Source organism: Rutidosis leptorrhynchoides, chromosome 5 (genome assembly GCF_046630445.1).
Source record: "Rutidosis leptorrhynchoides isolate AG116_Rl617_1_P2 chromosome 5, CSIRO_AGI_Rlap_v1, whole genome shotgun sequence".
NCBI classification, from domain to species: domain Eukaryota; kingdom Viridiplantae; phylum Streptophyta; class Magnoliopsida; order Asterales; family Asteraceae; genus Rutidosis; species Rutidosis leptorrhynchoides.
In genome coordinates, this window is record NC_092337.1 from 337,859,177 (window position 1) to 337,931,265 (window position 72,089).

Genomic DNA, 72,089 nt, shown 5'->3' on the forward strand with positions numbered 1-72,089 from the left:
TTAAAATTATCAAATTATTATAAAACTGTTAAATTATTTATATATTTGTTAAAAGTATTATTTTAGTGAAATTATGATTATGTAGTAATTTATTTTTTTTTTAAAAATAAAGTTTATTTAACAATAAATAAGTTATATTATTTAACTAATAAATTTTGTGTAGACATTTAAAAATATAACATGACGATATTTAATCATGTATAAATTTTTGGAAAATCATTTTGAGTCAAATGAATTTCTGTTAACTTTTACATATTAGCCTCGAGCATTAGGATTGGTACACTATAATTTGACTTTGTTTGTTAAATAGATATTAATTTTTATATAAATATATAACTAATTAGGTTCGTGAATCGAAGGTCAACCTTATAAGTATTCAATGCCGTTATATGTATTTTTACTACAAAATACGATTGGTGAGTTTCATTTGCTCCCTTTTTAATTGTTTTTGCAATATATATTTTTGGGACTGAGAATACATGCGATGCTTTTATAAATGTTTACGAAATAGACACAAGTACTTAAAATACATTCTACGTTGAGTTGTACCACTGGCATACTTCCCTGTAGCTTGGTAACTAATATTTACAGCGGTATTGTAAACGCGAATCCTGTTGATAGATCTATCGGGCCTGACAACCCCAACCGGACTGGACGACCAGTATTCAACGGTTGCACAGTACTTCGTTTTGTGACTACACTTGGTACAGTGTAGTAAGATTTCGTATTAAAGGGAATATGCGACGTGATAAATTGTTAAGTATGGTTACCAAGTGCTCAACCACTTAGAATGCTTTTATACACTTGCGAGTGTACAGATATGTATAACTATGAAATCTTGTGGTCTATTGAAATTTCTGATAACTGTTGTTACGATAAACCTATGAACTCACCAACCTTTTGGTTGACACTTTAAAGCATGTTTATTCTCAGGTACAAATTAAGACTTCCGCTGTGCATTAGCTCATATTAAGGATACTAGTTGGGACCATTTAAGCCATGATTCAAGAACGTTGCATTCGAGTCATTGAAGATCATTAAGGGCTAATATTAAGTAAATGACAAATTAAGTCCTTTGGATATTGTGAAATGTTAGACGAACATATCAATTTTTATGTAATGATAGATTACCTTTTTAAGAATAAATGCAACGTTTGTAAAATGTATCATATAGAGGTCAAATACCTCGCGATGTTATCAACTATTATAATTCGTTTGTAATCAATATGGACGTTGTCCGAATGGATTAGGAACGGATCGTTATAGGTGGTATCAGAGCGTTGGTCTTAGCGAACCAGGCCTTGCATTAGTGTGTCTAACTGGTAGTTGTTAGGATACATTAGTGAGTCTGGACTTTGACCGTATCTACCTGCTAAAAAGTTTTGCTTATCATTTCTAGTCGGAAACCATCTGCTTATCATCCTTAGGGAATTGCCTGCTTATCATTCTTTAGTCTAGACACGTCTTACTGCATTTAGTGCATCGATAGTGTACAGACGAAATTCATATCTTAGCACATTCTTGATTTGCCTGACATATGCCGTAAATTCCTTTGAAGACTATGAAATCTTTGGTAATATATATAGATATTCTAGAATATCATACAACATCCGAAAATCCTTTCACATCGAGGATCCTTTCCATCCATTAAATTGTTCTTTGGCGACAAACCTGAAACACTTACTGACGAACCTGTTCGAGGAACCATTTCTTCCCCTTTTTCCGGATATCTCATCATAAATTACATACCATCTCATATTTCGAATCTTATACATCTGCTCACTTCAATCGCTAATCATCCTGGAATACAAGCATGAGTTAACGAACTTCGCGCTCGTGTGACGGCTATGGAGAATATGGTGCGACGGTTACAAACACCAGCAGCAGCCACAACCGCGTCGTAAACCTCAACGTCATAAACTATACCTTGAGTATAGTCACCATTCTACGTATCGTTCTATCTATTAAATTTTCGATCGACATATCGTTCTATATCAATTACCTTCGCTTCACGTTTTACCTCATATATCTTCATTCGACATAGCAATCATGTAATCTCTAATGTTTTAGAGATCATGTAATCCAGTGCTAACAATAAATCAAATGAGTTAATATCTTATTGACTCATTAAATCCATAATTACATCCGATGAAAATATATATGCAAGTATATTTTCATAAAGAATGTAATTAAAAATTCTCTCGTACAAACTGTTAATGATGAAAATATTTTAACGGGTGGGTAGTACCCGAGGAATATTTAGAATTCACATTAATAAGTTACACTGTACATTCTTCGAATCTGATTCAACGATTATCTATTATCCTACTTACAACCACCGATACTCGTATCCGCTCATCCCAGAATAACCATTCTCATTTAAATTTCATATTCGGATTTTTACCTATCCGAAACCAACAAGTGGCATAACGAAGAAAATATTGGACAAAATAAAATTTGTTAGAAACAAACGGATTAACTAACTAAAATTGTGATAGGATTTCACGCTAACTGTTCCGGCTAACTGTTCCCAGCTAACTGATTAACATTTAATTTATCGCAATTTATATTCTCGCAATTTACATTCTCGCAATTTTAATTTCCGCAATGTACTACTGTCGGGACACATGTACGCAATACGTCGGATTAATTCTGAGACAACATGGTGCATGGGTCATGATATACATTTATTTATTTTACGCACTTTAAATAAACGGGACACGTATACAAGGTTCGACATATCATATTGACCCATCTATATATATATTTCGGAACAACCGTAGACACTCTATATGTGAAGGTGGGAGATGACTATACAGGGTCGGAGTTGATTCCAAAATATATATATACTTTGAGTTGTGATCGACACCGAGACCGGTACACGGGTCACGATATGTATTATTTAATTCAAATATTACATATATATATATATATATATATATATATATATATATATATATATATATATATATATATATATATATATATATATATATATATATATATATATATATATATATATATATATATATATATATATATATAAACTATTGGACAATCGAACTAACAGACTGCTAACTATGGACAAGAAAAATGAATTAAAATATTGATTATAACATATGAAACTAAATAATTCTTCAAGCTTGCCACTTGATTCTATTTTAAACCTCATTCTTATCTTGACAATTGCAATTCGTATTCACAATTTTTCATGATTCTTGAAAACATCTCGATCTTAAAGTCGAACCCACCGCATCTCGTATATCGAAGAAAAGATTTATACACCGGAAAACTCTCGAATCCAAATTCATAGTTTAATAAATACCGTGTTGAATCCTATGCTATTTATTAGCAAAAACAGCTCTACAATTCCTTTCCAAGAAGTTAATTTTGTCACAGCTCCACTTCAACTTCTCAGTAAGACTACTCCTATTATAACCTTGATATTTATACATTGTCCTTTCGCCGTTGTTATCAGAGAACCTTTTATATCCCACGACATCATCAGCAGATATACCAGCAGCTCGTTATCTCTTCGATGAAAATCCGCAAACAGTATGTTGAAAATCTTATAGAAATTCCCCAGTTATATCAAAAACGTCTATCCCTAAGAATTACACATCTCGAATGTGAAGTTTCTGGAAAACACCCTAGACTATGAAGTAGTTCTTGAAATGCTGATAAAACAGCAAGGATCATAAACGACTTTAACCGTCAAAAGTTTGATGACAAAGAATAGTAAGGTGGTAAAGCTGAGAAAAAGAGAAGGTTTGGAACTGGAAAACGGATTGAGCAAAGTATGAAGGAGGCCGTAAACAAATCGTGAAAGCGGAACCTGTCTTCAAAGAATCCCAATGATTCCGTACCTGCTGAAACCGTTAGTAATAACTCTATTCCTTATTTTAAACTTTTCAAGATGATATTCTTCATCATCATCTCATTTTAGATATTATAAGATATCTTCATATCTTTCGTTATACATATTCTCCATATCTCTGGAAATATTTTCACAACTATTCCTATCTGCGATCATTTATCTCCCCGTAACATCTGCGTTACAACATAAAAGAAACTGTGTTAGTTTCTAACTTCTGAAACCTCCGAGTTTAAAATATGAATGTTTGAAATAGTGTTGGGAACTGATGCATAAATTAGTATAATATAATGAAACTTGATCAACTTCATTATATTACATTAAGCTATGTTAAATTTCTAATGGAATATGATGATTTACAATACCGTCATCATGTGCCATGTTACACGGCTTTTACATTCTATTCAATCTCCAAATATATTAGAACGTATCACCCTGATAGTTCTAATTTTCTGAAAATGTTCTGGTAATTTGACAAATTAAAATCGTACCATTACCATTCCTTTCTGAGAACATTAGCTATGTTCATTCCGAATCTCATACCTACGAACTCCGGATTATTGTTCGCTTGGCTCAAGGACGGGAAGAAGAAACGAAGGGACAAAGCCCAAAATAGAAATTGGGGTATAAATCGCAGCAAACAGGAGAAAGTATTAACTATGGATGACAATGATTGTAGAAAACAGGAGCAGGAACATTGAGGTGTAAGGAAAGATATCAAACCCAAAAACGACTCAGAAACTACAAACCGTGTATATCAATACGTATGGCGACGTAAAGACACGGGAGAATTAGAAACATTATAATTCCAAGAAAATCACAAAAATGAATAGATTCTTCTGGCGGTAGATGAAAGAGAAGAATGAAAGATATGAAAGTTAGAAGTATAACAAAAATCAGAACAGGATGAAGCATTTTAAAGAATACCTTAAAGTATGAATTAAAGGAGGAAGAAAAGAAGATGTGAGGTATGGAAATAAGGAAACGATGGGAATAGTTTTATAAGTGAAAAATCCGACAAAGAAATCACAACTGATTTGCCGCATTTAATCAAAGGAGATTCTGTTTCCTAAATCGCCGAAGAACCAAATCTTATAACAAAAGATTTTCTTTAAATCTCGTAAATTCCGGAAATTAATCATAACCACGTCATCGGTTACAACAATTCTATATTTACTCATTTCACTCTCTTTTGTGATAGCTTCGCTAGTACGCTTCACATAATCGAAATGTTTTATCTATATCTATCAATGATGATAAAACTCCGTTATCACCTCATATTCGTCATGAAAGCATTCCTATTGATATCCATGACTACCTCTAACAAATTTCGGGGACGAAATTTCTTTAACGGGTGGGTACTGTAACGACCCGGAAATTTCCGACCAAATTTAAACCCTAAACTCCATATGGTTCCGACACGATAAGCAAAAACCCTAATGTTGAGTCTAGAAAGTCTGAAATCTTCTTTTGGATAATTAGTTACCCTTTGACCAAGCCTGACGATTCACGAACATTTATGTGTATATATGATATATATTTATTAATTAATAACGTTAACAAGGTATTAGATATGTAATATTTGGTTTCGATATAAGAATACTATATTTATCGGCGAGAGTAAAAGATAATATATTTTTACTACAGGTCAAGGTGTAATTATTAAGTTTAATATAGTTATCTGTTATTATTTTAGAAATTATAAAATATGATTTAAATGTCACGTCTTCTTTAAAAAGGATTATAATTTTTATAAATATCTGAAACTACTTTCGTCAAATTATTATCAAACCATTTTGGTAAGAATAAAGATTTTTAACGTTATCTTAAAAGTTGGAATTTTTCTAGAAACCTTTTGACAAATTGTAAATGATAACGGTCCGTGATTTTAATAAAAATGAATATTTAAATAAAGCGTGTTTATTAAATATATATTTATGTATTTTTACAAAATGATTAAATATAGTCTTTACCTAAATATAAAACGTTTTGTATTTAAAAATACTTAGTTAAACAACGAACATTTTTTTTGATATAATATAATTTGATTATAAAATATTTTTAGGGATTTTCAATGATATAAAAATAAAAATAAAGATAATATAAAGATTTTTAATGAGCACCAAAAGACTACAACATTTCATCACAAGATTTCAAGTTAAAATGTTGGAAATCACTAAACCTGCGCACTTGCACGAGAAAAATCATAACTAATTCATTCGGACTCGAAAAAGGGTGATCTTGGTGTCCAAACGACCGTAACTCAAAAATCTACAACTTTCGTGACTATACCTTACACGAATCGTGTACCCATCTACACGAATCGTGTAATGTTTTGCCGACATAAAGTGGTTAGGTGACGAAAATTGTTATAAAAAGTGGGTATGATACTTGCTTTATTCATTTTAAACACAGAACACGCACACACACATATTTAAGATATATATTACTCCGTATCTTTCACTAATAATTATAAATTATTATTTTTATTATTATTATTATTATTATTATTATTATTATTATTATTATTATTATTAATTCTAAAGACTTATAATAAGATTATTGTTAATCTTAAGAGAGTAGGAGTGATAATAAAACTTAGTTATATACAAATTACTATGACAGGGTTCTGTCCAAGTGTTCCAAAACAAATATCATGAGTGGGATAGAATTAAGGAGATTATGGGTCAAATCTATGGATGTTATGGGTATAGATCGGGGGTTTTGCTCTTGAGACAAACTAGTGTTTGTCATCTCCGTTGCGTCTAAATAATATCCTGCAATATTGAATCTCAATATTGATACGTGAGCACTCTAAACTTAACTTTTATTTACTTTTAGTGTGTCCTTGACTGGTGCTCGAGAAATTAGGATCGTGTATATTTTTATATCTATTTTTTTTTTTTTTGTTAAAATATATTTTTAGGATAGAATCTGAATTAGTTACTCCTGCGGTTAAGATAAGGTATATGAATAATATGTTTTTGGAAAGGTGGTGAAAAACTATAAACTTTTCATTTAGATGTCGAACGAATTCGACGGACGGATTTGAAGTTATAATCAATTGAACTTTTGCACAAATTTTTAAAAAAAAAATGAATATTTTTAGTTTACGTCGTCAAAAATCGTTATTATTTAAATTATTAGTAATTATTATTATGATTGCCTAAAAATATTTAATATTTTAATCAAAAACTAATAAATCATCATTTTAATCATTTTTATTGTTAAAAGTTATTAATTCGCGATTTTTATTATTAGTAACATAAAAATTATGTTTTATGAAAATATTAATATTATTATTATGATTATATTTATTCTTATTAAAAACAAATAATATTTTATTTAAAATTATCAAATTATTATAAAACTGTTAAATTATTTATATATTTGTTAAAAGTATTATTTTAGTGAAATTATGATTATGTAGTAATTTATTTTTTTTTAAAAAAATAAAGTTTATTTAACAATAAATAAGTTATATTATTTAACTAATAAATTTTGTGTAGACATTTAAAAATATAACATGACGATATTTAATCATGTATAAATTTTTGGAAAATCATTTTGAGTCAAATGAATTTCTGTTAACTTTTACATATTAGCCTCGAGCATTAGGATTGGTACACTATAATTTGACTTTGTTTGTTAAATAGATATTAATTTTTATATAAATATATAACTAATTAGGTTCGTGAATCGAAGGTCAACCTTATAAGTATTCAATGCCGTTATATGTATTTTTACTACAAAATACGATTGGTGAGTTTCATTTGCTCCCTTTTTAATTGTTTTTGCAATATATATTTTTGGGACTGAGAATACATGCGATGCTTTTATAAATGTTTACGAAATAGACACAAGTACTTAAAATACATTCTACGTTGAGTTGTACCACTGGCATACTTCCCTGTAGCTTGGTAACTAATATTTACAGCGGTATTGTAAACGCGAATCCTGTTGATAGATCTATCGGGCCTGACAACCCCAACCGGACTGGACGACCAGTATTCAACGGTTGCACAGTACTTCGTTTTGTGACTACACTTGGTACAGTGTAGTAAGATTTCGTATTAAAGGGAATATGCGACGTGATAAATTGTTAAGTATGGTTACCAAGTGCTCAACCACTTAGAATGCTTTTATACACTTGCGAGTGTACAGATATGTATAACTATGAAATCTTGTGGTCTATTGAAATTTCTGATAACTGTTGTTACGATAAACCTATGAACTCACCAACCTTTTGGTTGACACTTTAAAGCATGTTTATTCTCAGGTACAAATTAAGACTTCCGCTGTGCATTAGCTCATATTAAGGATACTAGTTGGGACCATTTAAGCCATGATTCAAGAACGTTGCATTCGAGTCATTGAAGATCATTAAGGGCTAATATTAAGTAAATGACAAATTAAGTCCTTTGGATATTGTGAAATGTTAGACGAACATATCAATTTTTATGTAATGATAGATTACCTTTTTAAGAATAAATGCAACGTTTGTAAAATGTATCATATAGAGGTCAAATACCTCGCGATGTTATCAACTATTATAATTCGTTTGTAATCAATATGGACGTTGTCCGAATGGATTAGGAACGGATCGTTATAAGTATTGATTGTATGCATTGGGAGTGGAAGAATTGTCCAGTTGATTTGAAGGGACAATACACTCGGGGTGATCACAAGAAACCCACCATTATGCTAAAGCAGTTGCTTCGTATGACTTGTGAATTTGGCATGCATTTTTTGGGGTGACAGGTTCCAACAATGATATAAATGTTTTGAATAAATCACAGGTTTTTGATAAACTAAAGAACGGAACAACTCCACCCGCACCATTTGAGGTAAATGGTAATCATTACACAAAAGGCTATTACCTCGTTGATGGTATATATCCTGACTGAGCTACCCTAGTCAAAGGTTATGCGGCGCTGACAGATGGCCCAAGGATTAAGTTTACGCGGTTTCAAGCTAGTGCCCGAAAGGATGTTGAGAGGGCATTTGGGGTTCTTCAAGGTCGATTTCATATTTTAAGGTTAGCGGCACTCACTATGTCGATGAACAAGATGCGAAGAGTTATGAATTGTTGTATCATATTACATAATATGATTTTAGAAGATCAAGGATTTGCGTTAAGTGATTGGGAGGAAGATTTCGTTACCGAACCGATGGAGAATCGTCCAGAGCGTATACCGAATAGAGGACGGGATCAAGACATTATCATCCGAGAGATTAGAGATATGACGGTACACGACCAACTAACTGATGATCTTGTTGAGCATATTTAGAACCTTCCGCCCACATTTCGCACTACGAACTAGTTTATTTTACAATTTAATTTATGTAATGGTTAGATTTTAAGTATTGTTGAATTATATTAATAATGGTTGTATTTTTATGATATATTATTTTGTGATGTTTTTTATATTTTATATGCATTTTATTTTATAAAATATACTTTGTATTCATATTTAATATAAAATAAAAAGAAAAATAAAGCTGGTAGGACCCACATTTGGATGACACGGAAAAGGGGCGTCAGGGTTATTTTGTATCAGAAACTGACATCTGCCACGTTACAGGCAGATTATATTTTTTGGCCAAAAAGTGTATAATCCGCATGTGACGTCAGAGGCACGGTTATTCATGGTCTAATGATCAATTCTAGCGAAACTAAGAGATTTTTATAAAAAAAAAAAAAAAAATAGATAAATAAGTGCTTCATTAATCATTATGGTAGAATTGAACTAAAGTACTTTTAAATGACACAATCTCTAGAAAGCCCGATATTAAGTGTAGATGTGTAAAAGTGACCGTAAGTAACTCTGAGTAGTTGAATAATAATATTATGGTTAACTAACATTATATAATCTACTTTGATTTGTTTAATAATAAAAAAATAATAATAATGACATTAGGAGGAGGCAAGATTTATTAAGATAGTAAATGTTTTTTGTTTTGTTGAAAGGTTAAATCTTGACTCCGTCGACAACGCCGACAAAGTCCGTCCAAATGACAGTGCCACGTGGGATGTAACCACCATATACGGTCCTTGCCGGCAGGCCTCCATTCTCTAGTTTATGTCATTACTCTATAAAGTCTTCATCACCTTCTATTTTAAATCAATTTGCAAACATTGATGTATTAATTAAATGCTTTATATTTAATAATTATTAAATACTATAGTAATAGTAATTGTTATTGTTATTCGGGCTTCGCGCCTTAACGCCGTTCTATGTAGGAGTTGATTTGTATGTAAGTTTCAATTTGTTTTCAATAGATTTTTAATTGAATAATTGTGCAACTGTTATAATTAGGAAATTGTGTGTATTGGATAATGGTAGCTATTGTATTGTAATTTGTTCCGGTAGATTGTTAAAACAGATTGTAATATCTGCATCACTTACTTTGCTAAATAGTCCAATCTATTTTTATATATTTTTTGTATGTTCCCTAAATAACTGTTGTTATTAAACAATAAGTAATTATAAAATGAAAGGAGAAAGCAATCATGGTGTCATTATCATTGGTATTAAAATCAAAACAGGGATATGCATTTTTGATCAAATTGTCAATATGTCAATTTAAATAATAATAGTCGAATATAAGTTTGTTGGAGAGAGGACGACCCTTTTCATTTTTCACCGTTCAAATCATTTCGAGTTGCTATTACCTTAGAAATTGAAATGTTTGTCATAAATTCATAATTGAACTTCTTAACCGTTAAATTATCAGCATTACACATTATAACCTAACTTATAACAAAACAATTAGGACATTCATATGTACCCCTACTAAACTCACAAATATACACAAATAACAAATGCAGACCGTTAAACTTATGGCAAGGGAGGTGATACTCACACACTTGTTTTGATTCATACACACCTAATTTACTTATATGTCCTTACTTACAATGATAGTGGTTCAACTCCCTATATAGATTAAAGGATATAATTGTAAGTTTTATGGTAAAAAGTGTGTATAGATCAAAAACTAGTGTGTGAATATCATCACTCTTATGGCAATATAGTTATCACTAGCATGATAATCAAACCTCTAAGTTTATAACTTCTATTACTTTCAACAAAGTAAATAATACACGGCAAAGTATTTTCTCTCAACCTTTTGTGAGCACTAATGTAAAAGGATTGTCGTTAGCTACTATAAACGAATAAACAAATAATGTTCTTAATGTTCAAGCTATCCGAGAAAGGAGTATTTTTAATCAGATATATACAGTCTAACCGGTTATTCCGTGATCGTTTTCAACCTTTTTCACGCTCACTTCAAAATATGTTGCTAGTGAAGTTTGAACTTAAGATCACTTGTAAAAGTAATCGATACCTTAACTACTAGACTATTTTGGAATTGTTCCAAGTGCTTCTAAATCGTTAACTGCTTTCTATGAAATAACGATCATTGATATTATAATTCGCTTTCACAATCAACATGTTAAAAAATGATACTGCCTCCGTCTCATTCCAATAGTCCACAGACAAAAAACACACAGTTTTAGGAAATCCCACTAACTTCATTTCTCTACCAATGAAATATCTTCTCTCTCCAGATCCACCAATGAAATATCTTCTTTCCTTTCTATTTATGGAAGTGGACTATTAATTTGGGACAGCCCAAAATGGAATACTGGACTATTGGAATGAGACGGAGGTAATAATAATTTAGAAAACAAAAATTGTTTGTTATTGACCATTACCCTTGAAAGTTGTGTTTAACAAAATGTTAGTTAAAAATAGGATTCAACTCTAAGTTATATATGCAAAATAAAATAATAGAGTATTCTACAATATTATATTTAAAAATTTAAAATGTTGCTAACCAATTGGAGAACACTAGCATTATTATATAAGGGTGAGGGGTTGGGGATGTCAAGAGGAAAACCACCATTATTTCTTCTTCATCTTCTTCCTAATAACAATTCTCTCTCTTTTTATTTATTTTTTATAATAAAAAATAAATTAAATTAGAGATGGGAAATTGTCAAGCAGTAGATGCAGCTGCTTTAGTGATACAACATCCATCAGGGAAGATAGAGAGGATGTATTGGTCTGTAACTGCTAGTCAAATTATGAAAATGAACCCTGGACATTATGTTTCTCTTATTATTCCAATTCCTGGTTCCGAAAACGATGATAACTCCGGCAACAAAACCGTCCGGTTTACTCGAGTTAAGCTTCTTCGACCCTCCGATAATCTCGCTCTTGGTCGAGCTTATCGCCTTGTTACCTCTCATGGTATGTTTATTTATTCATGTTTCATTTATTTTAATGTTTGGTAGAATTTTAATGTTTGGTAAAGTTGTGTTTAACGGTTGATTGGTTTGGTTTTGTAGAAGTTATGAAGGTATTGAGAGCGAAAAAACAAGCTAAGAAAAAGGAGCAACTTGAAAATTCGGTTGGTGACGAACAAATAAGTTCCGAATTGGAAAATTCGAGACAGATGACGGGGCATGAACGAACAAACAGACAAAAGTCTGGATCGTTTTCGAAGTCAACATCATGGCGCCCTTCGTTGCAGAGTATCTCTGAGGCTGCTAGCTGATACTCTTGATTTCAATCAAGAGAATGAAAAAAACATGATTTGTATAGTTTAGAGCCGAGCCAAAAAGACGAGCAACGACACTAAAAAATATGTATAATTTTGATGAAATATATATTAGTGTGATCAAAGTTGCCTCTTTTTGTGTTTTTTGATTAACTAATGACATGAAAATGTACACAATTTTTTTTTACTTGTATTTGGAGTTCCAAATTTGCCAGTCGTGATCGAGGTAATTTTGAGCCCATAAAAGGGCTGCCCGAGCGGCCGAGTTGGCTCCGGGCAGCTTTCGTTGCTTGAGTTCTATTAACATGTTTGTGAACGGATCCACCAATAACGTCCCGGGTCCTCCATATTCCTTGTGTACGAACTCACTAAATAACTGGTTCAAACAAAAAAGAAAAGAAATGTATTAAAGGGCAGTTAGGTCATTAGAGAAAGTACAACTGGTCATGCACATGGTATGACCAAAAAAGTTGAAGTTATTGCCTTATTGGTTATGGGATGGTTACAAAGATAGTTAAGAAGTGTATACAAAAACAGCTTATACAAGCTGTCCTGAAAGCATGGATTGCTAGTTTCTGTTGTTAGGGGTAGTATAGTAATTTAACAACCAATCATTGATTCATTAATGGATAATAGAGTAATAACTACCAAGTGAAGGACAAAACCGGTGTTTCTAACACTGAGGTGAACATTGAGTAACTAAAAGACATTTAAGATCATCAATCATGTTGCCTTATTGAATGCTAGGGGAAGAACACAAAAATGTGAACTAAATGAAACAAAAATCAAAAGTCTTTTTTCATTCAATCTAGTAAGTTTAAGTTAGACAACAATAATCAATAAAATATTGATGAGAATGTTTGGAAACTTTGTTAATATATTAGAATGTTTTGGATATACACCTATCACATTATCTATGTTTATGACATTAAAAACTTAAGGCCTGTGACACATGAATCTTGATGACCAAAGAAAACAAAACAAAAAACAAACTATCAACTTCTGAAGGTATTTATCCAAACTAAACAAGAAGAACAAGTCATACGAGTCGCTTTAAATAAAAAGATAAGTATTTGGTGAGACATTATGCAACTTTTATAAGGTATACCGTATACTTTCCTAGGTCATGTTTAGAACTCATACATGTCTCCAAGTGTTTAGAACTCACATCCTAATGGTTATATAGATTCACTAATGCCATAGGACCAAACTATCTGATGAAAAAGTTATATAGCTTAAGCAATATATGAGGATAGGTATGATAGTTAATCATATAAATGAAATTAGTAAGTTAGCCTATGAGGCCATAGTTTAAAAAAAAAGAAAAAAAGATCATCGAACCGAAAAAATAGCTTTTTATCAGTAGTCATGTGTGTGTCAGTCTACTGGTCTTACTGTGTTAATCATAATGATACAGTGATTGAGTTTACTGTGTGGTGGGATAGTAATGTTCCCTATTAGCTATATAGGTTTGGAATCAAAGTAATGTGTGATCTCATTACCAAAAGTGTGTGTGGTAAAACAATATGGGTCACGTGTCATTTGGGTCTATTTGTTGTATTCAAAGTTGAATTAGTGTTGACTTTTCAAGTCAACTAAATGGCAGAGATTTTTTGGTAATGGTCAATGGGTTGAGTTGTAATGATTTGATTACGAAGGATGATTGTAAAGTGGTTTCTAGTGATATCTGGTGTTTGAGCGTTGATAATGTTTTTATAATGGGTTATATAAAGTTGACTGGCAAAAGTCAACTTTTTTGTGAATATGGTAAATGCTGCAGAATGAATAAAAGGTTGACATTGGGTTGGAATTGTTAAGAACATTATTTTAAGATTATGTCAACAGGCTTCGATGTATCTGAGATGCAATAGCGGCATATGGTGATGTCGTGTTGACTTTTCTGGATCAAACAGAAAGTCAAATTGCTTCAGGGATAATCTGTTTGGTAGTAATCTGGTTGACAGTCAACTGTTATGCAGCAAGGATAAAGGTAAATGGGTATAGTCAATAGTTTTGGCAAGATTTCAGTCCAATTTTGACTATTTGTAGTCAAAATTGGGAAGTTTGTGATATGGCAGTATGGTTGGATAGAGCTATGATAAAGAGTGTTGATGTTGGTAAGGGTTTGATTTTGGTTCCCTGAATTGATCAAGGGTTTAATTGTAAAAAGATGGCCACAGAGTTGACTTTAAGGAGTCAAAGTAACAGCAAGTCATGTGTTGTATGGAATTTTGAAGATATGAACATACATAGAATCAAAAGTTATAGATTGTTACATGTGCTTGCTATAGTGATAGATATAGAAATAGTAATTTTTGATGATTATAAGGTAAGTGTGTGTGGGGAATATACACTAAAACATCTGTTTTAAAGAAGGCTCAAGATATAATTTAACTAAACGTTTTTATTAATGGTCATGCACATGGTATGAGTCGAAAAAGGTGAAGTTGTTGCCTTATTGATTATGGAATGGTTACAAAGATAGGTAAGAAGGTGTAAACAAAAACAGCTTATACAAGCTGTCCTGAAGGTATTGATTGTTAGTTTTTGTAGTTAGGGGTAGAAAAGTCATTTAACAATCAATCATTGATGCATAATAACTACCAAAGTCAAGGACAGAACCGGTGTTTCTAACTCTTAGGAGAACATTAAGTCATTTATGATCATCAATCATGTTGCCATATTAAATGCTAGGGGAAGAACACAAAAATGTGAACTAAATGAAACAATATCAAAAGGTCTATTTTCATTCAATGGAGTATTTTTAAGTCATATATTATCATTCATTGATAGGATAGAAGGGGCATTATACCCATTGCATGTACTTCCTATTAGAGTGTAGATTAGTATTAAGACCCAAGTCCGTCTGTGAGTTAAGGTCCGTTAGGGTTTAATTATATACATGATGAATAATATAATTATTACGGGGTTTCATTGTCTAACAATAACAATATTAGTATATCTTCGTGCAACAAACAAAAAAAATAGTTTTTATTGATTTTATTAATAACTAGTGTTTTTCTTCTAATCTCGAACTTTCGCGATTTCATCCTTCGGAACTTGTCGTTAAACGAAACACGTGAAAACACGGGTTTGTTTAAACAAAACAGTTTAATGATATATTTTAGGTATTAAGTGAATGTAAATGTTAAAGTCATTTAGTTTATTTCCCCGTGGAACCACGGATTCCGACTAAGAAACTTGTCGTTGATTTTACAAACATAAAGTTTGCTCAAAGTTGAATATTTATATTTATATTTTTAATAATAATAATTATTATTAATAATAATAAATGCCTTTTAAAATTTTTTTAGAAAAATAAAATTACAATTTAGGAGAGATTAATATTTCCTTTTATAAAAGATTTTGTATTATATTTTTAATTAAATTAATATATAATTATGACATCATCATTATGAAAATTAAAAGGTAATTTAGCTTAATGATGATGTCATCATTTTAGAGGTTTATTAGACTATATAGATAGATAGATAGAATAGATAGATATAGATATAGATAGATTATACTATTATGGCACAAGCTTGTGGGCGTAAGGTCCGTTAGGGTTTAGTTTAGGGTTTTAAGCAGAGGCGACTCTACATATACCCCAATGGGGTCCCGTGACCCCGCTAGTTACGAATTTTTTTTTACAAACGATCATTAAAATTTTTATAGGACACCACTAAATATATTTGTAGGACCCCATATATTTTTAAGTTTAAAATTTTATCGTATGAACCACTGAAAGATACTTCAAAATTAACTCACTTATAATTTTATAATATAAGGCACTAATAAATACGGAGTATACAAATATATAAAGAAAAAATGAACTCTTTTTGTTTCTGTTTTCTCATACACGGTAACACAAAACACCTTTTACGTTTTTACTCAACACGACAAGACCTAATTACAATTTTGTTCCTCAATTTTTGGCAAAATTGAAACTACAATTTTAATCCGTCATTCATATATATTCATAAGATACGATTTATTCTCATATTTTTTATTTTTTTTTTAATTTTTCAACTCTCAATTCTAATATCTAACTTCTTTTAGAAAGTGGTGTGTGAATAATTATAAGGTCCATGTCAACCTCAAAATCACTCATTTCAGCAACGAGAGATCGGAAGTAAAAGTCATAACTTTATTCCATTATACTTTGCTGATCATAAATTTTGGTGGAGATCCATTTATAAATGATTGTCTAATTTCATATATTGAGAAAGATGTGTTATATTGTATTGGCAATGATGCAAGTGTTGATGAATTTTATCGTATGAAACCGTATAGACAAAAGTAAAAGTTGCATTTAGTACTTAGTAGATTGAATATACAATAATTTTGTATTAATGGTATGCTTTTGTTTAATGATGTTTGTAATGGCTCAATCAAATCCGACCCGACCCGAACCGAAATTTCTAACTTTTCATTTGAGTAAGTATCGAAAAAAAATTAGGACCCCATTGAATTACGATCCTAGAATCGCCAGTGGTTTTAAGGTTTCCTACGTAGTCTATAAATATAGATATTGTATCAATAATACATAATAACTTAATAACTTAGGGGCTTTCTATTGTTTAACACTACCTAGTATAGAGTTATAGACAACAATACTGAATCAAATATTGATAACGATATTTCAAACTTTGTTGATAATATATTAGAATGTTTTGGATAAACACCTATAACATTATCTATGTTTATACCCAAAAAATCCAAGGCCTGCGATACATGAATCTTGATGACCAAAGAAAACAAAACAAAATACAAACTATCAACTTCTGAAGGAAATTATCCAAACGAAACAAAAAGAACAAGTCATACGGGCAGTGGCGGAGCCACGTTGTATATTATGGGTGCAAATGACACCATCGAATTTTGAAATATATACTAATAAATTGCAAAGATAAACATAAATGTTATGTTAGCTGAGTGGTTGCGAGAATTTTATAGCGACTTTTTTAGATATGGGTGCAAGTTCAATTCCCCATTTAATCTATTTTTTCGTTGTCAAAATTTACAATTCATGTCCACTTAGTATTCTTTTATTTATTGTGAAGGCATCAGTTCGATCCTTTTGATGATGACATTTTCCCTTTTTACTCTCTTTCTTCTCATTCATGAGCTTACTTCAATTTGTATTGTTTCTAAAATAATACGGAGTATTAATAATTTGTTACATCAAAAATAAATACTCCGTAGTATTATTTTACACAGCGGTTAGGAGTCATTGGCAGGGTTCGAACGCGATGTCGGAACCCACTTATTTAATCATTTCATTGGTTGAACTATTACAGTCCGCCTCAGGAGGAAACCCCCACAATGAAACCATACGGGCATCTCGTGTAGTAAAACCCCTTTCGGTAAGGTTCAAACGTAAGACGTCCGTAATCTTCGAGGCCGATGGAGTGGGCGTGTAACAACAAGTGAAAATTTTGTAGCCAATGAGAGTCGAACCCCTGAATCAAATTTTGCAACAAATTGACTCCTATTTATTGACACCATCGATCAAATTTTCTGGCTTCGCCTCTGCATACGGGTCGCTTTAAGATAAGAGGATAAGTATTTGGTGAGGCATTATGCAACTCATATAAGGTATACCTTCCTAGGTCATGTTTATCGAAACTTTATAATATTTTATAATTTAGAAACTGTCAAGTGAAATATGCCACATTTCGCTCTAAACTAAAGTTCAATCCCTAAAAGACGCACCAGTCCAAGACCCTAAACTTTGATATGATACATTCAGTGTTCTCAAACCATTTGTAAAGGCCAAAATCCGAAAGCCAATTGATCACTACCATCCAACATAGTGGCAACTAGGACAGACTTTTTAGTTATTCTAAAAAGAACAACATACAACGCCTCCAAGTATTTGAAACTCACATCATATCCTAATGGTTGTATATATTCAGTAAAGATATAGGACCAAACATATTAATGAAAACGTTGTACAATTTATGAAATATGAGTAGGTATAGTAGTAATCATATCAACAAAATTAAACAACAACAATACTCAATCCCGTGCATGCGGTATATGGTGGAGGTGAGATGTAGACAATCTTTCCTCTACCCTAGACTAGAATATAAGAGAAGTCGTCTCTCTAACCACAAGTTAAGAAAAATTCTCCACCCACCAAAAGAGAAAGTCATCCCCTCTTAACTACAGGGCAGAGAGATTGCTTCCGAGAAGACCTGCCTGGGATTCAATTTAGGGTCCAACGGCAGTCAAGTCGCCATAATCGACGATTGTTGTTGCCTCAATAAATAGAGCCAAAAAGCGTTGAAAACATAACTCGAAAGGCATGCCAGGTGAAAATTGTTGCGCAAGCAAAGAGCCGACCACCGGTAACAAACCAAACACAACTAATGCACCTTTAAGTTAAACATCCCCGAAACCAGACAACTAATGCACCTTTAGGGTAAACATTCCCAAAACCACACAACTAAGTGAAAACCAACCAAGCTCAGGGGCAAAGAGGGTCGTCCTCAGCCATAGTTTCCCCAAGATGTACTGAACGATGCGGGGATTAAAAGAAAATAGACCAACATACTTCCCTGGCTACCTCAAAATTCGAATCTGATACCTCATTCAAGGATGTCTAAGCCCAACCACTGGGCTACCTTGTAGTGATTGGAAACAGCCAGGGAGTAATCATGATGGGCTGCGTACAGTAGAGTATGGTGTAATGACCCGGAAATTTCCGACCAAATTTAAACTCTAATCTCTATATGTTTCCGACACGATAAGCAAAAATCCTAATATTGAGTTTAGAAAGTTTGAAATCTATATTCAGGTAACCAATTACCCTTTTACCCTGCCTGACGATTCACGAATGAGACGACCCGACCCAATCCATAGGGACGAATACAATAACATATGATTACATCGCGAGGTACTTGACCTCTATATGCTACATTTTACAAACGTTGCATTTATTCCTTAAAAGACAATCTAATATTACATCAGAAATTGACATGTTCGCCTAACATTTCATTACATCCAAATAACCTAATCTGTCATTTACTTAATAATAATCTCTAATGAACTTCAATGACTCGAATGCAACGTCTTTTGAAATATGGCATGAATGACCCCAAATAGTATCCTTAGTATTAGCTAATGCACAGCGGAAGATTTCTTTAATTCCTGAGAATAAACATGCTTTAAAGTGTCAACCAAAAGGTTGGTGAGTTCATAGGTTTAATTTCGATATAATAATCATAATGTTTAATAAGCCACAAGATTTCATTTAATTAAATGCGCAGGATCATTGCAACCGCTAAAATAAAAGTCATTCATACGCTGGAGCGACTGGAATTCAATAATAATGATATACAGGCCACATAATTAAGATCTCTTCGGATATCCGGTAAACACAATAATACATCAGTCCTAAATACATCAGTCGTAGAATGTAGTTTCATGAACTTGTGCTTATTTTGTAAAACATTTGTAAAAGTTGTGCATGCATTCTCAGTCCCAAAAATATATTGTAAACGAGTAAAAAGGGAGCAAATGAAACTCTCCATACTGTATTTTGTAGTAAAAAATACATATAACACCATTGATCAATTATAAGGTTTTCTCGGATTCACGAACCTAATTAATTATATATAATTATATATTGATTAACATCTGTTTAACAATTAAAGTTAATTTATAGTGTACCACAATCCTAATGCTCGAGATAGTCATACCTACATTAACAAAAATTAATTTGACCAAAATAGCTTCCATAGATCTTTACATAATTATAGTCATTTTTATATATTTAAATATAACAAATTTTATATTTTAAATATTGTTATAAAATTTATTATAGTAAATGATATTATAATTTATTTATTAATAAATAAAACTTTATTTATAAAATATACTAAATGATAGTAAATAATATTTTTACAATAACAATAATAATTTCATTTAAAATATTACTTTTATTAAATATATTAATTTTAATGTTAATAATGATAAAAGTAATAAATTAATGGTTTTATTAATAATAACAATTAAAATAATAATTTGATAATTTTTGATAAAAAAAATATTATTTGTTTTTAATAATTAATAATAATAATGATCATAGTAATTATAATCGTAATAACATTTTTAAAAATAATACTTTTAGTAAAAATGATAATTTTAGTGTTAATGATAATAAATTAATAGTTTTAATAACAATAACGATCAAAATAATAATTTGATAGTTTTTGATAAGAATACTAATTATTATTAATAATAAAAATCATAATATTCATAATATTCATAATAATAATACTCAAATAAAGATAATTTTAACGACGACGTAATAATAATAATAATCATTTTTAATAATTGATACAAAAATTCAATTGACTATAACTTCTCATCCGTCCGTCAAAATCATTTGATTTCTAAATGAAAAGTTTATAGTTTTTCGCCACCTTTCCAAAAACATATATATCATATACCTTATCTTAACCGCAGAGGTAATTAATTCAGATTCTATCCTAAAATATATTTTTGACAAAAATAAATATAAAAGCATGCATGATCCTAATTTCTCGAGCACTAGTCAGGGACACACTAATAATAAATAAAAGTCAAGTTTTGAGTGCTCACGTATCAATATTGAGATTCAATATTGCAGGAAAGTATGTAGACACAACGGAGATGATAAATGCAAGGTTGGCCTTTGATTCACGAACAATACCCCCGAACAATACCCATAATCTCCTTATTTAATACCCATGAATTCCTTAGCATTAAACCATATGAAAAACCCATTTTGAAAATCCGTTTGAGATCACTCGAACAGCACTCCGTCGTAGTATTTTATGTATAATACTAATAATAATAATACTTAATACTTAATAATAATAATAAGATTGATAATAAGTGTAATAATAATAATAATAATAATAATATAAATACTAATGATAATATGCGTAGTAAAATTTTTATGAGCCAGAATGAGAAATCGATCATTCACATATATAGATTAATAAAATAATAATATAATAATTTTGAAAAGAAATATAATAATATAATAATATTGAAATAAAATATAATAATATAATATTATAATAAAGTAATAATATAATAATAAAGTAATAATATAATAATAAAAGGAATCAAACGTGTTTAATTATAATAATATAATAATATAATAAAGTAATAAAATAATAATATAATAATATTGAAATAAAATATAATAATATAATAATAAATTTAGAATCAAATTTGAATCGTAAATTTTTAAAAAGTCGTATTTATTAAATACTTCAGGGGTATATTATGTAACTTACAATTAATAATTTCTATCATGTCGCTTTCATGTGAATAGTAATTTAATTAATTTCATTTCATTTACTATTCATATGAATAGTAAACGAATTAATTTCGATTCAACTATTTAAGCTATACATTGTTGTACGTTGTGCTTTACAAATTGTACATTTTTAATTTAACTTCGTTTCTTAAAAAAAATTACAAAAATTATATCATAAAAATAAAACGACTTAATACGTAAAATTTTAATTTGAAATAGCATCGTTTAAGAAGGTAAATCGTATATATAAATCATGACGGGTTCGAGCTCTAAATTATAGGTTGTTTGTGAATCGTCAGGCAGGGTAAAAGGGTAATTGGTTACCTGAATATAGATTTCAAACTTTCTAAACTCAATATTAGGGTTTTTGCTTATCGTGTCGGAAACATATAGAGATTAGAGTTTAAATTTGGTCGGAAATTTCCGGGTCATTACAGTACCTACCCGTTAAAGAAATTTCGTCCTCGAAATTGGATAGAGATCATTATAGATAGTAATGAGGATGTTTTCATGATAAATATGAGGTCATAATGGAGTTTTATCATCATTGAGTAATATAGATAAAACGATTTGATTATATGAACCGTACGAGTGAAGTTATCACAAATGAGTGAAATGAGTAATAGGGAATCGTTTTAACCGATGATGTGGTTAGGATTAATTTCCGGAATTTAAGGGATCTAAAGAAAATCTTACGTAATAAGATTTGGTTCTTTGGCGATCAAGATCTTCTTTGAGTTAATGCGGCAAATCGGCTTTGATTTCTTTGTCGGATATTTTACTATAAAACTACCCCCTTCGTTTCCTTATTTTCATATCCCATATCTTCTACTCTTTCTCCTTAATTCCTACTTTAAGACATTTGCCAGTATGCTTCATCCCATTCTAATCCTTGATATACTCTTAATTTTTACATCTGTCATCCTTCTTTTTCATCTACCACTAGAAGAGTCTATTTACTTCTACTATACTCTTGCGTTGATAGTGTTTCTAGTTCTCCCGTGTCTCTATATTGCTATCGGCATTGATATACACGGTTTGTAAATCCTGAGTGGTTGTTAAGTTTGATATATCCCCTTATACTTCAATGCTCTTATTTCTGTTTTCTATAATCATTGTCATCCATAGTTAATACTCTCTCCTTTTGCTGCGATCTATACCCTAATTTCTATTTTGGGGCTTTGTCCCTTCGTTTCTTCTTCCCGTCCTTGAGTCAAACGAGCAATGGTCCAGAATTCGTAGGTATGAGATTTGGAATGAGCATAGCTAATGTTCTAAGAAGGAAAGGGTATTGGTACGATTTTGACTTGTCAAATTACCAGAATATTCTGAAAAAGATCGAATTATCAAGAAATATTTTCTTGATATTTTTAGAATTTATACAGAATGTAAGAGCCGTGTAACATGTCACATGATGATGGTACTGTGAATCATCACATTTCATTAGAAACTTAACATGACTTACTGTAATATAATGAAGTTGATCAAGTTTCATTATATTATACTAATTCATGCATCAGTTCCCAACACTACTTCAAAACATTCATATTTTAAACTCGAAGGTTTTAGAACTTAGAAACTAACACAGTTTCTTTTATGTTGTAACGCAGATGTTACGGAGAGATAGATGATTTCAGATAAGAATAGTTGTGAAAATATCTCTAGAAATATTGAGGATATTTATAATGGAAGATACGATAATATCTTGGAATTTCTAATATCAAGGATGATGATGAAGATTTACCCGTAAGGGTTTAGATTCAGAAGCAAGGTATTCATTAAAGATTTCATCAGAAACAGAATCATCAGGATTCTTTAAATACAGAGTTTGGTACTTGTATTTGTCCTTGGTCTCCTTTGTGGTTAGCTCCATTCGATTTTCAATACCAAATTTTCTATCGAGCGTTCCTAACACCCCCTTCTTTATCATCAACTTTTGGCCATTAAGACCAGCTACAACATGCTGCTTCGTCAGCATTTTCAAAGTTAACGAATCTGGGTCATTGGTTTTCAAACCGAGGTGGTTTCAAGAGAATTGTGTTTTTATATGATTAAACGCTGATGGTAGAATATAAAAGGCTCTCCGATAATGATGAGGAAAGCTAATCGTATGTATCAAAGTTATAATAAGGTTGATTCGAACGAAAAGTCGAAGTTGGCTTGCTGGAGCTGTGACAAAATTTGGCTACTTTGAAAATGAATCGTAAGGTTGTTTTTGCTAGTAACTGGTAAAGAATTCAACACGGTTACGTGTTAAGCTATGAATTTGGGTTCAAGAGTTTTTCAGGGGCATAAATCTTTCCTTCCGTAGATGAAGTGTGGTTGGTTCAATCTCTCGATCGAGGTGTTTTCAAGAATCATGAAAGATTTGAACATAGATTGGAATCATCAAGATTCAAATGAGGTTTAGGATGAAATCAAGTGGCAACTTGAAGAATTGTTTAGTTTCATATGTTATAATCAACATTTTAATTCATTTTAATTGTCCAAAGTTAGCAGTCCAATAGTCCGATTGTTCAATGGTTCAATAAATTCATATATAAATTAAATATATAATATTCGAATTAATTAATACGTATCGTTACCCGTGTACCGGTCTCAGTGTCGATCACAACTCAAAGTATATATATATTTTGGAATCAACTCCGACCCTGTATAGCCAACTCCCACCTTCACATATAGAGTGTCTATGGTTGTTCCGAAATATATATATAGATGGGTCAATATGATAAGTCGAAACCTTGTATACGTGTCCCGTTATTTAAAGTGCGTAAAATAATTAAATATATATCATGACCCATTGTACAACGTGTTGTCTCAGAATTAATCTGACGTATTGTTGTACATGTGTCCCGACGGTATGTAAAGTGCAGAAACTAAATAACAATAAATAAAATTGCGAGAATGTAAATTGCGATAAATTAAATGTTAGCCGGGAACAGTTAGCTAGGAACAGTTAGCGTGGATTCCTAACAGAATTCTCATAATTAATTTGTTTGTTTCTAACACTTTTTATTTTGTCCAATGTTTTTCTTCGTTATGCCACTTGTTGGATTCTGATAAATAAAATCCAAATATGAAATTTGAACAGAAATGGTTATTTTATGGTGAACGGATACGTATTTCGATGGTCGTAAATAGAATAACAAATGATCGTTGAATCAGATTCGGAGAATGTTCAGTGTAACTTATTAATGTGAAATCCAAATATTCCTCGGGTACTACCTACCCGTTAAAATATTTTCATCATTAATAGTTTGTACGAAAGAATTTTTAATTACAATCTTTATGAAAATATACTTGCATATATATTTTCTTCAGATGTAATCATGGATCTAATGAGTCAATAAGATATTAAACTCATTTGATTTATCGTTATTACTAGATTACATGATCTCTAAAACATTAGAGATTATATAATTGCCATGTCGAACGAAGATAAATGAGGTAGAACGTTACGTAAAACGAAGATAATCGATGTGGAACAATATGTAGAGCGAATATCATACTCGAAGTACAGATGGTGATATTGAGACGTGTGATGTTGATATCTGAGGTACAAATTGTGATGTTGAGGTTTACGACGCGGTTGTGGTTGAGGGTGATATGGGTACTGTCGGCGTTGATGATGGTGGTACGGATTATGCTGTTGGTGCTGCTGCTGGTGTTGCAACCTTCGCACCATGTTCTCCAAAGTCGTCACGCGAGCGCGAAGTTCGTTAATTTCTGCTAGTACACCGGGATGGTTGGCGGTTGGAGCGAGCGAATGAACAAGATTCAAAATATGGGATAGTATATAATCGTGACGAGATACTCTAGAGATGAGAGAGATAATGGTTTCTCGAACAGGTTCGCCGGTAAGTGCTTCAGGTTCATCGCCAAGTGAGCAATTTGGTGGATGGAAGAGATCTTTGATGTGAAATGATTTTCAGATATCGAATGATATTCTAACTATACAGAATATCCATATATATATATGGTCCTAAAGATTTCATAGACTACAGAGGAATTTACGGCATATGTCAGGCAAATCTACAGATGCGCAAAGATATGAATTTTGTCTATACACTATCAATGCAGTAAGTACAGTAAGACGTGTCTAGACTTAAGAATGATAAGCAGGCAATTTCCTAAGGATGATAAGCAGATGGTTTCCGACTAGAAATGATAAGCAAAACTTTTGACATGTAGACACGGTCAAAGTCCAGACTCGCTAATGTATCCTAACAACTACCAGTTAGACACACTAATTGGAGACCTGGTTCGCTAAGACCACCGCTCTGATACCACATGAGACGACCCGACCCAATCCATAGGGACGAATACAATAACATATGATTACATCGCGAGGTACTTGACCTCTATATGCTACATTTTACAAACGTTGCATTTATTCCTTAAAAGACAATCTAATATTACATCAGAAATTGACATGTTCGCCTAACATTTCATTACATCCAAATAACCTAATCTGTCATTTACTTAATAATAATCTCTAATGAACTTCAATGACTCGAATGCAACGTCTTTTGAAATATGGCATGAATGACCCCAAATAGTATCCTTAGTATTAGCTAATGCACAGCGGAAGATTTCTTTAATTCCTGAGAATAAACATGCTTTAAAGTGTCAACCAAAAGGTTGGTGAGTTCATAGGTTTAATTTCGATATAATAATCATAATGTTTAATAAGCCACAAGATTTCATTTAATTAAATGCGCAGGATCATTGCAACCGCTAAAATAAAAGTCATTCATACGCTGGAGCGACTGGAATTCAATAATAATGATATACAGGTCACATAATTAAGATCTCTTCGGATATCCGGTAAACACAATAATACATCAGTCCTAAATACATCAGTCGTAGAATGTAGTTTCATGAACTTGTGCTTATTTTGTAAAACATTTGTAAAAGTTGTGCATGCATTCTCAGTCCCAAAAATATATTGTAAACGAGTAAAAAGGGAGCAAATGAAACTCTCCATACTGTATTTTGTAGTAAAAAATACATATAACACCATTGATCAATTATAAGGTTGGCCTCGGATTCACGAACCTAATTAATTATATATAATTATATATTGATTAACATCTGTTTAACAATTAAAGTTAATTTATAGTGTACCACTTTAACGACCGGTCCTATTCCTCTCGGACGGAGTCATCAACAGTTGGTCCCATCGCGATGATCGAATCCAAGTAATGTCCTTAACATGAGCTTATGCACAGCGGAAGACTTAATTCGTACCTGAGAATAACATGCTTTAAAATGTCAACATAAAGTTGGTGAGATATATAGGTTTGATGCTAGCAGCGTTATAACTATGGACCACAAGATTTCATATGTAAACATTTTAATAAAAATATTCTAAGTGATTGAGCACTTGGTAACCATACTTAACAATTAATCACGTCGCATATTCCCTTTAATATGAAATCTTACTACACTGTACCAAGTGTAGTCACGAAACGAAGTACTGTGCAACCGTTGAATACTGGTCGTCCAGTCCGGTTGGGGTTGTCAGGCCCGATAGATCTATCAACAGGATTCGCGTTTACAATACCGCTGTAAATATTAGTTACCAAGCTACAGGGAAGTATGCCAGTGGTACAACTCAACGTAGAATATATTTTTCAGTTACTTGTGTCCATAACGTAAAACATAAAATACATGTATTCTCATCCCGAAATATTTAGAGTTTAAAAGTGGGACTATATACTCACCTAATGTATTTTGTAGTAAAAATACATATAACATCATTGATCAAGTATAAGGTTGGCCTTGGATTCACGAACCTATATCATTTGTATATTTATTAATATACTTAATTGTAATTGAATAAAATTATATATCTTATATATTTAATTTGTATAAATATTTAAATTAATTAATATTTATATTGTTTTATATATCTATGTGATTAGTATTATATTAAAAATCAATAATAGCTTATAGGTAGTTATTTAATATATAAATTATATGTGTTTGTAATAATATATTCTTTTATAGAAAATATTGATTTAATACAATGATATTGTTAATATGAAAATAATAATGATAGTAATAATAATATTAGTAAAAACAATAATTTTACAAATAAATAAATAAATAATAATAATACTAATTTTTATAATAAAAGACACTTTTCATAATAATCTTAATAATAATGGTAGTTTAGTAAAAAAAATGATCTTTTAAATAAATTGATTATTTTTTTTTATGTTATTAACAATAATAATAATAATAATAATAATAATAATAATGATAATGATAAGAATAATATTAAGTTATACCTTAAAATCACTAAAAAGAAATAAACTGCCTGGGACGGGACTCGAACCCACAACCTTCAGCTCAACAACCAAACACCTAACCATCACACCATTTATATTTTACTGTCTAAATATCATCCGAAAATTTTAAAACCCGTTTCATAATTTGCGGTTTTGTTTTCCTTTTCTTCCTTAATTCCTAAAACCCAAATGGCCCATGCATAACTCGGCCCAATAAAAATTTTGGCCCAACTAATTAGAAGTCCACCTAATGTCACCACAAACTCACGGCCCAAAGTCAGAAAATATATAGGCCTTCGGTTTTGAGCTGTACAAACGAACTGAGACATAATTACCCCACCACTAATACTTATAATTACGGGTTTATAATTCAGTTTAGATTATGATTGATTTAATGTCAAATAGGATCTCTTTGTTTGGACAGATTTGTAGCAACAAGCATTGGATCTTTTTTTTTTTATATAAATCATCAATACTTGCCTACTACATAAAAACAAAGTATCTCCTTCTTGTCAACCCCACATCGGTCGGCCACCAAAAATTATATGAATATCTTTATCAATTTTCTTCATTCGTAAAGTAGGAGGAGGTAATAGCTGTAGCAAGTTGGTGGTGGTTTGGAATTAAACAAGAAACAGAAGTAGGAATACACGATTGCATCAGTATTTATAAGATTTGTTCGGTGATGGTTGCTAGGAGTGTCGGTTGGGGAAGGTGGTTGTGGTAATTTACGGCCTGAAACAGAAGTAGGAGATCGAAGTTGTAGTTGGTTTTTGTGTAGTGATCGGTTTGGTTTATAGTGTTCACGAAGAAGGTAAAACAACAGAGAGATGGGAGGGAGAGAGAAGAGAGATAGGAGGGAAAGGTGAAGGTGGTACTTGGGTCGAATACCGACGTCGAATACCAACTGCAAACAGTAGCAATACATCGAGTAATCCAGGTATCTATAGTTCTCATGGTGGTTGTTTAGGGTGGGGTTTTGGGTCGAGTTTGAATATGGTGGTGATGTTTATGGTGAGGGTTTGGTGGCTGAAATTATCATGGGTGGTGTCATGGTGGCGGATGGTGGAGGTGATGAGTGGTGATAGGATTATGAGATCGTTGAGGGTGATGGTGACGGTTGTTCACGGATTGAAGATACCATGGTAGTCGTGACTTACAGACATAAAAGAGAAATCGATTGTTAAGTGTTCTTGGGTTCCGGTTTAAAGAAATAGATAACAACTAATCATCATAGCATCAATGATATGATGATGGTTGTAGCTCCTTCGAGGGGTTTAGGCAGAAAAGAAAAAAAATTATTCAAGTAGCAATGAAACAAGCTCGGTTGTTGTGGTGTTTGATGTTTACAAGGGTAATCGATTGAAACAGAAAAGTATAAACGTAGCTAGAGTATTGTTTGAAGGTTATGTTCGATGTTTATAGAGGTGAGTTGTCTTGGAGGATGGCAATGATAGTTGTAAGGTGGTCTCACGATGATGATTTCTCGGTTAGTGAGAGGATGAGAGAGAGATAGATTTAGGTGATAGTTTATAGAAGATGATCAAAGGTGGTTTTGTTAGATGTTTTGAGTTGTAAAAAGAAAGGAAAGGAATTATATAGAGGGTCATTATAGCTGTATTCATCAATTGATGATTGTTTGCTAGCTTAATTAACTCGACACACTAGCATAAATTTCAAAGATTTAAAAGTAGAAGTTGACATTAATTTGTACGGGGTTTGTTTGTATACTGTGATTAATTGAAACCGTTTGTACCCATAAAGTAACTTATAATACAGATTAATAGATATGTAAAACATATTTGGATCTTTTTCTCTTTTTTTTTTTAATAATAATAAATCTATTAGTAATTAATAATAATAGTACTATAACAAATATATTTTTAGCTTTTATTTACATTTAATGATAATATATGTTAAATGTTTATTATGTATATATTTTATATATTATCATATAATCATAATTATTAATAAGAATCATATATATGCATTTTAATTACGCACAATTGTTCGTGAATCGCTAGGCATGGTCAAAGGGTAACTGATTATCCAAATATAGTTTTCGCGCTTTCTAGACTCAACATTAAAGATTCTGCTTATCGTGTCGGAAACATATAGAGTTTAAGGTTTAAATTTGGTCGGAAATTTCCGGGTCGTTACAGTACCCACCCGTTAAATAAATTTCGTCCCCGAAATTTGGTAGAGATTGTCATATATAACAATAGGAATGTTTTCATGACAAATATGAGGTAATAATAGAGTTTTATCATTATTGGAAGATATGGATAAAACGATTCGATCATGTGAAGCGTACGAGTGAAGCTATCACGAAAGAGTGGAATGAGTGAATAAATATATTCGTTTCTACCGATGACGTGGTCACTATTGAATTCCGGGTTTTAAGGGATTTAAAGAAAATCTTACGTAATAAGATTTGGTTCTTCGGCGATCAGGATCTTCTTTGATTTAATGCGGCAATCTGTTTCGATTTCTTTGTCGGATATTTCAATATAAATCCACTTCCTTCCCTTTCTTACTTCCATACCTCCCATCTTCTATCCTTTCTTCCTCAATTTATACCTTAGAGTATTCTTTAAAATGCTCCATCCCATTCTGATCCTTAATATACTCTTAATTTTCACATCTGTCATTCTTCTTTTTCATTTACCACCAGAAGAATCTATTTACTTCTACTATTTTCTTGAAATTATAAGGTTTTTAATTCTCCCGTGTCTTTATGTTGCTATACGTATTGATATACACGGTTTGTAAATCCCGGATGGTTGTTGGGTTTTATATCCTTCTTTATTTTTCAAAGCTTCATGCTTTCGTTTTCTCTTCCCGACTTCGAGTCAAGCGAGCAATGGTCCGGAATTTATAGGTATGAAATTTCGGAATGAACATAGCTGATGCTCTTAGAAAGAAATGGAAATGACACGATTTTGATTTGTCAAATTACCAGAATATCCAGAAAGATAGAACTATCAAGATGATATGTTCTTGATATGTTTGGAGATTGGATAGAATATAAGAGCCGTGTAACATGGCACATGATGATGGTACTGTGAATCATCACATTCCATTAGAAACTTAACATAACTTACTGTAATATAATGAAGTTGATCAAGTTTCATTATATTATACTAATTCATGCATCAGTTCCCAACACTGCTTCAGAACATTCATATTTTAAACTCGAAGGTTTCAGAATTTAGAAACTAATGCAGTTTCTTTTATATTGTAACGCAGATGTTACGAAGTGATAAATGATTTCAGATGGGAATAATATCTCCAGAAATTTGAAGAATATGCATAACGGAAGAAATGAAAATATCTTATAATATCTAAGATAAGATGATGATGAAAAATATCATCCGGATAGGTATAGAATATCGAGTAGGGTTCTTACTAACAGTTTCAGCATGCACTGAATCATTTGGATTATTTGATGGCAGGTTCAGTCCTTGTATTTGTTCTTTGTTTCCTTCACGGTTAGTTCAATCCGTTTTTCAGTACAAATTTTTCCTATCGAGCGTTCCCAACACTCTATTCTTTTATCATCCATTTTGGCCATTAAGACCATTTACTACATGCTGCTTCATCAGCATTTCGAGAACTACTTCATAGTTCAGGGTGTTTTTCAGAAACTTCACATTCGTAGTATGAAATTCTTAGGGATAGACGTTTTAGATATAACTTGGAGAAGTTCTACAAGATTTTCAAAACACTAATTACTGATTTTGCCAAAAAGATGACGAGCTGTTGGAATATCTGCTGATGATGTCATAGGATATAAAAGATTCTCTGGTAACGACGGCGAAAGAATGACGTATATATATCGAGGTTATAATATGAGTAGTCTTACTGAGAAGTCGAAGTGGAGTTGTGACAAAATTAGCTTCCTGAAAAGAAATTGTAGGGTTGTTTTTGCTAATAAATGGCAAAGGATTCAACACGATATGTGTTAAACTATGAATTTGGATTCGAAAGTTTTTCAGGTGTATAAATCTTTCTTCCGTAGACAGGTGCGGCTGGTTCAACTTCTCGATCGAGGTGTTTTCAAGAATCATGGAAGATTTGAGTAAAAATTGTAATCGCCAAGATACGAATGAGGTTTAGATAGAATCAAGTGGCAAGCTTGAAGAATTATTTAGTTTCATATGTTATAATCAATATTTTAATTTAATTCATTTTAATTGTCCAAAGTTAGCAGTCCAATAGTCCGATGGTTCAATGATTCATATATAATTTAATATATAATATTCGAATTAAATAATACGTATCGTGACCCGTGTACCGGTCTCGGTGTCGATCACAACTCAAAGTATATATATATTTTGGAATCAACTCCGACCCTGTATAGCCAACTCCCACCTTCACATATAGAGTGTCTACGGTTGTGCCGAAATATATATATAGATGGGTCGATATGATAAATCGAAACCTTGCATACGTGTCCCGTTATTTAAAGTGCGTAAAAGAAAATAACAGAAATTAAATGACGATAAATAAAATTGCGAGAATGTAAATTGCGATAAATTAAATGTTAATCAGTTAGCTGGGAACAGTTAGCCAGAACAGTTAGCGTGAAATCCTATCACAATTCAAATTAATTAATTCGTTTGTTTCTAACACTTTTTATTTTTGTCCAATGTTTTCTTCGTTATGCCACTTGTTGGATTCTGATAGGTCAAAATCCAAATATGAAATTTGAATAGAAATGATTATTCTGTGGTGAACGGATACGTATATCGGTAGTTGTAAGTAGGATAGTAAATGATCGTTGAATCAGATTCGAAGAATGTACAGTGTAACTTATTAATGTGAAATCTGAATATTTCTCGGGTACTACCCACCCGTTAAAATATTTTCATCATTAACAGTTTGTACGAAAGAATTTTTTTAATTACAATCTTTATGAAAATATACTTGCATATATATTTTCATCGAATGTAATCATGGATTTAATGAGTCGATAAGATATTAAACTCATTTGATTTATCGTTAATACTAGATTACATGATCTCTAAAATATTAGAGATTTCATAATCACCATGTCGAACGAAAATATATGAGGTAGAACGTTACATAAAGCGAAGGTAATCGATGTAAAACGATATATAGAACGAAGATTATACTTGAAGTACAGATGATGATATTGAGGCGCGTGATGTTGATATCCAAGATACAGATCGTGATGTTGAGATTTACAACGTGATTGTGGTTGGGTGTTAAGAGTATTGTCGGCGTTGATGAGGATGATACAGATTATGCTGCTGGTGCTGCTGCTGATGTTTGTAACCTTCGCACCGTGTTCTCCAAAGTCGTCACACGAGCGCAAAGTTCGTTAATTTCTGCTAGTACACCAGGATGATTGGTGGTTGGGGTGAGCGAATGAAAAAGATCCGAAATATGGGATAGGATATAATCGTGACGAGATACTCGAGAAATGAGAGAGAAAATGGTTTCTCGAACAGGTTCGCCGGTAAGTGCTTCAGGTTCGTCGTCAATAGGGCAATTCGGTGGGTGAAAGGGATCACCTTCTTCTTGTCTCCAATAATTTAGCACACTACGAACCCATCCCCAATTCATCCAGAATAGATGATGGGAAATTGGTTGATCCATTCCAGTGACGCTGCCTTCGGAGCCCGAATGAAAATCCATATCAGCGTAGCTGTCGGAGTCGGAGGAATTTGAACTGGACGCGGAGTTCATCTTGTATAGTCGAGGAATGAATTTTTGGTTTGGGATAAATTATAGGAGTTGGGTTTGATATTCTTCAATACATAACTTACATATGTATTTATAATACTCAAAATCCCGTGATTTGCGGAGAATCTTTGAAATTCATCAGGCAATGTCTATAGCAACAGATACGCTAGGATACAAATTTTGTCTATACACTATCGATGCACTAAATGCAGTAAGACGTGTCTAGACTTAAGAATACTAAGCAGGCAATTCCTAAGGATAATAAGCAGATGATTTCCGACTAAATATGATAAGCAAAACTTTTGACAGGCAGACACGGTCAAAGTCCAGACTCACTTAATGTATCCTAACAACTACCAGTTAGACACAATAATGCAAGGCCTGGTTCGCTAAGACCAACGCTCTGATACCAACTTTAACGACCGGTCCTATTCCTCTCGGACGGAGTCATCAACAGTTGGTCCCATCGCGATGATCGAATCCAAGTAATGTCCTTAACATGAGCTTATGCACAGCGGAAGACTTAATTCGTACCTGAGAATAACATGCTTTAAAATGTCAACATAAAGTTGGTGAGATATATAGGTTTGATGCTAGCAGCGTTATAACTATGGACCACAAGATTTCATATGTAAACATTTTAATAAAAATATTCTAAGTGATTGAGCACTTGGTAACCATACTTAACAATTAATCACGTCGCATATTCCCTTTAATATGAAATCTTACTACACTGTACCAAGTGTAGTCACGAAACGAAGTACTGTGCAACCGTTGAATACTGGTCGTCCAGTCCGGTTGGGGTTGTCAGGCCCGATAGATCTATCAACAGGATTCGCGTTTACAATACCGCTGTAAATATTAGTTACCAAGCTACAGGGAAGTATGCCAGTGGTACAACTCAACGTAGAATATATTTTTCAGTTACTTGTGTCCATAACGTAAAACATAAAATACATGTATTCTCATCCCGAAATATTTAGAGTTTAAAAGTGGGACTATATACTCACCTAATGTATTTTGTAGTAAAAATACATATAACATCATTGATCAAGTATAAGGTTGGCCTTGGATTCACGAACCTATATCATTTGTATATTTATTAATATACTTAATTGTAATTGAATAAAATTATATATCTTATATATTTAATTTGTATAAATATTTAAATTAATTAATATTTATATTGTTTTATATATCTATGTGATTAGTATTATATTAAAAATCAATAATAGCTTATAGGTAGTTATTTAATATATAAATTATATGTGTTTGTAATAATATATTCTTTTATAGAAAATATTGATTTAATACAATGATATTGTTAATATGAAAATAATAATGATAGTAATAATAATATTAGTAAAAACAATAATTTTACAAATAAATAAATAAATAAATAATAATAATACTAATTTTTATAATAAAAGACACTTTTCATAATAATCTTAATAATAATGGTAGTTTAGTAAAAAAAATGATCTTTTAAATAAATTGATTATTTTTTTTATGTTATTAACAATAATAATAATAATAATAATAATAATAATAATAATGATAATGATAAGAATAATATTAAGTTATACCTTAAAATCACTAAAAAGAAATAAACTGCCTGGGACGGGACTCGAACCCACAACCTTCAGCTCAACAACCAAACACCTAACCATCACACCATTTATATTTTACTGTCTAAATATCATCCGAAAATTTTAAAACCCGTTTCATAATTTGCGGTTTTGTTTTCCTTTTCTTCCTTAATTCCTAAAACCCAAATGGCCCATGCATAACTCGGCCCAATAAAAATTTCGGCCCAACTAATTAGAAGTCCACCTAATGTCACCACAAACTCACGGCCCAAAGTCAGAAAATATATAGGCCTTCGGTTTTGAGCTGTACAAACGAACTGAGACATAATTACCCCACCACTAATACTTATAATTACGGGTTTATAATTCAGTTTAGATTATGATTGATTTAATGTCAAATAGGATCTCTTTGTTTGGACAGATTTGTAGCAACAAGCATTGGATCTTTTTTTTTTTATATAAATCATCAATACTTGCCTACTACATAAAAACAAAGTATCTCCTTCTTGTCAACCCCACATCGGTCGGCCACCAAAAATTATATGAATATCTTTATCAATTTTCTTCATTCGTAAAGTAGGAGGAGGTAATAGCTGTAGCAAGTTGGTGGTGGTTTGGAATTAAACAAGAAACAGAAGTAGGAATACACGATTGCATCAGTATTTATAAGATTTGTTCGGTGATGGTTGCTAGGAGTGTCGGTTGGGGAAGGTGGTTGTGGTAATTTACGGCCTGAAACAGAAGTAGGAGATCGAAGTTGTAGTTGGTTTTTGTGTAGTGATCGGTTTGGTTTATAGTGTTCACGAAGAAGGTAAAACAACAGAGAGATGGGAGGGAGAGAGAAGAGAGATAGGAGGGAAAGGTGAAGGTGGTACTTGGGTCGAATACCGACGTCGAATACCAACTGCAAACAGTAGCAATACATCGAGTAATCCAGGTATCTATAGTTCTCATGGTGGTTGTTTAGGGTGGGGTTTTGGGTCGAGTTTGAATATGGTGGTGATGTTTATGGTGAGGGTTTGGTGGCTGAAATTATCATGGGTGGTGTCATGGTGGCGGATGGTGGAGGTGATGAGTGGTGATAGGATTATGAGATCGTTGAGGGTGATGGTGACGGTTGTTCACGGATTGAAGATACCATGGTAGTCGTGACTTACAGACATAAAAGAGAAATCGATTGTTAAGTGTTCTTGGGTTCCGGTTTAAAGAAATAGATAACAACTAATCATCATAGCATCAATGATATGATGATGGTTGTAGCTCCTTCGAGGGTTTTAGGCAGAAAAGAAAAAAAATTATTCAAGTAGCAATGAAACAAGCTCGGTTGTTGTGGTGTTTGATGTTTACAAGGGTAATCGATTGAAACAGAAAAGTATAAACGTAGCTAGAGTATTGTTTGAAGGTTATGTTCGATGTTTATAGAGGTGAGTTGTCTTGGAGGATGGCAATGATAGTTGTAAGGTGGTCTCACGATGATGATTTCTCGGTTAGTGAGAGGATGAGAGAGAGATAGATTTAGGTGATAGTTTATAGAAGATGATCAAAGGTGGTTTTGTTAGATGTTTTGAGTTGTAAAAAGAAAGGAAAGGAATTATATAGAGGGTCATTATAGCTGTATTCATCAATTGATGATTGTTTGCTAGCTTAATTAACTCGACACACTAGCATAAATTTCAAAGATTTAAAAGTAGAAGTTGACATTAATTTGTACGGGGTTTGTTTGTATACTGTGATTAATTGAAACCGTTTGTACCCATAAAGTAACTTATAATAGAGATTAATAGATATGTAAAACATATTTGGATCTTTTTCTCTCTTTTTTTTTTATAATAATAAATCTATTAGTAATTAATAATAATAGTACTATAACAAATATATTTTTAGCTTTTATTTACATTTAATGATAATATATGTTAAATGTTTATTATGTATATATTTTATATATTATCATATAATCATAATTATTAATAAGAATCATATATATGCATTTTAATTACGCACAATTGTTCGTGAATCGCTAGGCATGGTCAAAGGGTAACTGATTATCCAAATATAGTTTTCGCGCTTTCTAGACTCAACATTAAAGATTCTGCTTATCGTGTCGGAAACATATAGAGTTTAAGGTTTAAATTTGGTCGGAAATTTCCGGGTCGTTACAACCACAATCCTAATGCTCGAGATAGTCATACCTACATTAACAAAAATTAATTTGACCAAAATAGCTTCCATAGATCTTTACATAATTATAGTCATTTTTATATATTTAAATATAACAAATTTTATATTTTAAATATTGTTATAAAATTTATTATAGTAAATGATATTATAATTTATTTATTAATAAATAAAACTTTATTTATAAAATATACTAAATGATAGTAAATAATATTTTTACAATAACAATAATAATTTCATTTAAAATATTACTTTTATTAAATATATTAATTTTAATGTTAATAATGATAAAAGTAATAAATTAATGGTTTTATTAATAATAACAATTAAAATAATAATTTGATAATTTTTGATAAAAAATATTATTTGTTTTTAATAATTAATAATAATAATGATCATAGTAATTATAATCGTAATAACATTTTTAAAAATAATACTTTTAGTAAAAATGATAATTTTAGTGTTAATGATAATAAATTAATAGTTTTAATAACAATAACGATCAAAATAATAATTTGATAGTTTTTGATAAGAATACTAATTATTATTAATAATAAAAATCATAATATTCATAATATTCATAATAATAATACTCAAATAAAGATAATTTTAACGACGACGTAATAATAATAATAATCATTTTTAATAATTGATACAAAAATTCAATTGACTATAACTTCTCATCCGTCCGTCAAAATCATTTGATTTCTAAATGAAAAGTTTATAGTTTTTAGCCACCTTTCCAAAAACATATATATCATATACCTTATCTTAACCGCAGAGGTAATTAATTCAGATTCTATCCTAAAATATATTTTTGACAAAAATAAATATAAAAGCATGCATGATCCTAATTTCTCGAGCACTAGTCAGGGACACACTAATAATAAATAAAAGTCAAGTTTTGAGTGCTCACGTATCAATATTGAGATTCAATATTGCAGGAAAGTATGTAGACACAACGGAGATGATAAATGCAAGGTTGGCCTTTGATTCACGAACAATACCCCCGAACAATACCCATAATCTCCTTATTTAATACCCATGAATTCCTTAGCATTAAACCATATGAAAAACCCATTTTGAAAATCCGTTTGAGATCACTCGAACAGCACTCCGTCGTAGTATTTTATGTATAATACTAATAATAATAATACTTAATACTTAATAATAATAATAAGATTGATAATAAGTGTAATAATAATAATAATAATAATAATAATAATATAAATACTAATGATAATATGCGTAGTAAAATTTTTATGAGCCAGAATGAGAAATCGATCATTCACATATATAGATTAATAAAATAATAATATAATAATTTTGAAAAGAAATATAATAATATAATAATATTGAAATAAAATATAATAATATAATATTATAATAAAGTAATAATATAATAATAAAGTAATAATATAATAATAAAAGGAATCAAACGTGTTTAATTATAATAATATAATAATATAATAAAGTAATAAAATAATAATATAATAATATTGAAATAAAATATAATAATATAATAATAAATTTAGAATCAAATTTGAATCGTAAATTTTTAAAAAGTCGTATTTATTAAATACTTCAGGGGTATATTATGTAACTTACAATTAATAATTTCTATCATGTCGCTTTCATGTGAATAGTAATTTAATTAATTTCATTTCATTTACTATTCATATGAATAGTAAACGAATTAATTTCGATTCAACTATTTAAGCTATACATTGTTGTACGTTGTGCTTTACAAATTGTACATTTTTAATTTAACTTCGTTTCTTAAAAAAAATTACAAAAATTATATCATAAAAATAAAACGACTTAATACGTAAAATTTTAATTTGAAATAGCATCGTTTAAGAAGGTAAATCGTATATATAAATCATGACGGGTTCGAGCTCTAAATTATAGGTTGTTTGTGAATCGTCAGGCAGGGTAAAAGGGTAATTGGTTACCTGAATATAGATTTCAAACTTTCTAAACTCAATATTAGGGTTTTTGCTTATCGTGTCGGAAACATATAGAGATTAGAGTTTAAATTTGGTCGGAAATTTCCGGGTCATTACAACGAACAACCTATAATTTAAAACTCGAACCCGTCATGATTTATATATACGATTTACCTTCTTAAACGATGCTATTTCAAATTAAAATTTTACGTATTAAGTCGTTTTATTTTTATGATATAATTTTTGTAATTTTTTTTAAGAAACGAAGTTAAATTAAAAATGTACAATTTGTAAAGCACAACGTACAACAATGTATAGCTTAAATAGTTGAATCGAAATTAATTCGTTTACTATTCATATGAATAGTAAATGAAATGAAATTAATTAATTTACTATTCACATAAAAGCGACATGATAGAAATTATTAATTGTAAGTTACATAATATACCCCTGAAGTATTTAATAAATACGACTTTTTAAAAATTTACGATTCAAATTTGATTCTAAATTTATTATTATATTATTATATTTTATTTCAATATTATTATATTATTATTTTATTACTTTATTATATTATTATATTATTATAATTAAACACGTTTGATTCCTTTTATTATTATATTATTATTTTATTATTATATTATTACTTTATTATAATATTATATATTATATTCTATTTCAATATTATTATATTTCTTTTCAAAATTATTATATTATTATTTTATTAATCTATATATATGAATGGTCGATTTCTCATTCTGGCTCATAAAAAATTTTACTACGCATATTATCATTAGTATTTATATTATAATTATTATTATTATTACACTTATTATCAATCTTATTATTATTATTAAGTATTATTATTACTTAGTATTATACATAAAATACTACGACGGAGTGCTGTTTGAGTGATCTCAAACAGATTTTCAAAATGGGTTTTTCATATGGTTTAATGCTAAAGAATTTATGGGTATTAAATAAGGAGATTATGGGTATTGTTCGGGGGTATTGTTCGTGAATCAAAGGCCAACCTTGCATTTATCATCTCCGTTGTGTCTACATACTTTCCTGCAATATTGAATCTCAATATTGTTACGTGAGCACTCAAAACTTGACTTTTATTTATTATTAGTGTGTCCCTGACTAGTGCTGGAGAAATTAGGATCATGCATGCTTTTATATTTATTTTTGTCAAAATATATTTTAGGATAGAATCTGAATTAATTACCTCTGCGGTTAAGATAAGGTATATGATATATATGTTTTTGGAAAGGTGGCGAAAAACTATAAACTTTTCATTTAGAAATCAAATGATTTTGACGGACGGATTAGAAGTTATAGTCAATTGAATTTTTGTATCAATTATTAAAAATGATTATTTTTATTATTACGTCGTCGTTAAAATTATCTTTATTTGAGTATTATTATTATGAATATTATTATTATTATGATTTTTATTATTAATAATAATTAGTATTCTTATCAAAAACTATCAAATTATTATTTTGATCGTTATTGTTATTAAAACTATTAATTTATTATCATTAACACTAAAATTATCATTTTTACTAAAAGTATTATTTTTAAAAATGTTATTACGATTATAATTACTATGATCATTATTATTATTAATTATTAAAAACAAATAATATTTTTTTTATCAAAAATTATCAAATTATTATTTTAATTGTTATTATTAATAAAACCATTAATTTATTACTTTTATCATTATTAACATTAAAATTAATATATTTAATAAAAGTAATATTTTAAATGAAATTATTATTGTTATTATAAAAATATTATTTACTATCATTTAGTATATTTTTATATATAAAGTTTTATTTATTAATAAATAAATTATAATATCATTTACTATAATAAATTTTATAACAATATTTAAAATATAAAATTTGTTATATTTAAATATATAAAAACGACTATAATTATGTAGAGATCTATGGAAGCTATTTTGGTCAAATTAATTTTTGTTAATGTATGTATGACTATCTCGAGCATTAGGATTGTGGTACACTATAAATTAACTTTAATTGTTAAACAGATGTTAATCAATATATAATTATATATAATTAATTAGGTTCGTGAATCCGAGGCCAACCTTATAATTGATCAATGGTGTTATATGTATTTTTTTACTACAAAATACAGTATGGTGAGTTTCATTTGCTCCTTTTTTACTCTTTTACAATATATTTTTGGGACTGAGAATGCATGCACAACTTTTACAATTGTTTTACAAAATAAGCACAAGTTCATGAAACTACATTCTACGACTGATGTATTTAGGACTGATGTATTATTGTGTTTACCGGATATCCGAAGAGATCTTAATTATGTGGCCTGTATATCATTATTATTGAATTCCAGTCGCTCCAGCGTATGAATGACTTTTATTTTAGCGGTTGCAATGATCCTGCGCATTTAATTAAATGAAATCTTGTGGCTTATTAAACATTATGATTATTATATCGAAATTAAACCTATGAACTCACCAACCTTTTGGTTGACACTTTAAAGCATGTTTATTCTCAGGAATTAAAGAAATCTTCCGCTGTGCATTAGCTAATAATAAGGATACTACTTGGGGTCATTCATGTCATATTTCAAAAGACGTTGCATTCGAGTCATTGAAGTTCATTAGAGATTATTATTAAGTAAATGACAGATTAGGTTATTTGGATGTTATGAAATGTTAGGCAAACATGTCAATTTCTGATGCAATATTAGATTGTCTTTTAAGGAATAAATGCAACGTTTGTAAAATGTATCATATAGAGGTCAAGTACCTCGCGATGTAATCATATGTTATTGTATTCGTCCCTATGGATTGGGTCGGGTCGTCTCATGTGGTATCAGAGCGGTGGTCTTAGCGAACCAGGCCTTGCATTAGTGTGTCTGACCAGTAGTTGTTAGGATACATTAGTAAGTCTGGACTTCGACCGTGTCTGCCTGTCAAAAGTTTTGCTTATCATTCTAGTCGGAAATCATCTGCTTATCATCCTTGGGAATTACTTGCTCATCATTCTTAAGTCTAGACACGTCTTACTGCATTTAGTGCATTGATAGTGTATAGACAAAATTCATATCTTAGCATATCTGATAATTCCTATCTTAGCGCATCTGTAGATTTGCCTGACATATGCCGTAAATTCCTCCGTAGTCTACAAAATCTTTAGTACTATATACATAGATATTCTATGAAGTTAGAATATCATCCTATATTCGAAAATCATTTCACGACGAAGATCCCTTCCACCCACCAAACTGCTCCCTTGGCGATGAACCCGAAGCGCTTACCGGCGAACCTGTTCGAGAAACCATTTTCTCTCCCTTTTTTTTCGAGTACCTCGTCACGATTACATACTATCCTATATTTCATCCGCTCGCTCCAACTGCCAATCATCCCGATGTACTAGCAAGAGCTAACGAACTTCGCGCTCGCGTGACGGCTTTGGAGAACATTGTGCGAAGGTTACAAACACCAGCAGCATAATCCGTACCACCACCATCAACGTCAACAGTACCTTTATCACCCCCAACCACAACCGTGTCGTAAACCTCAACATCACAATCTGTACCTCGAATATCAACATCACACGCCTCAATATCACCATGTGTACTTCGAGTATAATCTTCGTTCTATATATCGTTCCACATCGATTATAATCGTTCTACGTATTGTTCTACATCAATTGTTTTCGTTTTACATAACGATTAAGTAATCTTTAATGTTTTAAAGATTATGTACTCTAATTCTAACCAAAAAAAAAAAAAAATCAAATGAGTTTAATATCTTATTGACTCATTAAATTCATAATTACATCCGAAGAAAATATATATGCAAGTATATTTTCATAAAGATTGTAATTAAAAATTCTTTCGTACAAACTATTAATGATGAAAATATTTTAACGGGTAGGTAGTACCCGAGGAATATTTAGATTTCACATTAATAAGTTACACTGTACATCCTTCGAATCTGATTCAACGGTCATTTACTATCATATTTACAACCATCGATATACAAATCCGTTCACCACAGAATAATCATTTTCATTCAATTTCATATTTGGATTTTGACCTATCAGAATCTAACAAGTGGCATAATGAAGAAAACATTGGATATAATAAAATTTGTTAGAAACAAACGGATTAACTAATTGAAATATTGTTAAGATCCCACGCTAACTGTTCCTAGCTAACTGTTCCTAGCTAACTGATTAACATTTAATTTATCGCAATTTACATTCTCGCAATTTTATTTATTGTTATTTAATTTCTGCACTTTACATACCGTCGGGACACATGTACAACAATACGTCGGATTAATTCTGAGACAACACGTTGTGCAATGGGTCATGATATATATTTATTTATTTTACGCACTTTAAATAACGGGACACGTATGCAAGGTTTCGACTTATCATATCGACCCATCTATATATATATATTTCGGAACAACCATGGACACTCTATATGTGAAGGTGGGAGTTGGCTATACAGGGTCGGAGTTGATTCCAAAATATATATATACTTTGAGTTGTGATCGACACCGAGACCGGTACACGGGTCACGATACGAATTAAGTAATTCGAATATTATATATCTAATTTATATATGAATATATTGGACCATTGGACAATCGGACTATTGGACTGCTAACTTTGGACAATTAAAATGAATTAAAAATATTGATTATAACATATGAAACTAAATAATTCTTCAAGTTTGCCACTTGATTTCATCCTAAACCTCATTTGAATCTTGACGATTCCAATCTATGTTCAAATCTTTCATGATTCTTGAAAACACCTCGATCGAGAGATTGAACCAACCACACTTCATCTACGGAAGGAAAGATTTATGTCCCTGAAAAACTCTTGAACCCAAATTCATAGCTTAACACGTAACCGTGTTGAATTCTTTACCAGTTACTAGCAAAAACAACCTTACGATTCATTTTCAAAGTAGCCAAATTTCGTCACAGCTCCAGCAAGCCAACTTCGACTTTTCGTTCGAATCAACCTTATTATAACTTTGATACATACGATTAGCTTTCCTCATCGTTATCGGAGAGCCTTTTATATTCTGCCATCAGCGTTTAATCATATAAAAACACAATTCTCTTGAAACCACCTCGGTTTGAAAACTAATGACCCAGATTCGTTAACTTTGAAAATGCTGACGAAGCAGCATGGTGTAGCTGGTCTTAATGGCCAAAAAGTTGATGATAAAGAAGGAGGTGTTAGGAACGCTCGATAGAAAATTTGGTATTGAAAATCGAATGGAACTAACCATAAAGGAGACCAAGGACATATACAAGTACCAAACTCTGTATTTAAAGAATCCTGATGATTCTGTTTCTGATGAAATCTTTAATGAATACCTTGCTTCTGAATCTAAACCCTTACGGGTAAATCTTCATCATCATCCTTGATATTAGAAATTCCAAGATATTATCGTATCTTCCATTATAAATATCCTCAATATTTCTAGAGATATTTTCACAACTATTCTTATCTGAAATCATCTATCTCTCCGTAACATCTGCGTTACAACATAAAAGAAACTGTGTTAGTTTCTAAGTTCTAAAACCTTCGAGTTTAAAATATGAATGTTTTGAAGTAGTGTTGAGAACTGAGGCATGAATTAGTATAATATAATGAAACTTGATCAACTTCATTATATTACAGTAAGTCATGTTAAGTTTCTAATGAAATGTGATGATTCACAGTACCATCATCATGTGACATGTTACACGGCTCTTACATTCTATATAAATTCTAAAAATATCAAGAAAATATTTCTTGATAATTCGATCTTTTTCAGAATATTCTGGTAATTTGACAAGTCAAAATCGTACCAATACCCTTTCCTTCTTAGAACATTAACTATGCTCATTCCAAATCTCATACCTACGAATTCCGGACCATTGCTCGGTTGACTCAAGGACGGGAAGAAGAAACGAAGGGACAAAGCCCCAAAATAGAAATTAGGGTATAGATCGCAGCAAAAAGGAGAGAGTATTAACTATGGATGACAATGATTATAGAAAACAGAAACAAGAGCATTGAAGTATAAGGGGAGATATCAAACTTAACAACCACCCAGAATTTACAAACCGTGTATATCAATGCCGATAGCAATATAGAGACACGGGAGAACTAGAAACACTATCAACGCAAGAGTATAGTAGAAGTAAATAGACTCTTCTGGTGGTAGATGAAAAAGAAGGATGACAGATGTAAAAATTAAGAGTATATCAAGGATTAGAATGGGATGAAGCATACTGGCAAATGTCTTAAAGTAGGAATTAAGGAGAAAGAGTAGAAGATATGGGATATGGAAATAAGGAAACGAAGGGGGTAGTTTTATAGTAAAATATCCGACAAAGAAATCAAAGCCAATTTGCCGCAATAACTCAAAGAAGATCTTGATCGCCAAAGAACCAAATCTTATTACGTAAGATTTTCTTTAGATCCCTTAAATTCCGGAAATTAATCCTAACCACATCATCGGTTAAAACGATTCCCTATTACTCATTTCACTCATTTGTGATAACTTCACTCGTACGGTTCATATAATTAAATCATTTTATCTACATTACTCAATGATGATAAAACTCCATTATGACCTCATATTTATCATGAAAACATCCTCATTACTATCTATAATGATTTCTATCAAATTTCGAGGACGAAATTTCTTTAACGGGTATGTACTGTAATGACCCGGAAATTTCCGACCAAATTTAAACTCTAATCTCTATATGTTTCCGACACGATAAGCAAAAACCCTAATATTGAGTTTAGAAAGTTTGAAATCTATATTCAGGTAACCAATTACCCTTTTACCCTGCCTGACGATTCACGAACAACCTATAATTTAAAACTCGAACCCGTCATGATTTATATATACGATTTACCTTCTTAAACGATGCTATTTCAAATTAAAATTTTACGTATTAAGTCGTTTTATTTTTATGATATAATTTTTGTAATTTTTTTTAAGAAACGAAGTTAAATTAAAAATGTACAATTTGTAAAGCACAACGTACAACAATGTATAGCTTAAATAGTTGAATCGAAATTAATTCGTTTACTATTCATATGAATAGTAATGAAATGAAATTAATTAATTTACTATTCCCCCTGAAGTATTTAATAAATACGACTTTTTAAAAATTTACGATTCAAATTTGATTCTAAATTTATTATTATATTATTATATTTTATTTCAATATTATTATATTATTATTTTATTACTTTATTATATTATTATATTATTATAATTAAACACGTTTGATTCCTTTTATTATTATATTATTATTTTATTATTATATTATTACTTTATTATAATATTATATATTATATTCTATTTCAATATTATTATATTATTATATTTCTTTTCAAAATTATTATATTATTATTTTATTAATCTATATATATGAATGGTCGATTTCTCATTCTGGCTCATAAAAAATTTTACTACGCATATTATCATTAGTATTTATATTATAATAATTATTATTATTACACTTATTATCAATCTTATTATTATTATTAAGTATTATTATTACTTAGTATTATACATAAAATACTACGACGGAGTGCTGTTTGAGTGATCTCAAACATATTTTCAAAATGGGTTTTTCATATGGTTTAATGCTAAGGAATTCATGGGTATTAAATAAGGAGATTATGGGTATTGTTCGGGGGTATTGTTCGTGAATCAAAGGCCAACCTTGCATTTATCATCTCCGTTGTGTCTACATACTTTCCTGCAATATTGAATCTCAATATTGTTACGTGAGCACTCAAAACTTGACTTTTATTTATTATTAGTGTGTCCCTGACTAGTGCTCGAGAAATTAGGATCATGCATGCTTTTATATTTATTTTTGTCAAAATATATTTTAGGATAGAATCTGAATTAATTACCTCTGCGGTTAAGATAAGGTATATGATATATATGTTTTTGGAAAGGTGGCGAAAAACTATAAACTTTTCATTTAGAAATCAAATGATTTTGACGGACGGATTAGAAGTTATAGTCAATTGAATTTTTGTATCAATTATTAAAAATGATTATTTTTATTATTACGTCGTCGTTAAAATTATCTTTATTTGAGTATTATTATTATGAATATTATTATTATTATGATTTTTATTATTAATAATAATTAGTATTCTTATCAAAAACTATCAAATTATTATTTTGATCGTTATTGTTATTAAAACTATTAATTTATTATCATTAACACTAAAATTATCATTTTTACTAAAAGTATTATTTTTAAAAATGTTATTACGATTATAATTACTATGATCATTATTATTATTAATTATTAAAAACAAATAATATTTTTTTTTATCAAAAATTATCAAATTATTATTTTAATTGTTATTATTAATAAAACCATTAATTTATTACTTTTATCATTATTAACATTAAAATTAATATATTTAATAAAAGTAATATTTTAAATGAAATTATTATTGTTATTATAAAAATATTATTTACTATCATTTAGTATATTTTTATATATAAAGTTTTATTTATTAATAAATAAATTATAATATCATTTACTATAATAAATTTTATAACAATATTTAAAATATAAAATTTGTTATATTTAAATATATAAAAACGACTATAATTATGTAAAGATCTATGGAAGCTATTTTGGTCAAATTAATTTTTGTTAATGTATGTATGACTATCTCGAGCATTAGGATTGTGGTACACTATAAATTAACTTTAATTGTTAAACAGATGTTAATCAATATATAATTATATATAATTAATTAGGTTCGTGAATCCGAGGCCAACCTTATAATTGATCAATGGTGTTATATGTATTTTTTTACTACAAAATACAGTATGGTGAGTTTCATTTGCTCCCTTTTTACTCTTTTACAATATATTTTTGGGACTGAGAATGCATGCACAACTTTTACAATTGTTTTACAAAATAAGCACAAGTTCATGAAACTACATTCTACGACTGATGTATTTAGGACTGATGTATTATTGTGTTTACCGGATATCCGAAGAGATCTTAATTATGTGGCCTGTATATCATTATTATTGAATTCCAGTCGCTCCAGCGTATGAATGACTTTTATTTTAGCGGTTGCAATGATCATGCGCATTTAATTAAATGAAATCTTGTGGCTTATTAAACATTATGATTATTATATCGAAATTAAACCTATGAACTCACCAACCTTTTGGTTGACACTTTAAAGCATGTTTATTCTCAGGAATTAAAGAAATCTTCCGCTGTGCATTAGCTAATAATAAGGATACTACTTGGGGTCATTCATGCCATATTTCAAAAGACGTTGCATTCGAGTCATTGAAGTTCATTAGAGATTATTATTAAGTAAATGACAGATTAGGTTATTTGGATGTTATGAAATGTTAGGCAAACATGTCAATTTCTGATGTAATATTAGATTGTCTTTTAAGGAATAAATGCAACGTTTGTAAAATGTATCATATAGAGGTCAAGTACCTCGCGATGTAATCATATGTTATTGTATTCGTCCCTATGGATTGGGTCGGGTCGTCTCATATGGGTTGGATTACCTGCCTACTCGGGTAACTGGAACAGGGAAAACCTTATAACTTTGTGTAACCATCACAAGATAACCCAATTGAGTTCCTTGTAACAGGTCTCAGGTTTGAATTCTGCCTAGGACGAATAATTTGTGGTGGCCAGGGAAGGGTTGGAAACAGTCAGGGAGTAATCCGGATGGACTGCGTACATCAGAGTATGACTCGGATTACTCGCCCTTCCGGGTAGCCCGAACAGAGAAAAACCTTCTTTCGTTTAAGACCAGCATCCAACGAACATATAGCTTTTTTATTGTAGAGTCATAGAGCCTGCCAAGCAGCCCACATATGTCTCGACAAGCCCAAATCCCTTTACTCGGGTCTCAGGATGTATATTTCAGTTATTTCAAATAACACCCTTTGGTCGACTTGTTAAACTAATCCAGGACCGGATTATGGGGCGTGCAAAGTGGGCGTTTGCACAGCGCCCAAAATCCAAAGGAGCCCAAATATAACCCAGCAATATATATTTATGGTCCATTTATTTATAGGGTTAAAGCTATGAATATGCTATATACTTTCACTTTTGTTTCAATGTAGGCAATATACCCAATAAAATACCATTGTAGGTCACATACTTTCAAAAAGTGTTCTAATGTAGGCTATTGGTGACCGGTTACTCGCTGAACCGGTAAAATCAATTATTTAGCATTTTTTTTAAATGTTATATGGCTACAAATAGGTTATATATTTTCATTTTTGTTCCAATGTAGGCTATATACTTAAATTATTTGTTCCGATGTAGGTTATATACTTTCAATTTTTTTTGCTCCTTTTCTTTTATCCGGTTAACAAGTTAGGTGCATTTATATTAGCACACTTTTTGAAAATATATAGTCTACATTGATATTTTTTGGGGTATATAGCCTACATTGGAACAAAAGTGAAGGTATATAGCGTATTTATAACTTTTAACCCTTATTTATAAGGTTTTAAGGATATTACATTTTTTGCAACCGTTGTTTGATTGATGTTAGCACTTAAAAATTTTTCTAGTATTATTTGACTTGTTCTTATACCAAAACTTACGTAAAACAAATGGCCTATTTTTGCTTATTGAGCGGGGCCCTTAACATTAACACGACGGCCCTGAACTAATCACAAATTTATAAAGTTTAAAACTTACTATATTAGGATATAAGCAGATGGTAAGAGAGCTATTATCATACATATATGACAACGAAAAGGACACATTATTAGTAGAAACATATCATCAAACAGGTTATGTGCACTGACCAGAAAACTCAGAAGTCAATAATCTCAAAAACCTTATCCCATGAACTTAAGTTATCAGGTTAACAACAACTCAACAAGCATTGCAAGAACAACAAGGAGCCAATTCAAGAAAGCAAAAATATTGAAAATGAAAAATGAAGAATGTACCTCCGTACAGGTGTCAAGAACTCGATCAAGGTCATCATTAAATGTGTCCTTCTCCTTGTACAGTTTCTTCTTTAGCTCTTCCCTGAACTTCTTCGTTTCCTGTCACCACAAGCACATAAATAACAAGCAAATATTACTCTGTGTTTTGTACCTATAAACTGTATGCATTCTAAATGAAAGATCGAGTACGTGAAGAGCAAACTCTGGAATAGGGTCGGGATACACGTATTTCTCGAATGGTGATGCTCTCACAGTTAACGACAAACATCGAATTTTCTTAGAAGAATACGGGCTTGTCAACGGAGTAGCAAATTTTGAGGTCTTGTTGGCTATGGGGGAAGTTACTGAAGGTATGATTGGGGTGGAAGAAAGAGTGACAACGAGAGTGTGAATAAACGCCATTTTTATTTTTGTTTTTTGTAGTTTTAGGATCAAGTCGTTTGTAGATAAAATATAATGAGTGATAGATTATCTTCCTATTTCAAAAAAAAAAAAACCGTATAAGGTGAAAACGTTTGTGTACTCGTAGAAGATCTAACGAGGTTTGCATAATAAAAAGCAAATGACATCGAGGTTGATAGAGAATCGGTCCGGGAAGAACACTTTGAAAGAGACGGTTAACGGTAAGTTGAAAAGGACAGGACCTAGAGGTTGATAGATTGGGTTTGTCTCGTTTTTTTTCGTTCTCTTTTTTTGTACGTCGATTTCACTTTGTTCGTTTAGTTTGGTTCAGTAGTGGTTAGCTTGTTGTAAGGTTTTTCGGGTTGTTAGGAGAGGCTCGTTTATAGATGGTTTTTGTTTAGATGGGTGCTTTCTACATGCGAGCTTCTCCGTTTGCCCCGTTCTTTTGTAATCTCAACAGGCGTTTTCCTTTGAAAAACGACCTCGTTTCTATATGAGTTTTAGTTATTTTCGCCGGAAGAAAAAAAGCAAATGACATCTAAGTATGCGAAAATATAAGGTTGACTTGCTTAAAAATAAGTGAATTCGAGTTCAAATCGGACTATAACATATGTGTGGATTTTGAGCTCAAATGACCATTTTAACGTGGAAAGCATGTGAGGCGATTTAGCCGAAATTTTATAACGACTGCCAGTTATAGCGGTTGTGTAAATCAGAAGGATTTCATTGACTGTACCAGGAATGAACCTGGTATTGTACTGGTATCGAACCCTACCAAACCGGTTGATACTACTATCCTTGTTATCCTAATTTAAGTAATCCTGTATTGGTCATTGTATATCATTTGTCTTGACTTTAGTTTTTGTTTTTAAGTTAAGCAAGACCGTGTATATCAACCGGTCAATATTCCGCTTAAGTTGACCGTTAATTTATATGTAAAAGAATACGTTGAAAAGTACCTAGAGTGTTACCATGCTTTAACGTTTACATGTGTTTTAAAAGTTATATTTTGTAACTTCCTCTCTACAATGTTTCTATTGTTAAATGGGGCCAACAAAATATATACATCATAGAACTAGCCGAAGATGAAACGTTCGGTTATATGAAAATATGAAGAGCTTCATGATTTTTCTATTTTTCTGGAATGCTTGAAAAGAATTTATCGTATGCATTGGGCTTAGGCAGACAAAATGCCCTAATTTTTTTAACGATGATATCGACATCGAATGTTCTCATTTGTTACCAACACACTGGCATCGAAAGTTGGGATAACCCACCGGAGACCTTCCCAAATCGCATTGATGTTGGCACTGTCATCAAAGGCAAAATGCCGTAATAACATCACACATGGAGACAATCATGGGTGTTTTTAACGATAATGCTTGAAGCAGGTTGAAGTGTTTCTTTTATTTTGACTGTGTGGCTCATCCTTTATCGTTCAAAGTGGTGGTTTCTTTACCTTTTATCTTCATGTATATATGTTTGGTTATCTGTATGTTTGGTCTTTTATTTTCGTGTATATATATGTTTGGTTATATGTTTCACTCGTGAGCTGTATCGATTCTGCTAACCATATAATTCGCTATTTCTGGTTGCATTAAAACCTGTTCGAGTAGTATAATACATTTCAATACCTTCGTTAAGAATTGCAGTTTCAACCAAAGCAGCAATACACATCACCAAATATGACTTGCTCTTGTTTATGTTTTAATGAACCATTACGTCAAAGGTTATTTAAATTCTAACACTCAGAATATGCCGAATTGCCAATGACAAATGTGGTGTTAGTGTTCAATTTGGTGATCTTAGAGGTATTTTAAGTATGACAAGAGTTTCAAACTTAAGAACATAGCTGAAATCAATAACCAAATCAAAATTCCTCCAGATACAACGTTGAAAAAACCTAAAGTGTCATACAATTCAAATGTATATTTCAAGTTCATAGCTCTGTCATCAAATATAAAAAGTTCAACAATACAAAATAAGCAAAATCCAAAAACAAAAACACATGAAAACACCTCTAACTGACAAAACAACTGAAAATTATAAAATTCCCATTTAAAGACAACGCAATCTTCATCCATAATCTCACCTAGTCCTGAAATAATCAAAACAAAAAGACCACCATTAAATAATCACATGTCAAATAAAGAAATATAAACAAAAAGTCATGAAGCTATAGATTAACTAATATACTGAAACTGGTAATAATAATTGAAATCGCCTACACTGTAAACACAACATAATGAGTTAAAAATCAAATGTAAAAACATACCTCAAAAACTCACGTTTCGATGTGATCAACGCCTATCAGTCTTCCCTTTTCCACGTTTACCAGCAAACAAATGTTTCGGCCTTAAAGTAGGAATAATCCTATCACCCTCACCCTTTCGAGCCTCCTTATTCCTCTTTTTACCCGAATCCCAACTCATTTTAATCGCCTTTGTCCTCATAGCCATATCCTTAAAACCCTCACCAGCAACCAACTCCTTAGACGGGCCCCGCGACCTCGACCTAGACATCGACAACGACCTCTTCATTTTCTTATTCGACCCCCCATCCACATCCATAACATCACCACCAACATCACTCGACCTCTCTCGTTTACGACCCCTAGACTTGCTTCGAACTCGTTCAACCGCTTTAGACGGGTCAAGACCCAAACCCGACAGCTGTCGACCCATTCGTTCACTTGTAAACTTCCTCTCTCTATCAAACTTCCTAGGAACAATAGGGCGACTTTCAGCCGTGCTTTTCTTAATCCTATGTTGTTGAATTAAAATACTTTTCTTTTTCCTTATTTCAATTAATTCCTTTTGTTCTTCGGGCGTCATCGAATCCTCAACGTCCATTTCCACCTCATCATCTTCTTGCGCTTGTAAAAGACCTTCTTCTTTCTCCAATTCTTCAAGCCGTTGCATAATATCGGGGTCCACAAAATCATAAACATTATGCCCGTCTAAAATTTCGGGCATGTTATCTTCTTTCCATTCATCATATTCAAGTATATAATGTTTCTTTAAGCTAGCCGAATACACACCCGCACCTCCGTTTTCCTCTTCGAGCTCCCGTTCAAGTTTCTTTTTACTTTCCTTAGCCGCTTCTTTAGCTTTCGCGTCCAAAACGGCTTGCGGTATACAAACGGGTCGGTCCTTTTGGTCACGCGGTTTAGGCATAGCCACATGAAACCGGTTCAAACAATCGTTTATCTTTTTGGACTTCATCTTAATTTCGACCCGTTGATCCAACAACCGTTCACACGCAGCGTTTTTGACCGCAATCACACCTTGTTCGGTCAACGTGCTCATGGTCAAAAGCACTTCGGCCCCATCTCGAACCTCGCCACCTTGACCAACTAACGTTTTAACCGCTTCCGATTTCATCTCGTCAACTAACTTCTTATCGTCCTCCGATATCCCTTCGAGCGACTGCAAATCCGTCTTATTACAAACAATAATCAACGGTTTGTTCATAAAAAGTGACTTGATACTATGAAACAAAGCGGCTTGTTGGGCAATCGTGTACCCGCACGACCCGGAAATATCCAAAAAGAACAAAACCGCAGCTCTTAAATGGGCCAAAGCAGTTATACTACACATTTCAATAATGTTACGATCTTCAAACGGCCTATCCAAAATACCCGGTGTATCAATTACTTGATACCTCAAATACTTATAATCCGTATGGCCCACAAATAAAGACTTTGTGGTAAAAGCATACGGTTGGACTTCAACATCAGCACGAGTAATTTTATTAATAAACGAACTTTTTCCAACATTTGGGTACCCGCATATCAATATGGTCCTAGTATTCGGGTCGATCGAAGGCAACCTAGCCATATGTTGCCTAATTTGTTCAAGATAAGCCAAACTTGGCCCGATTCGTTTTGTAACAGTACACATACGACCCAAAGCAGCAACCTTTAACGCCTTGCACCTGTATAACGAATCACCATACTTCAACAACTTCACGTAATCTTTGGCGATTTTACCGATGAGATTTCGGGCGGTGTTAATTTGACCCAAAGCGAGCTTGTAATGATCTTTGTTATAAAGAACGTGAAGAAGGTCGCCATAGAAAGGATGTATGTCATCGAGTCTAGGGAATTCGTCGATGATTGTGGAGAGTTTTTCGTGAAAGTTTGTTTGTGTGAACTTCACCTTTCGCATGTAAAATTGACGAATTCGGTTGATTGCATAGCCTTTGTGGACAACAGTTGGTGTTTGCCTTTGAGTTCTGCTGAGTATGATGTCAACGAAATCCTTACCCGTAGGTACCCTTGTGATTTTCTTGAAATTGTACTGCACCATGTCTGATTATTTGTGTTGAAATACTGCAGCATGAAACTTAAAATATTAGAATTAAAAAAAAAAAAAAGCAAATAAATTAAGTAAAGCGAAAAACATAATAACTTGACAGTAGATTAATAATCAACTGCAGAAAGCAGAATAACGCCCTACAACATTCTGAATAGTTACACTAACTAACCACACATGTGTAATCACATTATTAACATCAAAGAGAAAAAACAGAACACCAACTTATTAAACCAGCAAGCTTATTTTTTACAATAGCAGATATGGAACTGAGGCTAACAAACAAGAAGACAGTATTATAGCATTTACTGGTTCCACAGTTAGGCGTGATATTAATTTATTATTCAAAAAACAAACTTTCAAACAAAAACAAAGCAAAATAGATTTAACCGAATTAAGAAACTAAAGGTGTAGCTCAAGTCATAAAGGGGCTATCAAACTTTTAACAAGCATATCTAGCTCAACTTGAGCTCATTCAAACAAAATACTTGTCAAATAAATTAAGCAAGTTGAACTCAGAGCATGAGCTTACGCAGGTCAGACCGGAGTTTCATCAACTATTATTGAGTTATTTGAGCTACCCTAGTTAAATAAGCTGATTGATCTAGCATCGAGTATCTTGAAACCCTAGTTTCTGATGTACTTATTTATTTTTCAAGTAAAAGTTGAACAAAGATCAACAATAAATCGACAAATGAAATTTTCCTGTTTACTTTCTTATTCAAAACTTAACATATACAAACACTTAAACTATAGTTATCTGCTCAAAACCCATACCTATCTAAACAAACAGAAATAACTTCAAACATATATAAATGATAAAAAAATAAAAAGTTCATAGCAGAAGCAAGTAAATCAAAAATATCAATACGTAATAGAGCAAATCAAGTCATATATCAAAGCACAACTAATTGATGAAATTTGTAACAAAATCAAAAAGTTTAAACAACTCAGCTATTAGATATCAATCGAATTCAATAAATTAAGCATACAGAAGAAACGATGATTACCGGAAACGGTGATGAGAAGTGTAAATGAGACGAAAGTGGTGTAAAACCCTAAAACTGCTGGCAGCTGTGAATATGTGAGGACAAGGCTCAAAACCTTGAAACCCTTATTTTGATTATTGAAAAATCAGGGGCATTATATAGGTCTCATATATAAGTGGTTTGGGGACTTATAACCACCCTTTTGTTGAGCCCAATAAATTTGCTATGTTTATGACCCATCTATTTAAACCCACAACACGGCATATGCTAAAATGGATATGTAATATTGACCCAACTGCTAGCCTACTAAACTGATTATGTATAATGACCCATCTACTAAGCCCACTGTGCTGGATATGTTTTCTGACCCACCTATTAAGCCCACTAAACTGGATGTGTGTTATGATCGATTTTTTTTAGCACAAACGTAAACTGAACTAGTGTTATTAGGTACCATCAAATCAATTACCAATATTAAATTTCGATTCTATAAATTAATTTTGTTCAACCAAACTATGAATTTATCTCACGAATATATAAATGGGGAGTGATTCGTACACCACCTATTTTCAGCCGTACACCACCAAACATGCTTTAAAGGGTTGTACAGTACAGTACAACACTGTAAAGCATGTTTGATAGTGTATGGCTAAAAATAGGTTGTGTACGAATCATCACACCACAAGACTTGAACATACCGCGACAATTAACCATTTGCTATGCGTGATTATGACTTTTAAAAAACCACACTTTCGAACAAAGCTTTCTTATCCAACAGATGTCCCTAAATCGAACAAAAGTCTCATCAAAAGAGAGTGTAAACGCTTAAGAACAATAACCAAGATTTAGAATCCAAACCGATAAAGGCAAAGCCACCACAACTATAATTAAGGAAACACTCCAAATCACCTTCACAACTGATAAAACAAAGCACCACAATTATTGAGAATGAAACGCAGCTTTAAGAATCTAAACTCCTAATTGATAAGGATACCAACATTATGTAAGACCCAAATATTTATTGTACATAATGTATTTATGGTGTACGATGCGTGTATGAAGTGTACGAAGTACGTACGTGTTGCTTGCTCGAACGTCGAAGGAAACTGGACGTTGTCTGAAGTTACAAGGTGTGTACGTATATTTTCAACCCCGAATAAAGTTTGAGTTGATGTTTCAAAACCTTACCATTAGAAAGAAAATCTTATTACGTTTCCAACGATATTTGATTCATCGAAAACGGAGCTACGGTCGAAAAGTTATGGCCAAAACAAGTTACTGAAAACTGTTTTTCCTCGATTGCCAGCACCTGAAGGTTGGAGCGGCGCTCCACCCTATGGAGCGGTGCTCCGATTGCGTCTAATGCAATTTTCAGCATTTTTAAAGGGTTTAAATGAGGGGTACTTTGGTCTTTTCACTTGGGGTCGGTTTGGGATCATCAAAACTGATCTAGAACTCAATTGGAGCTCATTCTCACCCACACAAACACTCTCTTCAAACCCTAGTGAGAGAAACCCACTTTTAGTGTGAGAGAGAGCTTGATTTGGAGAAGAAGGAGTCGGATTCTCACCAAAGCTCGGGTTTTAAAGTTGTTCATCTCGTTCACGGCTACGTTGTGGTAGTATTGGTAAGTTCAAACTCCGAATTTCATTTGTTTGATTTGATTTTCAAGTTAGGGTTTGAGATTGTTAGTTGTAAAACCCATTTAGTTGATGAAGAGGGTTTATGGAAACTTGCTATTTTGATATTTGGCGGGTTTTGGGTTGGTTAACGATTTAACCATGTTTAAGGCTTGTAAGTAGTGTGTAATCACTAGTGTTAGTGATTATGGAAGTGTTGGAACCACTTTAGGTGATTTTGGGTTGACTAATTTTGAAATGGGTCAAAATTAGGGTTTACTTGTCAATTTGGGCAAGTTTGGTGTTTAACACTTACAATTGGGTTTAATTGGCGTATTAGGACCATTCTCACTTGTGTTAGTGATTATTGGCTAGTTTGGGCGCGGTTCGAGCTTGGAAGTGCAATTGGGTCGAAATTGCACTAGTTGTCAATTTTGGTTGATTTATAAATCCACCCTAATTGTGCTGTTTGTTATGTGATTAATGGAATAGGTACTTTCCATTGGCGTGTTGCGGATTATTCGGTGGCATTCTTCAAGGCGACAAAGTGAGTGTTAATATCCTATGTGCATATGTATGTGTAGGATGGGTGCGGGTCGGGTGAAGTGATTCTCGGCTATAGAGCTCACTTCACATATAGGTGGATTTGATGGACTTGTGTATGGGTCCAATTGGCACAGTTGTGCGTTTTGTTTGACCACCTTTGGCGAGGTGCACATTTGTGTGCACGTTATCACACGTGTTTGTGATGTGGATTATATAGCCCCAATGGCGAAGGGTTGATATTGAATTGTGATGTGGATTAATTAACCCCAATGGTGAAGGGTTTTGATATTGAGAAGTGAGTCACGTGTGGATGCGGATTCACGATGACGTGTGTATTTCGGTCATCTTATTGAGGTAGTGGTCTCGTGTAGTGCGGATTCACTAAGGCTCGTGTAGTTCGGCCAACCTCGATGTTGTTGTGTTAGTGAAGATAGTAGTCTCGTGTGGATGCGGATTTACTAAGGCCCGTGTAGTTCGGCCAATCTTCATTGTGGTATTTGGTTTTCGGTATTGGGTTAAGGGGTTAACCTTATTCGTTTATATATTGTTATATATATACTAATGTATTGTTGTGATGTAGCTAACCCTCCGGGTGTAACTCATTGGCGTTGTTCACATCGTCGCTGGTGAACTTACCTTATTGTTGATGTTGTTAGCTTGTTGCTTAGTGAACGTACGGTATGCTTAGTTTAGCTTGCCTTATACTTGGATGCTCCGGTATGCGCTACTTGATTATTATTGTGGCGTGTCCATTTTATGCATATATATGTATGTAGTATATTCTCACTCACTAAGCGTTAGCTTACCCTCTCGTTGTTTACATTTTTATAGATTGCATGGATGCGGTGGCTCGGGTAAGCGTGAGAATTCGTGGACTTGCGTAGTTGCTTAGAAGACTTGCTTTTGGATTTGATTAGGATTGGGTAGCGTATCCCCAATCGTCATGCTCGGCTTTATTTTGTATTAAAAGTCATATGGTCGAAGTTTGCATTTTGTACAAAAAGGGTAATTTGAGCATATGTGGGCCCGGTGTCGTATAACTCATTTTATTATTGAAACGTGTTAGTTTTAACTATTATTAAATGTTGTGAAAACTGTTTCGTCTAAAAGTGTCGGGAGGCGTGTAACGACCCGAAAATTTTCGACCAAATTTAAACCTTAATCTTTATATGTTTTCGAAACGATAAGCAAGATCTGTAATATTGAGTCTCGAAAAGTTTGAAACTATATTCATGTAATCAATTACCCATTGACCATCTATTTGTCCGACGATTCATGAACGTCATAATTTGTATTAATTATATACTTATGTATATATATGGATATATATGGATTATATCTAACTCGAATATATGATAATTAGGTATCTTATTAAATATATTAACAATGGATTTTATACATAAAATGAGACTACTAACTTAAGGACTTCGAAACGATATATATATATATATATATATATATATATATATATATATATATATATATATATATATATATATATATATATATATATATATATATATATATATATATATATATATATATATATGTATTGTATTAAGATGTATTAATACACAGTTTCTAGATAAATTTACTATTGGAATATACCAATAGTAAAACATCATTTTCAACCTTTTATCATGGAAAATGACATCCTTGTCATTACATATGACTCATGAGACATCTTTAAACACATAAACAAAATAATTTTGTACTTATACCCGTAATATACACAGCTTCTAGATGTATTTACTATACGTATATACCAACAGTAAAACATCATTTTCAACCTTTTTAATCATGGAGAAACATGTTTAAACATATGGAATCATATTTTGTAATCTTATATGACTAATTTAAACTAGATTACAAAACTAATTTTCTTTTTATTACTTATATAATTATATATATTACATATATATATACATATATATATATATATATATATATATATATATATATATATATATTTAACTTTAAAATATGATAATTAAATATCTCATTAAGTATATTAACAAATTATTATATATATATTTTCATACTACTAATTTAAAGAGTTTTCGAACAATACATATGTTACTATTTAAACGACGTAATTAACTTATGTTAAAATGTAATTACATACAATGTATTACGAGTATAAATACATCCTTAAAAGTATTGAATACACCTTATAATGTATTAGTGGAATATTATGTCATGCATAACATCATCAATTTAACTTATACTAGATATTAGTAAAAAAAAAAAAAGACAACATAAAGTATTTACTATTCGTATATACAATAGTAATTTGCATTATTGATGTATTATGTCATGCATGACATCATAAATCTAATTATGTCATGCATGACCTAATGGTTTTTAACTTATACTAGATATTTTTCACAAAATGACAAATTACAACTAGTATATAAGGACACCATTTTTGATCAAATTTTTACCATTTCATTTTCTAATTTTTACTTCAAATTTACTTACACACACTTACTCTCTTTAGTTCTAGTATCCTTTGATTTGTTCTTCATCTATTTCTAGCAAGTTCAAGCTTCAAAATCAAGGTATTAACATTGCCTAAACTTTTGTTCAATTCATATGTTTATAATTATCTATACAAGAGTTTATAAAATTAAAACATAGTTTAGTTGATTCTAAACTTGTTTAAAAAAACTAATCAAATCTTTTTAACCTAACTCTAATAACACTTATTTATATGTATTATGATGTTATATTAAGTTAATATAAGAACTTATAACTTGTACATATGAAGAACACCTTGAAACTTAATATATATCGTTTAATCTTCATTCGGTAAAAAGCGGGCTGTTTTGGGTTGGGAATTAAAAACCTATCATAGACTTTGAGTTCGAGGCTAAGACTTTGGAAATATGTTAATATATGTAAATAAGACTTCCAGTAATTTTTTCATGATTTTAGACAAAGTGGAAGTATTTTATCAAAAATCATATATTGGGTGAATGCCGGGATTCTTCCAAATCTGTCCACCGGCACAAAAAGAGGCTAAAACTATAAAAATTGATATATGGGCTGAACTTTTCGAATTGGTTTTGAAAAATTAACTTCTTAAGGAACCCATAGCAATTTGATTCACTTTAAACGGAGTTATAATGAATTTTTGGTGAGCAAAACAAAATACGCTAAAATTAACGTTGTATGGACGATATTTATCTTATAAAAACTATATTAACCATATCCTTGCTAACTTTCCTATATCCATATATATTTGACATCTTATTAGTAGTATAACAAAATATTATAATCTTGGTTATTTCTGTGATTGTATATATATATATATATATATATATATATATATATATATATATATATATACCGATTATTGAACTATTGGACTATTGGACAATATTAGGACTACTAACATAAAAAAAATGATAAAAATTATTATATAAGTATTCTATAAACTTGAATTGTTATTTTAATCATATGTGGTATTATTTTCTGAAACATTATTATTGTTATAGGTTCGTGAATCCAAGGACGACGACCATATTTTTAATAAGTTGAAAACTTATTATTAATATACTTTTACAACCGTGAGTATATAGTCCCCTTTTAAACTTTAAATATTTTGGGATGAGAATACATGCATCTTTTGTTTTTCGAAATAGACACAAGTACTTAAATATATATTCTATGTTGAGTTGTACCTTTGTATATATCCCTAATAGTCTGGTAACTATTAGTTACATGTGGTTAACATGTAAGCGCGAATCCTATTGATAGATCTATCGGGTTTGACACCCCCACCCAGATGTTGTTCTAGTCACTACTAAACTAGAAGAACGGGTGTTTAGTACTTCGTTTTACTACATTTGGTACGGTGTAGCGATAACTTTGAAAAAGGGAATATGCACGGAAAACATCTGTTAAGTATAGTTACTAGGCGCTCAACAACGTATAGAATATCTTTGCTAAAACGTTTATAACTATGAAATCTTGTGGTCTACTATTATATCGATGATAAACCTATATATCTCACCAACTTTATGTTGACGTTTTAAAGCATGTTATTCTCAGGTACGAATTAAGTCTTCCGCTGTGCATTAGCTCATATTAAGGACGTTACTTGGAGTCGATCATCGCAATGGGACCAAATGTTAATGACTTCGTCCAGGAGGATTAGGACCGGTCATTTCAGTTGGTATCAGAGTCAGGTCTTAGCGAACCAGGCCTTGCATTAGTGTGTCTAACTGATAGTTGTTAGGATGCATTAGTGAGTCTGGACTTTGACCGTGTCTGCATGTCAAAAGTTTTGCTTATCATTTCTAGTCGGAAATCATCTGCTTATCATCTTTAGGAAACTGCCTGCTTATCATTCTTAAGTCTAGCCACGTCTTACTGCATTTAAGTGCATCGATAGTGTATAGACAAAATTCATATCCTAGCATATCTGTTACTATAGACATTGCCTGACATATTTCAAAGATTCTCCGTAATTCACGGGATTTTGGTATTATATATACATATGTAAATTATGTATTGAAGAGTACTAAACCCAACTCCTATAATCTATTCCAAACCAAAAATTCTTTCTCCGACTATACAAGATGGATTCCTCATCCAGTTCGAATTCCTCCGACTCCGATAGCTACGCCGATATGGATTTCCATTCGAGCTCCGAGAACAGCATCACCGGAATGGATCAACCAATTTCCCATCATTTATTCTGGATGAATTGGGGATGGGTTCGTAATATACTAAATCACTGGAGACAAGAAGAGGGTGATCCATTCCATCCACCAAATTGTCCTCTTAACGATGAACCTGAAGCACTTACCGGCGAACCTATTCGAAACACCATTTTCTCGCTCATTTCTAGAGTATCTCGTCATGATTACATACTATCCCATATTTCGAATCTTGTTCATTCGCTCGTTCCAACCATCAATCATCCCGGTATAATAGAAGAAGTCAACGAGCTTCGCGCTCGGGTAGTGGCTTTAGAAAATACGGTGCGAAGGTTACAAACACCAGCAGCAGCACCAGCAGCATAATCTGTACCACCATCGTCAACGTCAACGGTATCCTTATCACCCCTAAACCACAACCGTGTCGTAAATCTCATCACAACTTGTACCTCGGATATTAACATCACACGCCTCAATATTACCATCTGTATTTCGAGTATGATCTTCGTTCTACATATCGTTCTACATCGATTAATTTCATTTTACGTATTGCTCTACCTCATTTACCTTCGTTCGACATGACAATTATGTAATCTCTAATGTTTTAGAGATCATGTAATCAAGTGTTAACAATAAATCAAATGAGTATAATATCTTATTGACTCATTAAATCCATGATTACATCCGACGAAAATATATATGCAAGTATATTTTCATAAAGATTGTAATTAAAAATTCTTTCGTACAAACTGTTAATGATGAAAATATTTTAACGGGTGGGTAGAACCCGAGGAATATTTAGAATTCACATTAATAAGTTACACTGTACATTCTTCGAATCTGATTCAATGATCATTTACTATCCTACTTACAACCATCGATATACGTATTCGTTCACCGAAAAATAACTATTCCCATTCAATTTCATATTTGAATTTTGATCTATCAAAATTCAACAAGTGGCATAATGAAGAAAACATTGGATATAATAAAATTGGTTAGAAACAAACGGATTAACTAATTGAAATATTGTTAAGATTCCACGCTAACTGTTCCGGCTAACTGTTCCCAGCTAACTGATTAACATTTAATTTATCGCAATTTACATTCTCGCAATTTTAATTTCTGCACTGTACATACTGTCGGGACACATATGCAACAATACGTCGGATTAATTCTGAGACAACACGTTGTATAATGGGTCATGATATATATTTATTTATTTTACGCACTTTAAATAACGGGACACGTATGCAAGGTTTCGACTTATCATATCGACCCATCTATATATATATATTTCGGAACGATCATAGACACTCTATATTTGGCTATACAGGGTTGAGGTGGATTCCAAAATATATATATATGGTTTGAGTTGTGATCGACACTGAGACCGGTACACGGGTCACGATACGTATTACTTAATTCGAATATTATATGTTTAATTTATATATATGAATTTATTGGACCATTTGACAATCGGACTATTGGACTGCTAACTATAGACGATTAAAATAAATTAAAATGTTGAATATAACATATGAAACTAAACAATTCTTCAAGTTTGCCACTTGATTTTATCCTAAACCTCATTTGTACCTCGACAATTACAATTCATATTCAAACCGATCATGATTTTTGAAAACACCTCAACTGAGAGGTTGAACCAACCGCACTTCATCTATGGAAGAAAAGATTCTTGCAGATTGTTATGCACCTGAAAACTCTCGGAGACTGAGTCAATATTTAACACGCAGCAGTGTTAATTTCTTTAGCGTTAGTATTACCCAAAATAATTTTGTTGTTCCTCTCCAAAGTAGTCAATTTTGTCACAGCTCTACTTCGGCTTCTCAGTAAGATTACTCTTAGTATAACCTCGATATATATACTTTGTTCTTTCGCCATCATTACCGGAGAACCTTTTATATCCATCATATTACCATCAGCGTTTAATCATTTAAAAATACAATACTTCTAAAACCATCTTGGTGTGATAACCGATGACCCAGATCCGATAACTTTGAGAATGCTGACGAAGCAGCATGTTGTAGATGGTCTTAATGACCAAAAGTTGATGATAAAAGAAGGAAGTATTAGGAACGCTCAATAGAAAATTTGGTACTGAAAACCGGATTGAGCAAACCGTGAAGGAGACTCTGAACAAGTTACAAGGACTAAACTTGTACATAAAGAATCATGACTATTCTGCAGCAAACACCTTGCTTCTGAATCTAAACCCTTAAGGGTCAATCTTCATCATCATCCTTCGACATTAGAAATTCCAAGATATTATCATATCTTTCATTATAAATATCCTCAATATTTCTGAAGATATTTTCACCACTATCCTTATCTGAAATCATTTATCTCTCTATAATATCTGCGTTACAATATAAAGAAAACTGTGTTAATTTCTAAATCCTTCAAGTTTAAAGTAGGAATGTTCTGAAGCAGTGTTGGGAACTGATGCATGAATTAGTATAATATAATGAAACTTGATCAACTTCATTATATTACAGTAACTCATGTTAAGTTTCTAATGGAATGTGATGATTCACAGTACCATCATCATATGTCACGTTACACGGCTCATACATTCCATTCGATCTCTAAACATATCAAGAAAATATTCTCTTGATGATTCGGTCTTTTCCAAGATATTCTGGTAATTTGACAAATCAAAATTATGTCATTACCATTACCTTCTAAAAGAATTAGCTATGTTCATTCTGAATTTCATACCTACGAATTCCGGACCATTACAAAAGATGCTTAGTTGAAAAGGAGGAAAAGAAAAAGAATGAAGCTCCGAAATAAAAATTGTAATAAAAATCGCAGCAATTAGGAAAGAGCATTAACTGTGGATGACAATTGTAGTGACCCGAACTTTTCCATGTTTATATATATTAATTGAGATTGATATTTACATGATTAAATGTTTCCAACATGTTAAGCAATCAAACTTTTTAAGACTTGATTAATTGAAATATGTTTCATATAGACAATTGACCACCCAAGTTGATCGGTGATTCACGAACGTTAAAACTTGTAAAAACTATATAATGATATATATATGGATATATATATATATATAGTTAACATGATACTATGATAAGAAAACATATCATAAAGTATATTAACAATGAACTACATATGTAAAAACAAGACTACTAATTTAATGATTTTTAAACGAGACATATATGTAACGATTATCGTTGTAAAGACATTTAATGTATATATATCATATTAAGAGATATTCATACATGATAATATCATGATAATATAATAATTTAAAATCTCATTTGATATTATAAACATTGGGTTAACAACATTTAACAAGATCGTTAACCTAAAGGTTTCAAAACAACACTTACATGTAACGACTAACGATGACTTAACGACTCAGTTAAAATGTATATACATGTAGTGTTTTAATATGTATTTATACACTTTTGAAAGACTTCAATACACTTATCAAAATACTTCTACTTAACAAAAATGCTTACAATTACATCCTCGTTCAGTTTCATCAACAATTCTACTCGTATGCACCCGTATTCGTACTCGTACAATACACAGCTTTTAGATGTATGTACTATTGGTATATACACTCCAATGATCAGCTCTTAGCAGCCCATGTGAGTCACCTAACACATGTGGGAACCATCATTTGGCAACTAGCATGAAATATCTCATAAAATTACAAAAATATGAGTAATCATTCATGACTTATTTACATGAAAACAAAATTATATATCCTTTATATCTAATCCATACACCAACGACCAAAAACACCTACAAACACTTTCATTCTTCAATTTTCTTCATCTAATTGATCTCTCTCAAGTTCTATCTTCAAGTTCTAAGTGTTCTTCATAAATTCCAAAAGTTCTAGTTTCATAAAATCAAGAATACTTTCAAGTTTGCTAGCTCACTTCCAATCTTGTAAGGTGATCATCCAACCTCAAGAAATCTTTGTTTCTTACAGTAGGTTATCATTCTAATACAAGGTAATAATCATATTCAAACTTTGGTTCAATTTCTATAACTATAACAATCTTATTTCAAGTGATGATCTTACTTGAACTTGTTTTCGTGTCATGATTCTGCTTCAAGAACTTCGAGCCATCCAAGGATCCATTGAAGCTAGATCCATTTTTCTCTTTTCCAGTAGGTTTATCCAAGGAAATTAAGGTAGTAATGATGTTCATAACATCATTCGATTCATACATATAAAGCTATCTTATTCGAAGGTTTAAACTTGTAATCACTAGAACATAGTTTAGTTAATTCTAAACTTGTTCGCAAACAAAAGTTAATCCTTCTAACTTGACTTTTAAAATCAACTAAACACATGTTCTATATCTATATGATATGCTAACTTAATGATTTAAAACCTGGAAACACGAAAAACACCGTAAAACCGGATTTACGCCGTCGTAGTAACACCGCGGGCTGTTTTGGGTTAGTTAATTAAAAACTATGATAAACTTTGATTTAAAAGTTGTTATTCTGAGAAAATTATTTTTATTATGAACATGAAACTATATCCAAAAATTATGGTTAAACTCAAAGTGGAAGTATGTTTTCTAAAATGGTCATCTAGACGTCGTTCTTTCGACTGAAATGACTACCTTTACAAAAACGACTTGTAACTTATTTTTCCGACTATAAACCTATACTTTTTCTGTTTAGATTCATAAAATAGAGTTCATTATGAAACCATAGCAATCTGATTCACTCAAAACGGATTTAAAATGAAGAAGTTATGGGTAAAACAAGATTGGATAATTTTTCTCATTTTAGCTACGTGAAAATTGGTAACAAATCTATTCCAACCATAACTTAATCAACTTGTATTGTATATTATGTAATCTTGAGATACCATAGACACGTATACAATGTTTCGACCTATCATGTCGACACATCTATATATATTTCGGAACAACCATAGACACTCTATATGTGAATGTTGGAGTTAGCTATACAGGGTTGAGGTTGATTCCAAAATATATATAGTTTGAGTTGTGATCAATACTGAGATACGTATACACTGGGTCGTGGATTGATTCAAGATAATATTTATCGATTTATTTCTGTACATCTAACTGTGGACAACTAGTTATAGGTTACTAACGAGGACAGCTGACTTAATAAACTTAAAACATCAAAATATATTAAAAGTGTTGTAAATATATTTTGAACATACTTTAATATATATGTATATATTGTTATAGGTTCGTGAATCAACAGTGGCCAAGTCTTACTTCCCGACGAAGTAAAAATCTGTGAAAGTGAGTTATAGTCCCACTTTTAAAATCTAATATTTTTGGGATGAGAATACATGCAGGTTTTATAAATGATTTACAAAATAGACACAAGTACGTGAAACTACATTCTATGGTTGAATTATCGAAATCGAATATGCCCCTTTTTATTAAGTCTGGTAATCTAAGAATTAGGGAACAGACACCCTAATTGACGCGAATCCTAAAGATAGATCTATTGGGCCTAACAAACCCCATCCAAAGTACCGGATGCTTTAGTACTTCGAAATTTATATCATATCCGAAGGGTGTCCCGGAATGATGGGGATATTCTTATATATGCATCTTGTTATTGTCGGTTACCAGGTGTTCACCATATGAATGATTTTTATCTCTATGTATGGGATGTGTATTGAAATATGAAATCTTGTGGTCTATTGTTACGATTTGATATATATAGGTTAAACCTATAACTCACCAACATTTTTGTTGACGTTTAAATCATGTTTATTCTCAGGTGAATATTAAGAGCTTCCGCTGTTGCATACTAAAATAAGGACAAGATTTGGAGTCCATGTTTGTATGATATTGTGTAAAAACTGCATTCAAGAAACTGATTTCGATGTAACATATTTGTATTGTAAACCATTATGTAATGGTCGTGTGTAAACAGGATATTTTAGATTATCATTATTTGATAATCTACGTAAAGCTTTTTAAACCTTTATTTATGAAATAAAGGTTATGGTTTGTTTTAAAAATGAATGCAGTCTTTGAAAAACGTCTCATATAGAGGTCAAAACCTCGCAACGAAATCAATTAATATGGAACGTTTTTAATCAATAAGAACGGGACATTTCAGTTGGTATCCGAGCGTTGGTCTTAGAGAACCAGAAAATTTGCATTAGTGTGCCTTATCGAGTTTGTTAGGATGCATTAGTGAGTCTGGACTTCGACCGTGTTTTCTTTAAAAATGATTGCTTAACATTTTTGTTGGAAACTATATATTTTTAACATATGAATATTATGTGATATATTAATCTCTTAACGTGTTTGATATTATGTGATAGATGTCTACCTCTAGAACAAGTCCCATTGACTCACCTAATAATAATGAAGAGTCAAATGTAAATTGGAATGATTTGTGGACTGATTCACAAGTTCCCGAAGAGGAACCGGAAGAAGAGTCGGAACCGGAAGAAGAATCGGAACCGGAAGAAGAATCGGAACCGGATGAAGAAATAGAACCGGTGGGGGAAATAATAAAACGGTTAAGTAAAAGAAAATCCTCAACCAACAGACCAAAGTTAATTATGGTCAATGGTGTTTCCGCCAAGGAAGCAAAATATTGGGAGGATTACCAATTCTCCGATGAATCGGATTCCGACGAGAATTCCGATGATGTTATAGAAATTACCCCAACTGAATTTAAAAAGGCAAAAGAAAATAATAAGGGAAAGGGCATAAAAATAGAGAAATCTAATTCCAACCCCGATGAACTTTTAATGTATCGTCAACCCCCGAAGTCCTTAAGTTGTAACAATGACCCGGGAACCTCTAAACCACCAGGTTTTTCTAAACCAATGTGGACAACGACGGCTCGTATTAGGGGAACATCATATATCCCTAGAAACTTGGCAAAACGAACCAAAACCGAAGAAGAAGAAACGAGCGAGTCGGAATAAGATAGTTGTATTCGTGTGGTGTAATATATGTAATATAGTGTTCTTATGCTTTATGATATATGTAAAAATTGCTTGTATTAATAAGTATTTTTTTATGAATCTAACTCTTGTCTATTTTACAGTTTAAAAACACAAAATGGATAGACAACCCAATATTTTAAGAGACCTACCCGGAGACATGATTGATGAAATCTTGTCTAGAGTTGGCCAGAATTCTTCGGCACAACTATTTAAGGCGAGATCAGTTTGTAAGACATTCGAAGAACGTTCCAAGAATGTCTTGGTTTATAAGAGACTTTCGTTTGAAAGATGGGGGATATCACATTGGGAAACCCATAAGTTACGATGTGTTTACTTTGACGCATATATTGCGGGGAACCCAAATGCTATTTTACGCAACGGGTTAAGAAATTATTTTGACTCAATATATCCGAATATTGGACTTCGTGATTTAGAAAAAGCGGCTAACATGCAACATAAAGAAGCATGTTATGCTTACGGATTAGTAATGTTCGCTTCTCACCAAAGTGAGAACAAGAACATCGGGCTACAACTATTAAACAAAACGTTTCCACAAGTGACGGAGTCGATAATTGGGGTAAGAAATGAGGTTTTTAGATTATTACGGGACTGTTAGACGTTACGTAACCCTCGTCCCTTTGATGACGTTACAACACGCTGTCTTATCAACGGCCATAACGGTTATGTTGCACAAGACCAGGGATGGGAAGTAGTCCTAGTAAAACCAGAATGCATGACTTGTTTCTGGACGTATGAATTACGTGTCTTTATTGCCTTTACTGAACGACTTGTGTACTAGCTAGAATTGTCTTCACAACTATCTTGTATCAAAGTTATTGTGTGCTATATTTCATGCTTTATGTAAAATAAGCGGTATTGTAAGTTTGTAAAATATTGTATAAAAGTTTGAACGCGAAATATTATTATAATCAGTTTTTCATATAGAATTGTAGTAGTTGAATTGTATATTAGCTACTAAGTATGAACTTAACGGGTAGGTACTACCCGAATTTAAACTTATAAAACGCTAATATGAAGAAAAAGCTTTTATAAATGAGTTCATATTATGCTACGAAATACTATTAACTACTCTTAATATTCTGTATGATTAACTTGTTCCATTTAACTATTTTGAAGGAAATGGCACCGACTACTCGACACACCGTGAATATGAATGAAGAGGAATTCCGTACTTTTCTAGCTTCAAACATAGCCGCAGTACAGGCTGCGCTACATACCAACAATAACCTTGGATCTAGCAGTACAGGAAATCGTGTAGGATGCACCTACAAAGAATTCACTGCCTGCAAACCTTTGGAATTTGATGGAACCGAAGGACCGATCGGATTGAAACGGTGGACCGAGAAGGTTGAATCGGTGTTTGCCATAAGTAAGTGTACTGAAGAGGACAAAGTGAAGTACGCTACGCATACCTTCACAGGTTCTGCGTTAACATGGTGGAATACCTATCTAGAGCAAGTGGGACAAGATGATGCGTACGCACTACCGTGGTCAGCATTCAAGCACTTGATGAACGAGAAGTACCGTCCCAGATCCGAGGTCAATAAGCTCAAGACAGAACTTAGAGGGTTACGAATCCAAGGATTTGATATTACCACGTACGAAAGACGATTCACAGAATTGTGCCTATTGTGTCCGGGAGCATTCGAAGATGAGGAAGAGAAGATCGACGCGTTTGTGAAAGGATTACCGGAAAGAATCCAAGAAGATATAAGTTCACATGAGCCCGTCTCCATACAACAGGCATGTAGAATGGCTCACAAACTAGTGAACCAGATTGAAGAAAGAATTAAAGAACAGACAGCTGAAGAGGCCAATGTGAAGCAAGTCAAAAGAAAGTGGGAGGAAAACGGTGATAAGAATCACCAATACAACAACAACAGCAATTACAACAATAATCGCAACAATTATCCCAACAATCGCAACATCAATCGCAACTACAACAAACGGCCCAACAACAACAACAACAACAACAACAACAGCAACTACAACAATCATCCCAACAACAATAATAACCGCAACAACAACAACAATCAGAAGCAGCTA

At 31.8% G+C, this 72,089-nt stretch overlaps 3 protein-coding genes across 3 annotated transcripts; 1 reads left to right on the forward strand and 2 right to left on the reverse strand.

Moving 5' to 3' along the window:
- The first annotated feature begins 11,785 nt into the window (after nt 1-11,785).
- On the forward strand, nt 11,786-12,662 carry LOC139850316 (uncharacterized). The gene is made up of 2 exons (XM_071839902.1): nt 11,786-12,132; nt 12,231-12,662. Exons 1-2 carry the CDS (start codon nt 11,868-11,870, stop codon nt 12,437-12,439), a joined length of 474 nt encoding a protein of 157 aa, XP_071696003.1. The 5' UTR covers nt 11,786-11,867; the 3' UTR covers nt 12,440-12,662.
- On the reverse strand, nt 12,569-50,957 carry LOC139850315 (protein PLASTID REDOX INSENSITIVE 2, chloroplastic-like). Its single transcript, XM_071839901.1, has 3 exons — nt 50,700-50,957; nt 50,511-50,609; nt 12,569-12,818 (listed from the first exon to the last, which is right to left on the reverse strand). The coding sequence occupies exons 1-3, from the start codon at nt 50,910-50,912 to the stop codon at nt 12,627-12,629; spliced, it is 504 nt and encodes a 167-aa protein (XP_071696002.1). The 5' UTR covers nt 50,913-50,957; the 3' UTR covers nt 12,569-12,626.
- Nucleotides 50,958-52,798: 1,841 nt separating this feature from the next.
- On the reverse strand, nt 52,799-56,357 carry LOC139846494 (nucleolar GTP-binding protein 1). Its single transcript, XM_071835978.1, has 3 exons — nt 56,239-56,357; nt 53,188-55,245; nt 52,799-53,010 (listed from the first exon to the last, which is right to left on the reverse strand). The coding sequence occupies exon 2, from the start codon at nt 55,220-55,222 to the stop codon at nt 53,213-53,215; it is 2,010 nt and encodes a 669-aa protein (XP_071692079.1). The 5' UTR covers nt 55,223-55,245; nt 56,239-56,357; the 3' UTR covers nt 52,799-53,010; nt 53,188-53,212.
- Nucleotides 56,358-72,089: the final 15,732 nt, after the last annotated feature.

What these genes read in the sequence shown, in the direction of transcription:
- LOC139850316 (XM_071839902.1), top strand. Translation starts at nt 11,868, where the DNA reads ATGGGAAATTGTCAAGCAGTAGATGCAGCTGCTTTAGTGATACAACAT. An exon ending in TCGCCTTGTTACCTCTCATG is followed by an intron (nt 12,133 to 12,230) that starts GTATGTTTATTT and finishes TTGGTTTTGTAG; the next exon opens with AAGTTATGAAGGTATTGAGA.
- LOC139850315 (XM_071839901.1), bottom strand. Translation starts at nt 50,912, where the DNA reads ATGGCGTTTATTCACACTCTCGTTGTCACTCTTTCTTCCACCCCAATC. An exon ending in TTCCAGAGTTTGCTCTTCAC is followed by an intron (nt 50,610 to 50,699) that starts GTACTCGATCTT and finishes TTGTGGTGACAG; the next exon opens with GAAACGAAGAAGTTCAGGGA. An exon ending in TTCTTGACACCTGTACGGAG is followed by an intron (nt 12,819 to 50,510) that starts GTACATTCTTCA and finishes TGTTTGAACCAG; the next exon opens with TTATTTAGTGAGTTCGTACA.
- LOC139846494 (XM_071835978.1), bottom strand. Translation starts at nt 55,222, where the DNA reads ATGGTGCAGTACAATTTCAAGAAAATCACAAGGGTACCTACGGGTAAG.